This window comes from Lissotriton vulgaris, chromosome 12 (assembly GCF_964263255.1).
Source record: "Lissotriton vulgaris chromosome 12, aLisVul1.2, whole genome shotgun sequence".
NCBI classification, from domain to species: domain Eukaryota; kingdom Metazoa; phylum Chordata; class Amphibia; order Caudata; family Salamandridae; genus Lissotriton; species Lissotriton vulgaris.
The window spans coordinates 671199368-671271456 of NC_141700.1; the positions used below are offsets into that span (position 1 = coordinate 671199368).

The 72089-nt window shown below is 45.3% G+C and overlaps 1 protein-coding gene across 1 annotated transcript; it reads right to left on the reverse strand.

Moving 5' to 3' along the window:
* Positions 1-13195: 13195 nt before the first annotated feature.
* On the reverse strand, positions 13196-37324 carry FOXF1 (forkhead box F1). Its single transcript, XM_086945854.1, has 2 exons — positions 35488-37324; positions 13196-14705 (listed from the first exon to the last, which is right to left on the reverse strand). The coding sequence occupies exons 1-2, from the start codon at positions 36446-36448 to the stop codon at positions 14545-14547; spliced, it is 1122 nt and encodes a 373-aa protein (XP_086801980.1). The 5' UTR covers positions 36449-37324; the 3' UTR covers positions 13196-14544.
* Positions 37325-72089: the final 34765 nt, after the last annotated feature.

Below are 72089 nucleotides of genomic sequence, written 5' to 3' on the forward strand. Positions count from 1 at the left end.
ATGAGTCTTTCGTAGTTCTTTCTGTAAAATAACTACTTGTTCCCAAAGCATTTTATACTTGATTGTGCCACCCGTTGCATCTTTGAAACCGTTTTGAACCCAGTTCTGCAAGTATTCATTGTAAGACTGAACGCAGTAATACGAATCGCACACTTTGAGTGTGGGGAATTTGCGATCGGCATTTTCAAGCGCCATCTTGAAAACCTGTAGTTTAGCTCGCTGGACTGTACAGTCTCCGAGTGTTTGAGTTTTTGTGACAATAGGTCGGAATTTACCTTCGCGCCAGCGACCTTTTACAATCGCGCACGCAGCACTATAGGCTTGTTTAACCCCAATTGCGGGCTGAGCTGATCCGTCTGTATATATTATACAGCCGTAATGTTCAAGAGGCAGAATTTCGGTCGGCAGAGGACATTTGTACTCGTATTGGAGAAATTCTTGTGTTTTCATGCTGGGGTCAAAAACGTATTCAACGTCTGTTGCAGCAAGAGAATTAACCCATTGCATCCATCTTGGATGTAAAGCTTTAGCATTTGGAATGCTCACTCTTGTCACTGCCTCTAAGGCAGGTACAGGTGTAACGACTGATATGCGTTTTCCCTGTGCCAGGGCTCTTTCTTTTGCTATAGCAGTTTGAAAAGCTGTCAGAATGTTTTCAGTTGAAGTGAATTTTATTTTAGCTTGTGTGTACAAGTGTGATTTGTAAGCTATTGGTACCGTTTCACCTTCGTTATAGGTCAGGTACGTGAATCCGCATCTTCCTGGGATGACTCGGATTACAAGGTTGCGTACGTTTACGCGTGTTTGCAGCTTTGTTTTAGCTAACATGTCTGATTGTATTGAACGTAAAATTTCTGTGTGTTTATGAGTCCAATTAGTTTGTTTGAAATCAGGTTTTATTAATTCGTAGAGAGGTTTAACCCTTTCTGCGTAATTCAGAACGTAAGTTCTTCCAAAATTCAGGAAACCTAGAATTGATTGTAAGTTTTTCAGCGTTTTTGGTGCTTGGAGCAGCGCACATTTCTCTAAGAAATTGGCTGCTAGGCTTTTCCCTTCACTTGATAACTCATATCCTAGAAATAGGACAGTGAGGTGGGCAATCCGTGATTTTTTAAAGTTGAATTTGTACCCTTCAGATGCAAACCCAAGTATAATCGTGTTCACTCTTTTCAAGTGCCTGTCCAAATCATCGTCTGTTAGATAGATGTCATCGACATAAGATAATGCCTCATCGTCATACATTTGTAGTAACTCTGTTACACTGGCTGAAAATAATCCTGGGCTATTCTTGAATCCCTGGGGGAGACGGCAAAATTTGCCCTGGGCCCCCATACTTGAGAAAGCGGTGAAAAAAAAACTGCTTTCTGGTGCAATGTTTTGACAGAAGAAACCATTTGAAATATCTAATGTTGTTTTATATTTTTTGCGCACAATGTTATTTATTAGTGCTGGACTATGTGAATTTTGTACTGCAAATGTTTTGCAACAAGAGTTTAAGTGTCTGTAGTCCAATACTAGATGATATGAATTGTCTGGTTTAGAGACATGAAAGAAAGGATTGTTCATTTGTGAGGTGCATGTTTCAATCACCCCCTGGTACTCAAGTTGATCTAAGATCTCCCTGACTTGTTTTTATATAATGCAGGGGCTTGGGCCACTGCCCATTTTCTTGCATATGTATATTTTTTATGAATTGGAATATGATTTGAGAAGGCAAGCATAATCATTTCTTCGCCATGTGGGCACTCCCTAACAAATTCTGGTGGCCAGTCTTTCTCTTTTTTTTAATTTTTTTTAAATTAATTTTCTTGACAGCAGACAGGACAATAAATATACATACATAGCTTCAGAAATAAGCACTGAGCGAAAAGAAAAGAGAAAAAAATAAAAATAAATAAACATAAAAGAAAATCAGAGAAGTACAAATCAGTTCAGTTCATGAAGATTTCAATCCACCGTAATTTATCGCCTCCCATCTCTAGAAATGTAGTCTCCTAATCCAATCCATCTGGCAATTGGAGACCATATCTGTCGGCCAAATGTTTTCTTTTTTATACCTTTCATTTTATATAATGCTGTTTCAAAATAAAACATAGATAGAAGCTTTGCTTGCCACATTATAAAATTGGATGGATCAGTGTCTAGCCAGTGAGACGTAATACAAGAACGGTATGCCGACATGCAGATAAAAATAAATCCTTCTTCAACCCCAGATCTTTGTTGGTTCAGCCCCTCCTCATAACCTAAAATCACAAGTGGGGCTGTGAGTTGAATTGAAATACCTAGATTCCTCAAAATGAAGTGTTCTATGTCAGCAATAAATTGACCCAGTTTTGGACATTCAAAAAACATATGGGCAGCATCTGCTGCATAAAAACAACATCGATTACACCTCGTCCCACGCCCTGAGTTCCATTTTGCTAGTTTACTTGGCGTGTAATAAAGCTCAAATATTGACATGAAATGCTGACTTATCAGGGGGCCGTTCAGCAATACTTTGCTAGCTATCTCAATACTTCTCTCTAAACTGACACACTCTACACCCAATTTATTCTGCCATTTCTCAGCTCTAATTACTAAATCATCTTTCAACGTTTCCACAAATAATTGGTATAAAGGCCCTAATTTCTGAGGACTCTTTATTGCTTCAATCAAGGCAATCTTCTCTAACCCGATCATGGATTTTGATATTTTCATCATACAAAAACTTCAAATCTGAAGATATTTAAAAAAGTCAAGACGGGGTACCTGATATTCTTTCATTAAATACTCAAAGGAAACAAACTCACTCCCGTGAAACATGTCCCCAAATTTACATATCCCCAAGTTATACCACCTCTGTATCACCCCATCTTTGAATAGATCAGGTAGGAAAGTGCAACCCCTCAAAGGTGTATCAACATTAATGTTTGGGCCAAAACAAACCCTCTTTTTTACATTCCTCCATATATAATATGCCGCTGCAAAAATCTTAAATTTTGTTTTCTTGTAGTAGCTGGGTTCAATAACACGGGTTAGACACTGCTTAACCTCTGTGCCCAAAAGCATTTCGTATATAGAAGGCTTCAGATACTCATCTGTAGGGTCTTCCAGAAAAATTAAGAAGCCCATATGCTGCAATAATGCGCACCAATGGTAAAACTGGAAATATGGGATACCCCATCCCCCTCTCTCTCTAGGTAATACACAATACTTATATGCTCTCCTAGCCCGATGATACCCCCAAAGGAATCTCGAGCAACTTTTTCTATGCGAACAAAATAACCAGATGAAATCAGAAATGGAATAGAACGAAATAAATACAGAAACTTAGGAAGAATAAGCATTTTTATCGCATTGCTGCGCCCTAAGAGGGAAACCTTCAAATTATTTATACGTTCGAGTAAATTATTAGAAGATCTAATTATAGGATCTAGATTAATAGGTATAATATCTTCCATTTTGGCAGTAATCTTAATTCCTAGATAAATCGCCTCTTTATCGAACTTTATATTATCTGGACAACCAGCCGTCGAGTGAATAAGCTGTGTCTTATCAATATTTAATTTGTATCCAGAGTGTTGGCCAAATTCCTCCACAGACTTCACTATGATCGGCAATGCACTAGCAATCTCAGACGTAACTATAGCGATGTCATCTGCATATGCTCCAACTTTAAAATCCATATTGTTAATCTGAACGGGTTTGATTGCTGGATTCATTTCCAGTTTATTAATAAATGGGTCAATGTACAGCGCGAATAGCAAGGGGGAACAGGGACAGCCCTGTCTTGTCCCCCTCGCTATCCGCACCCTACCTGAGGTCTTCCCTGAGATCCGGATCACGGCGGATGGTTGCGAATACAATGATTTTACAGCCATGACCAGTTCTTTTGGAAGGCCTTTTTTTATCAAAACTGACCACAAAAAGGTTCACGTGACCCTGTCGAACGCTTTTTCGGCGTCTAACAGGGCCACGCCAACTGGAGATCTAGACGCCTCCGACCAATCCAGCAACGAGATTATACGCCTTATGTGGTCTGTGGTGTCTCTACCCAATATAAAGTTGAAAGTGGCCTAGCCCCTGTGAGGCAGCTAGGACTCCAGCATGCACTACAGTATAGCGGTAGTCCTCTTAAAGCATTTTTAATACTTTCCATTTACTTAAATCACTTCTGGAACATATTCATTTTACATTTCACAAAATTAGTATCCAAAAATAACAGTTTTTCTTTTTTCAATTTTACATCATGGTTCACAAATACATTTAATTAAACCCAATGCATTTCGGGACTTCTCTGTCCCTTCGTCGGGGGTTCTGTTAAGAAAGAAAGGAAACTTAATTACTATTGACGCTCTGTAAATCTATTCTATTTATGTACATTATCTATTTTCTTTTCTATTTTTAACCTTTTGAATTGGTTCACATGGAGACTTTTAATATTTAAGAGAACTTTTTTCTTACCCCTTCAAATGAGGCAGATGAAAGATTATGATGTAGCAAGTTCAAGCTTTTCTCAGAATTACTTGGATCTAAATGTTATGTCTGAATGAAAAATATTACATTAGTTTTACAGACTTGCACTGAAAACCATACTGTTTGTATGCTCAGCATGATAAGTGCCGATTTTACTTGCTTTCTGCTTGGATGCATTTCAAGTTCTGTAAAAAATAAATGCAACAGAATGTATTTGATAGTTATGCTGATTGTAGTAGATGTTTATAGACTATCGTGTTTAATAATCTCACCTGTGAGTACTGCACATCTAGGTTTATTCTCGCGTTGAACAGTATAAGTGAAACTGTTAAATGAAGAGAAAATAGCTGTAAGTGAACTTGTTTGTTTGAACGGCGCGAAACGAGTGCCTATTATCATGGCAATATAACATTTGACTCTTGCCGAGTCTTACCTGACAATTCTTACGTCAGTGTAGCTTCGCGTTTTGTGGAGAAATTGTAGCTCGAGCTGTAAAGTGCGGAAAAATGATATGAATCATTTTGCCTTTAGAAAATCAACCGAGATTGAATGTTATAGTCTATTCGTATCAAAGCGAAAATCGCTTGACTGGTTTCTTACCGGCTTGAGGCTCGTCGGTGTTCTGTGTACGCGTCTTCTCGTCAACTGCGTAAGCTGAGTTACGTTTGTTGTTTATACATGAGTCCTACTTTTATCGCGGATTTCGGTATTCGTTGCCATAAATGAAGGACTCAGTTATTTGAGCCAAGAGTCATAGTTATAGAAAACGGACTAGAGATTTCGAGCGTCAGCGTTCAAAACGTTTTTTTTGGTTAATGACATTTGTATCTTTATTGAATCCGAGTTTAAAATCTCCCTATTATTTCTCTCTTCTATTAAATATTATATTAAAGTGATGTTATGGTCCATATATTGATTACTACTTCTGGATTAGTAGGATTTTTTATGTTGTGCTTCGAAAGGATAATTTCAACAAACTATTACACTTTATGTATTTTGGCATCGACATTCAAATAATTCTGAACATTTACAACATTTCTTTTATCAAATAGCATTAAAGTTCTCTATTTTGTGACACTGGATATGAACGTGGTGTGTATTTGTTTTGTGTCTTGTGTGTTAACAGGAGTGTGAATGTTTCTTTTTGGTGTATTGTAATTAATTTTCATTGCGTGATTGTTTCTCACGTGTCGCTGGCCTCCATTCTAGAGAAAACATATAATTTCCATTTTGCTGTTGAGCCCATACGGCGTCAGTGTTTGGAGTTTCTTGATCCAAAAGACTTCACGTTGAAGGAGGATTCTTGAGTCATCCAGGCCTGGTCTCTGAGGAATTTGCTCAATAATTTGATATTTCAGTTGTGCTATTGAGTGGCGAAATTCGGTCCAGTGCTGGGCTAGTGGTGAAGTTGTGCTTTTGTTTCTAATCCGACTTTTATGTTGGATAGTCTTATCTTTAGTTTTCTTTTTGTCTTGCCCACATATAGTAGTCCGCATGGGCATTTAATCATATATACAATATGTTCAGAATTAAAATTGGTTGTATGCCTTAAGGATATATTTTCTCCTGTGCATGGATGCATTAAGATGTTACCCGTGATTACGTTATTGCAATTCTTACAGTTCCAGCACTTGGTTGTGCCTTTATGAATCTCTTGATCATTTAACTCAAATCGTCTAGATCGTTTTGTTAATAGCTCCTTGAGGTTTTGTGCTCGTTTGTATGCAAACAATGGCTTTTCTTTGAATAGTGTACCAAAGTCATTTTCTGTATCTAGGATTTCCCATCGCTTTGTGATTATCCTTTTGATGTCTCTTGAAGATGATGAGAATTTCAATACGAATACCATTTGTTTATTTTGCTTAACTTCTTTTTTCTCAAGTAGTTCTGATCTGGGAATTGCATTGATTTTCGCAATTTGCATCTCCAATTGTTTCTAAGGATATCCTCTTTTGATGTATCTTTCCTTTTGTTCTTCTAAAGCTTTTAAACATATGGCATTATCCGATGAAATTTGCTTTATCCTCATGAACTGGGATATTGGTAAATTATTTTTCAGGCTTGGTGAATGAGAGCTTCCATATTGTAAAGCTGTATTTTTGTCAGTTGGCTTTTTGAATACACTTGTGTGTATCTGTTAATTCTACCAATACATCCAAGAATGGTAAGGCAGTTTTGCTGATGTTGTGAGTGAATTGAATCCTGGGATCTGCCAAGTTTAGACTTTGGATGTTTTTGGTTAGGGCTGCCTGTGCATTCTTCCAGATTATAAATATGTCATCTATGTATCGCTTATAGTAGATCAAACCATCTTGCCATGTTTGATCTTCCATGATGTACTCTGTTTCAAATTTCGCCATAAATATATTAGCTTATACACATGCTCCCGGAAAACCCATTGCAGTACCGTTGAGTTGGGTATAGTATTGGTCTTGCCACGAGAAATAGCTATTCTCTAAACAGAATTAGAGAAGTTGCATGATTATGAGTTTTAAAGTTTCAGGCTTGTCTTCTTGCATTAGTGCCCATTCTATGGCTTCTAGGCCTAATTTATGTGGGATCGATGTGTAAAGTGATGTTACGTCGATGGAACATAAAATCCAATCCTCTGTTGATTCCATATTTATTGTCTTTATGCTCCTCAAAAAATCACTTGTATCTTCCAGGTAACTCGGCCATTGCTGGATGAAGGTTTGCATGTGACTGTCTATGAATCTTCCTGGATTTTCAAAGATCGATTCACACCCTGAAACTATTGGTCTGAATGGTGGATTATTCAAATTTTTGTGAACTTTTGGTAAAAAGTAAATTTTGGGTCTTCTTGGGTATGCTTGCCCTAAATACTTTTTGGTGTTTGTGTCAATCCAACAGAGATTTTCAGCTCTATCAAGAATCAAACTTAGGGTATTCGCTATTTCGGTTGTTGGGTCATTGTCTAGTTTAGCATAGGTGTTTTCATCCATTACATGCTCTGTGCCTTTTTGGATGTAAAATTCAGTGTCCATAATCACCAATCCTCCTCCTTTGTCTGCCCTTTGGATAGTTATTGCATCATTTCTGGACAATGATTGTAAAGTGCTATATTCTGCTCGCGATACATTTTTGAGATTTATTTTGTATTGAATTTTACTCATATCTGTTTTGACAAGTGTCTCAAATGTATCCAGACTTTTGTGAGAAATCGGGGCTAGAGACGTGCTCTTCATTTCTACCCAATATAAAGCCATGTTGTTGAGATGAGACAAATTCTGGCATCAATTGTTTTAGCCGATTAGCAATCACTTTTGAATATATTTTACTGTCTGAATTGAGAAGTGATATAGGTCTGAAAGACCCCAATTCATCCTCTCTTTTGCCTTTCTTTTTAAACACCACGATAGTGGCTTCTGCCCAGGAATGCGGGTTTTTCCCAGGAAGGCTTGCTGACAAACCATTACTAATTCTTCTTTTAATAAATATCTAAATTTCCTGTAAAACTCCAAAGGGATATTATCGGGCCCCATAGCCTTCCCCTGACCGAGCCCTTTAATTGCGATCTCAATTTCTCCCCAGTGTGGTGGTGCCGATAGTATTTCGTATTGAGCGTCGGTGAGGGTCACCGGAAGTACATTGTTTAAATACAAATCAGCCGCGGCTGAATCAATCATAATGTCATTGCTATATAGCTGCTGATAATACTCTTGGAAGGAAGTCAGCACGCCTTCCTTTGTCTCCTGCATGACCCCCTGCAGGTCCTTGATTCTTGATATCTCATTATATACCGCTTTCTCCCTTGCCCTTTTTGCCAGTATTCTGCCTGTTTTTTCACCAAATTCATACGCTGCTTCTTTCTGTTGTACATAATTGCGTGCAGTTTGTTCAGCAATGTTAGCGTAGACGTTTGCCCTTTTAATAGTAAGGTCTTTTTGGGCTTCATTTCATTCTTCTACATCAGCTCCAATTCTTATGACCTCAGCCAATTTTTCCTCTGCCTGTAGGACCTGGTTAAACTCATGTTGTTGCTTAAAATACAACTGTTTGCTCCTAAATAATGAGAAACTTAAAGTCTCACCCCGAACGACGGATTTAAATGCGTCCCAAACTATTTCTTGTGCTGCTGTACCTTTCTTTATTTCAAAAAAACCCTGGATGGTTTGGGACATGTACTGACAGTACTCTTCGTCTAATAACAGTTTTCGGTCAAAAGACCATGGGGAAGATTCTGATTGTCCCTCTAATTCCAATGCCAGGTGGATTACTACCGGATTATGGTCGGAAACCAATTTTGGGCAAATGTCTATATTAATTTTAGGTAAGAATTCGGAGGTGGAGAAAACATAATCTAAACGGACGAATTTTGAATGGGGAGCTGAAAAAAAAGTAAATCCTGGATCAGCAGGATGTTTCGCCTGCCACACGTCATATAGACCATGATTGAAGCACAATTGCCGTATTGCTGTATATGTTAACTTCTTTCTACCAGAATACACTTGGTTAGATCTTATAAGCAAAATCAGTACCGATATTAATATTGAGATCTCCAACTAGCAATACAGGTGTAATCCATTGTGCCAACTCAAGATTTAAAAAATTAAAAAGCTCTGCATCGTCCAGGTTTGGGCCATAAGCATTACAGATTGTAAACCTACGCTGTCCCAGCTTCAGTTCGGCAATGACCCTACGGCCCCATTTATCTGCCAGTGTCTTTATACATTCCCCTACTCCCTGTTTTTTGAGTATCGCCACCCCTCCTTTAATGCCTGTTTGTTTAGAACAAACGACCAGTTCCAATCCCATATTTTTTTAAATAATCCCTATTGGCCCAGGCCACATGAGTTTCCTGTAGACAAAGTATATCCAAACGTAATATCTGAACTAGTTTAGCCAACACTTGACGTTTTCTCGGATCATTTAGACCACAAATGTAAAGGGTGCAAATCTTAAACTTCCTATCCCTTCCTCTTGTTGACGCCATTTTGCATACTTAAAGAACCAAATAAAAATCCAATAGTCCATTCTTCATCGCATCTCTTCCCCATATTAAGGTGCTTTGCTTGACTTATCTCAGCCTTCTGTGTTAGACAACCCATTGCCTCAACCATATTGCCTGCTGCTGCCTTTCCCCCCCACCACCAAAACGTAAGGATTCCCAGCTGAACAAAGAGCACAATTAAAAGTCCTACATTTAGTTTCAAGTGAGGGAGAAAACCCCAAGCACCTCTGACCCATTTGCCTCCCCTACAACCCGTTCTGAGACCTTTCATCTAGCAACGCAAATGCAAACTGAAATCTCCCCACATGTACTTAGAAAACAAACACTGACAAAGCCAACAGGTTTTACGTCAATTGCCAGCTTTTTGGTTTTATCAGTGCTTGTTTTGTTTTGACATTCTTTTTTGTAGAACCCTGCTACATGGAAGATCTCCCAGTTGCCACTGAATTTAAAAAAATCATCCTCTAAAAGCAAAAATATTGTTTTGGTCTCAAAAAGCACACAATGCCTTAGCAGTCCCTGCCACTGTGCAAATGTTCTCCTTGTGAAAGGGAAGAATGCCATCACACACTGGGAAGTTAGCCAATGTGAGGTGTGCTCGTAAAAATGAAGAGCAGGTAGGCAGGAACCAAAGTTATGGAGATCTTTATTGTTATCTCTAAATAAGAGACCTCATCCTCCAAAGCTCAGCATACAACTGACCTTTGGTTTGGGTCTAAACATTCCAACCAAACTACATTTTACTTTAGAACTCCAAGCATGTGCAGGGAGGACAACGGGTATGGTTAGCTCATCTTATGCTGAGACACTACACAATGGCTGAGGAGTCTGACCCACTGCCCTATGCTATAGTAGGCGGCTGAAAAATGTTAATGGCACAACTTACCAATAGATGACGAGGGTTGAATGAAAGCCTCTATAAATAAATACATTATATGTATACTTTTAGGAAAATCAAAAGTTCTTGGCTCATTGCAGATCTAAAAACATGGTGGAGAAAATGAGGCCCTTCTTTGGAACTTACTTGTAAACATCTTGCAAATCTTTGATGATGCCTGCTTTGTGGCTTTCATAAAAGCTTCAAATCCTTCCACTACCAAGATGCACTAACATATGGCCAAAATTCAAGACCACCACCTCACTTTTATTTGGGATTTAGGCCTATTGGACTATTCAGACCTTCTTTCTACTGCTCTACTGCTTTGATTCGCTTGCCAGTTGTCTCCATTCTCTTTTTCTGATTCATTGCAATGCCTCTTCTATTTCTCTTGCGCTTCGAATTGACAGTGGTTACCTTAGCAATCACAAATTCAACAAAATACATACACAAACCCTGCACAGTTGTGGAGTGCAAAAATGGAGATACGTGGGGATGGTAGACGTTTTCATTTACTTACCCAGATCTTTACAATTATGTCAAGCCTCCCTAATTGGAATTCACTGATTGGGCACCAGGATCACAAATTGTTATTTTTAATTATAAATTAATCACAGTTGCCACTAATAATTTTTTTGTCAACAATAGATAATTTCTTATCAGATTCATAGTCACAAATGTTTCTGCTTCTATTGGGCAGATTATGATGTCGGTCGTAAAACCTCCGACCTTATGTCGGAGGCTTTACGACCGACATCATAGGTTTCAATTCAGACCTGATAATTTATGATACAGCCGGTCAAAATTGAAGCCAGCCGCTCATTTCAGCTGGGTTCCAATGGCCTCATGGATCTCGTCAGCCAGTCAGACTTGGCCCGTAATCCATATGGAGATCGGATTACGCTGTCGGGATTACGATGCACGGTTTTCGGCAGAGTTTCCATGTCGGCCTTTCCGCTTTTGGAAAGTGTGTTTATGGGGGTCCCTTGCAAGACTCCTTTCCCTTGCAGCCTCCGGTTGGAGGCTGAGTGCCCCCCTGTTAATTTCTGCATCCCATGGCAGGCACCTTTTAGTGCCTGCCAAGGGGTGCAGGGATTAACACAATCTCCCATTTCCCTATGGGAGCTTGTGTTGTGGCCGGTTTACGGCCAGAACACATGCTTTCATAGGGAAATGTAGGAGTGCGACTGCACCATGTGCGGAAGTCGTGTAATTAGGTTGTTGGGACCGCCGACCAGAGTTCAGCCTGTCCTGTGTCCGCCACAGTGTCGATCGGAGGAAACTCCAACCGACATCAAAACAGGCCCTTTAATGTCTCAGGTAAGAAGCGATTTTTAGGAATATTATGCATACTAGGCCACCTATGGTAAAAATGCCACCCTTCAACTTCGAGGCTGATATATTAATACAATTGACCAACTTGTTGATGATTTCTCTCATCAGCTTCCAGGCACAGTAAGTGAGGCATTCTTAAAGCACTACAAATGTTGAAACAATATAAAGCAGTTTATAATTATGCCTCATAAGTGTCGTATTTTTACAGAATACATTTATTTCATTCTGCACATGAACAATTAATGCTCCTGTTGTGACAAACATTGAAGGCGCTAGGTATTCTGTAAGCAGCATTATACTAATCTTTTTAACAATGGCCTGAAATCCTTATTATACATCACAATAGGGGACTTTTATAATATGCTTTGCACTCAAACATTAATGTAGTTGAAAAAATAAGTGTTCAAAATGTCCACAATAAAAAAACTACTGATTTATCAATTAATATACCCCATTGCTTTGCAATTATATAGCATTATTTGTTTAATATGCTTAGTAACATATTCCCACCTCTAAACCCGACCCAAGTACTACTCGTAACCCTTACCTTTCTCCTACATTCACCATAACAATCTACTAATTACCCTACCTCTGATCTTACCTGACTCACCTTTGAACTCTAGCCTAGCCATAGCACTGCTGGACTATGGTCATGTTGGATAACCGTAGTTCCAACCTACACTCATCTAAATGTTGGTGTATTGTTTTTTTTAGTGAGTTCATTTTCAATTAAACGTTTAGACTGAGATACATTGACAGTGAAAACATTTATGACATTACAGGGTACCTGATCTTTCCAGAGCCCAGTAAGTTGGGGATCCAATGGATACATGCTATCTGTAAAGTCCCATGGAATCCAGACCCTAAAAAACCCCATTACATTATGAGTGTAGTTCTGGATTGTATTTTTGCCAAAGGCCAACATTTCAAATAACATAATATATGTCTTTCTTTTGGGGCTCAAGACTGAATCTCAACACAGAGGTGCAGAGTATAGTTGAAAAATATATCCCCTGACGCAAATACTGTGTCCAAATTATCATTTATCTAAATATTGTGGGAGTGGATTGTAGATGTTATAATATAGGGTGCTATTTTTGTTCATGATAATTGTTGATTTTGTCAAACTATATTTACTCTACGATACTGTGGTATTGGTGTGTAAGGCAATCAGGCTGTGCCACATGGGCTGGTGGGAGAGTCCAGAGTGCCGAATATGTTTTTGGGCGTTTGTTGTCATGTTGTATTATCTGCTAGGCAGGTTTTTACTGTTGATTTCCCTGATATTAAAACAAACATTGCCTGCAGTGAGCTCAAATCCATGCAATCTTCCACATCCTGAAAAACACTTATATAGCGTTTCTTTACCAGTTCAAACCTGCCCCAATCTGCAAACATGGGCCTCATTTTTAGGATCTAATTTACTAATGGGGCCACTTTTATTTTGGTGCCTGGGCCCTGTTTTCAGGTATTTATTGTACATTGTGCAGTGGGCGCTAGAGTGGTAGTTCCAACATTATTCCTGCATATTTAATAAATCATAATGGAGTCTCAAGTGAACAGTTTACACCAATTGCTTTTATTACACTTTTGTACGTTTCTATGTAGACTGTGTTATACAGGCATTATTTTTGTCCTTTAAAAAAATACACAACGGTGAAAACATATTTGTCATTTTTTTTACAGTGCAGAAGGAAATTAAAAATGTGTCACATCCAAAATTTTAAACATTTTAAAAAACAACAATGGAAAAAGTAAGTCCGTCGTATGTACATTTATATAAAACTTACAGAATTGCTTGTTTTTACACTGTTCTGGTTTTATGTTATATTTACATTTGCTATCTAAACAGTTCTTCACGGCAAATATTGCCAACAAAGTACACCGCTTTAATACTGATAAAATGAGGCTATGAGGTGTCTCTCGATAGGAGAAAGAATAAAAATAGTACAATAAATAACAGGAAGCGCCTTGATGTAAAAAGTGCTGTAAAATCTCTGCAAGGAGCTACCCCGAAACCGTGTGTTTAAGTACAGTAACGTCCCAACTGTTTCTGGAGCTAAAATGACACTTGGCTGGCCTCATAATAGTCCGAGGTAAACAGTAAGAAGGAATACTTGTCTGCATAATAATGATAAGAAACCGTTCTAAGTGGCAAATATGTAACTCCAAAAAGAAGAAAAAATGCATTAGAGGAACACAGGTGCATTGATTATAACTTCTTATTTTCCGGCATTTAAAATGAATAATTTGTTTTTTCTAGAACAGGGCACTGGAGATGTCTGGAATATTAAGGGAATGTTGGCATCACGCATGTAGGATAAGTGACTTTGCGTCACAACATTTGCTAGGAAATGATTTAGAAAAAAAATAGATATTATAGTAGTTATCATAAATCTAACTCTGTGTTTAAATCGTCATTTAGTTACTCTACCCAGGTTTCTTAAATTCCGGCGTTCTGTTTTTTCCCCATCAGAAAAAAAATAAAAGAATGCGCAAAAGTATTTTTTAAGATATATCTCTTAGGTGCACAGCATCCTCACTCATACAATAAAGACTCGTTTTTGTAGCACAGAAAAAGGAAGATATTTTTGGGTGGGGATTTGTAGAACTGGCACAGTTATATTTTTGGAAAAAAAACACAGCTCCGCGTGTTCCACCATCCTTCTTCGGGCCAACGGCAGAGCCATCAAAGTTGAAATATATTCCATAGTCTGCTCTAGTTATATACCTCAAGGGGAGATGGGCTGTGGCAGGGCTGTGCCCTGGGTGTGGGGGGTCTGGAAGAGTCCACTGACTCCCCGGATGTGGGGGTGGCTGGACCCTACCGTTGAGGGTCCTAGCTTCCTATAGCACATGTCCTTGCATGTCCTGGGTGGCTGTCCCAATGCGCCCCGCTAAGGCATCACATGACGCAGGGCTTGATGTCCTGGTATGTCACCTGCTGGTGGTAGTAGGAGCCGCTGTTGGCCGGGTGCATGGCCGACGAGGCCATAGTGTTGAAAGAAAAGACGAACTCTTTCCGGTCGCACAGGCTGGGCGATTGTGTGTGGTACCGCGGGATTCCTGCACAAGAAAGAGAGAAAGGACACTCATCAATGTCTACTCATGTATCATATCATAATCATCTCTATTCGATTCAGAGTGATGAATCATCAAAGTGTACATAACAGTACATTTAAAAGAATTTAAAAAATGTTTTTAAAAGATAATAAAAAGCACGTGCAATTTAACATACAGCAGTTAGTGACTTATTTCTGAAAACAGCAACCCTCAGGAATCTAGCTAATACCACACATGAATGCAAATTTGGAAGTGATTGTAAATATAAATAGGCCGGCCTACATTGTCTAAAAGTTAGTGATTTCAATAGAGGCTTGATAAAAGAAATCCTCAAATCCTTATAAAATGTACAAAAAACTGTTCTCTACTCAAAGCAGGAGCACCATACAAAGAACAGAAACTGACAACATTTAAAGTATACAGCACAGAGCAGCATCAATCAGAACACAGGACACATTGGACCCTAGATATCCGATTAGAGAGTACCTACATCTTACACATATAATATAGAATGCACTGACCCCATCCATGGGATGATAGAGGCACTGAACCCCAGCCACAGATGATAGAGCACTGACCCCAGCCATAGATGATAGAGAGCACTGAAACCCAGACCCCAGCCATAGATGATAGAGCACTGGCCCCACCCATAGATGATAGAGAGCACTGAACCCCAGCCATAGATGATAGAGAGCACTGAACCCCAGCCATAGATGAAAGAGAGCACTGACCCCAGCCATAGATGATAGAGCGCACTGAACCCTAGCCATAGATGATAGAGAGCACTGACCCCAGCCATAGATGATAGAGAGCACTGAACCCCAGCCATAGATGAAAGAGAGCACTGACCCCAGCCATAGATGATAGAGCGCACTGAACCCTAGCCATAGATGACAGAGAGCACTGAACCCCAGCCATAGATGAAAGAGAGCACTGACCCCAGGCCCCAGCCATAGATGATAGAGCACTGACCCCAGCCATAGATGATAGAGAGCACTGAACCCTAGCCATAGATGATAGAGAGCACTGAACCCCAGCCATAGATGGTAGAGCATTGACCCCACCCATAAATGATAGAGAGCACTGAACCCAGCCATAGATGATAGAGAGCACTGACCCCAGGCCCCAGCCATAGATGATAGAGCACTGTCCCCAGCCATAGATTATAGAGAGCACTGAACCCTAGCCATAGATGATAGAGAACACTGACCCCAGCCATAGATGATAGAGAGCACTGAACCCTAGCCATAGATGATAGAGAGCACTGACCCCAGGCCCCAGCCATAGATGATAGAGCACTGACCCCAGCCATAGATGATAGAGAGCACTGAACCCTAGCCATAGATGATAGAGAGCACTGACCCCAGGCCCCAGCCATAGATGATAGAGCACCGACCCCACCCATAGATGATAGAGAGCACTGAACCCTAGCCATAGATGATAGAGAGCACTGAACCCCAGCCATAGATGATGGAGAGCACTGAACCCCAGCCATAGATGATAGAGCATTGACCCCACCCATAAATGATAGAGAGCACTGAACCCCAGCCATAGATGATAGAGAGCACTGACCCCAGGCCCCAGCCATAGATGATAGAGCACTGACCCCAGCCATAGATTATAGAGAGCACTGAACCCTAGCCATAGATGATAGAGAGCACTGACCCCAGGCCCCAGCCATAGATGATAGAGCACTGACCCCAGCCATAGATGATAGAGAGCACTGAACCCCAGCCATAGATGATAGAGCACTGACCCCAGCCATAGATGATAGAGTGCACTGAACCCCAGCCATAGATGATAGAGCATTGACCCCACCCATAAATGATAGAGAGCACTGAACCCCAGCCATAGATGATAGAGAGCACTGACCCCAGGCCCCAGCCATAGATGATAGAGAGCACTGACCCCAGGCCCCAGCCATAGATGAAAGAGCACTGACCCCAGCCATAGATTATAGAGAGCACTGAACCCTAGCCATAGATGATAGAGAGCACTGAACCCCAGCCATAGATGATAGAGCATTGACCCCACCCATAAATGATAGAGAGCACTGAACCCCAGCCATAGATGATAGAGAGCACTGACCCCAGGCCCCAGCCATAGATGATAGAGCACTGACCCCAGCCATAGATTATAGAGAGCACTTAACCCTAGCCATAGATGATAGAGAGCACTGAACCCCAGCCATAGATGATAGAGAGCACTGACCCCAGCCATAGATGATAGAGAGCACTGAACCCAGGCCCCAGCCATAGATGATAGAGCACTGACCCCAGCCATAGATGATAGAGAGCACTGAGCCCCAGCCATATATGATAGAGAGCACTGGCCCCAGGCATAGATGATAGAGCACTGACCCCAGCCATAGATGATAGAGAGCACTGACCCCAGGCCCCAGCCATAGATGATAGAGCACTGACCCCAGCCATAGATTATAGAGAGCACTGAACCCTAGCCATAGATTATAGAGAGCACTGAACCCCAGCCATAGATGAAAGAGAGCACTGACCCCAGCCATGGATGATAGAGAGCACTGAACCCCAGCTATAGATGATAGAGAGCACTGACCCCAGCCATAGATGATAGAGAGCACTGACCCCAGGCCCCAGCCATAGATGATAGAGAGCGCTGAACCCCAGCCATAGATGATAGAGCATTGACCCCACCCATAAATGATAGAGAGCACTGAACCCCAGCCATAGATGATAGAGAGCACTGACCCCAGCCATAGATGATAGAGAGCAGTGAACCCTAGCCATAGATGATAGAGAGCACTGACCCTAGGCCCCAGCCATAGATGATAGAGCACTGACCCCAGCCATAGATGATAGAGAGCACTGACCCCAGGCCCCAGCCATAGACGATAGAGCACTGACCCCAGCCATAGATGATAGAGAGCACTGAACCCCAGCCATAGATGATAGAGAGCACTGACCCCAGGCCCCAGCCATAGATGATAAAGCACTGACCCAAGCCATAGATGATAGAGAGCACTGAACCCCAGCCATAGATGATAGAGAGCACTGAACCCGGGCCCCAGCCATAGATGATAGAGCACTGACCCCAGCCATAGATGATAGAGAGCACTGACCGCATGCCCCAGCTACAGATGATAGAGAGCACTGACCCCAGGCCCCAGCCATAGATGATAGAGAGCACTGAACCCTAGCCATAGATGAAAGAGAGCACTGACCCCAGCCATAGATTATAGAGAGCACTGCACCCTAGCCATAGATGATAGAGAGCACTGACCCCAGCCATAGATGATAGAGAGCACTGAACCCTAGCCATAGATGATAGAGAGCACTGACCCCAGGCCCCAGCCATAGATGATAGAGCACTGACCCCAGCCATAGATGATAGAGAGCACTGAACCCCAGCCATAGATGATAGAGAGCGCTGAACCCAAGCCATAGATGATAGAGCATTGACCCCACCCATAAATGATAGAGAGCACTGAACCCCAGCCATAGATGATAGAGAGCACTGACCCCAGGCCCCAGCCATAGATGATAGAGCACTGACCCAAGCCATAGATTATAGAGAGCACTGAACCCTAGCCATAGATGATAGAGAGCACTGACCCCTAGCCCCAGCCATAGATGATAGAGAGCACTGACTCCAGGCCCCAGCCATAGATGATAGAGAGCACTGACCCCAGGCCCCAGCCATAGATGATAGAGAGCACTGAGCCCCATCCACCATCAGATCACAGACTGCACTGAACCCCAGACGTCAGGTGATAGAGAGCACTGACCCCAGCGATTGGATGATGGAGAGCATTGAGCCCCAGCCACCATCAGATCACAAAGAGCACTGAGCCCCCGCCACCATCAGATGATAGAGAGCACTGAGCCCCAGCCACCATCAGATGATAGAGAGCACTGAGCCCCCGCCATAGATGATAGAGAGCACTGAACCCCAGCCACCATCAGATGATAGAGAGCACTGAGCCAGCCATAGATGACAGAGAGCACTGAACCCCAGCCACCATCAGATGATAGAGAGCACTGAGCCTAGCCATAGATGATAGAGAGCACTGGGCTCCAGCCACCATCAGATCACAGACTGCACTGAGCCCCAGACGTCAGGTGATAGAGAGCACTGACCCAGCGATCGGATGATGGAGAGCACTGAGCCCCAGCCACCATCAGATGACAGAGAGCACTGAGCCCCCGACATCATCAGGTGATAGAGAGCACTGAGCCCCAGCCAGCATCAGATGACAGAGAGCACCGAGCCCCCAACACCATCAGGTGATAGAGAGCACTGAACCCCAGCCGTCAGTATAGAGAGCACAGAGGCCCAGTCATTAGACGCTAGAGAGTACTGAGCCCCAGCCATCAGATGATAGAGAACACTGTGCCCCAGCCACCATCAGCATAGAGAGCACCGAGCCCTCGCCACCTTCAGATGATAGTGAGTACTGCGCCCCGCCAATCAGTACAGAGAGTACTGAGCCCCAGATATCAGCATAGAGAGCACTGATCCCCAGGCATCAGTATTGAAAGCACTAAGCCCCAGCCATCAGCATACGGAGCACTAAGACCCAGCCATCAGTATAGAGAGCACTGAGTCATAGACATCAGCATACAGAGTACTGAGACCCAGCCATCAGTATATAGAGTGCTGAGCCCCAGCCATCAGCAGACAAAGTACTAAGCCCCCGCCACCATCAGATGGTGAAGAGTACTGCACCCCAGCCATCAGTATAAAGAGCATTGAGCTGCAGCCACCATCAGAGGATGGAGAGTACTGTGCCCCAGCCATCAGTAAAGAGAGCATTGATGCTCAGCCATCAGCATAAAGAGCATTGAGCCTCAGCCACCATCAGCTGATGGAGAGTACTGTGCACCAGTCATCACTAAAGAGAGCATTGATGCCCAGCTATCAGCATAAAGGGCACTGAGCCCCAGCCATCAGCATAAAGGGCACTGAGCCACAGCCATTAGATGATAGAAAGCACTGAGCCTCAGCCATTAGATGAGAAAGACATCAATGAGCTTCTTCCATTAGACGATAGAGAGCACTGAGCCCCAACTATCAGTCTAGAGAGTACTGCGCCACATGCATGAGTTGATATATGTAGCTCTCGCCCCAGCCAGCGCCTTAAGTGGGACGCGTCTGTCCGGGTCTGCGCACCAGCAGTTATTTTCAGGGGGCCTCGGAATGGGTCTCTATCGGGCTCTGTTTTCGGGCCTCGCAGAGGTAGTCTGCTTTCTTTTTTTTCTCGGACTGCAGTGAGAGCATGCACATCGATGTGCACGTGCTCATTTTGCTCACTACTGAGTAGTGGAGGTCAAGGCATGACGTCATGCCAGGTGAGCAGCGTTGTAGGAGGGCTCTGTGACATGTTTTAACGGGGGATGTGGCTTCGTTAAAACTCACCCCTGTGAAGCCGCGTTGCCTTCTGTGAGCAGTGCTTCTAATACACTCAGCCTCACATGAAGCCACCCTATTCCGGAGGTGTCTGCCTAAGCATGATTTCCCAGGATGACGACACCGGTCTTGGGGTACTGGGGAGGGTGTATGGCATTATCCATACATAGCCTTGCTATAATAAGGAGGGGAGAGAGCGAGCCCGAGCGGGGAATTCCAAATCTAATGACACTGTGGAGTCCTACAGCTGACGGCTGATCAGGGCAGGGGGTACTCCTACACTAGTTACCTTTATTTAGACCATGTCCCTACTTGGATAGGCCACACCCCTTTAAGAGCTTTGCCCCGCCCCTTTTAGAGCACCCCCATGTTTTTTTCCCACTTAGAGCCCTGGGCCCAGCCATTAGATGGCAGAGAGTACGGAGCCTCCACCATAAGAATATACAGAATACGTAACCCCAGCTCTCTGAATATGGAGATTACTTCACCAAAACCACCCATACATAAAGAGCGAAACCCACCCACAAGGGTATAGAGAAGACAAAGTCCCCATAATGCAGAGAGCGCGCAGTCCCAGTCCCATAACGAACAAACACCCACAGGTAGTCAATGCAAGGGCATGACACCCAGTTAGCCTCAGACGTTAACACCCAGTTAGCCCCAGAAATTACATTACAGAGACCACTTAGCACCTGCAAGATGAAATATGGGAAAAAACGTGGATCCTTTAACCTCCTCGCCAGAGAACACCAAGTCAGGTCTTCGAAATTTAGAGAAATGTGAGCTTTAGACAGCAGAACACAGTAAACCCTCAGCCCCAGCCAAGAAGCTCTACAGAACACCATTCCAGCACTACCCAGAACCACTCCCAGGGACCCATCTGTTCACAGAAGGGACAGAACAGAGAGAACATTGAGCTAAGTCTTTGGTGGCAGGTGTGGAACGCAAGAAATATACTCTGGGAAAACTTTGCCGGATCTAGTGCTCTAAAAAGTACTATAGAAATTCCAAGAATGGTTAGCCTGCGTTGGCCATGTCAAAAACACCTGGCCAGATCTAGTGCTCTAGAAATTCAAAGAATGGTTAGCCAGAGTTGTCATTCCAAGAACCCATGGCCAGATCTAGTGCTCTAGAAATTCCAAAAACGTTTCGCCAGCTTTGGTCATTCCAAGAACACTTGGCCAGATCTAGTGCTTTAGAAATATCAGCAATGGTTAGACAGCATTGGCCATTACAAGAACGATTGACCAGATCTAGTGCTCTAGAAATTCCAAGAATGGTTTGCCAGCTTCGGCCATGCCAAGAGCACTTGGCCAGATCTAATGTCTAGAAATTCCAACAATGGTAAGACAGCGTTGGCCAATGCAAGAACACTTGGACAGACCTAGTGCTCTAGAAATTCCAAGAACGGTTAGCCAGCATTGACCATTCAAAGAACACTTGGCCAGATCTAGTGTCTAGAAATTCCAAGAAAGGTTACCCAGGGTTGGCCATTCCAAGAATATTTGGCCAGATCTAATGCTCTAGCAGGTGCTCTCGAAATCTCGAGAATAGGTGTCCAGAGTTGCCATTCCAACAACCCTTGGCTAGATCTAGTACTGTAGAAATTCCAAGGACGGTTTGCCAGCTTGGCAATTCCAAGGCTTCTTGGCCAGATAGAGTGCTCTAGAAACTCGAAGAACCGTTAGCCAGCTTGACAATTCCAAGGCCACATGGCCAGATTTAGTGCTCTAGAAATTTCAAGAACGATTATCCAGCACTGGCCATGCCAAGAACACTTGGCCAGATCTAATGCTCAAGAAATTCCTAGAATGGTTTGCCAGCATTGGCCAATGCAAGAACACTTGGACAGACCTAGTGCTCTAGAAATTCCAAGAACGGTTAACCAGCATTGACCATTCAAAGAACACTTGGCCAGATCTAGTGTCTAGAAATTCCAAGAAAGGTTACCCAGAGTTGGCCATTCCAATAATATTTGGCCAGATCTAATGCTCTAGCAGGTGCTCTAGAAATCCTGAGAATAGTTGCCCAGGGTTGCCATTCCAGCAACCCTTGGCTAGATCTAGTACTGTAGAAATTCCAAGGACGGTTTGCCAGCTTGGCAATTCCAAGGCTTCTTGGCCAGATATAGTGCTCTAGAAACTCGAAGAACCGTTAGCCAGCTTGGCAATTCCAAGGCCACATGGCCAGATTTAGTGCTCTAGAAATTCCAAGAACGGTTATCCAGCACTGGCCATTCCAAGAACACTTGGCCAGATCTAATGCTCAAGAAATTCCTAGAATGGTTTGCCAGCATTGGCCATGCAATGAACGTTTGGCCAGATCTAGTGCTCTAGAAATTCCTAGAACAGTTAGCCAGCTTTGGCCTTTAGCCAGTATAGCCCTCTACGGCGGGCTGTAAGGCTATAATAACACTTAGCCGGCTTTGGTCATATGACTGTCACTGTGTTATACTTAGTCCAGAGAGAGTTAGACAGCTATAACATTCGCAGGGACACTAGTCCAGCTCTAGGCATTCTCCAAAGGCAAGCCCTGGCCAGTTTTCGAACACTTGCCCAGTTCCAGAGCGCCAGGCCAGCCCACGAACACTGAAGATGCTCTTCTAGGAACAATCAGCCAGCCAAGGCCAGTCCCTGAGAACTTGGCCACCTCCAGAGCTTCAGAAATCCCTGGCCATGCACACACCACCGAGTTGTACTTACCTCATTAACACTTACCGGCCTCCAGCGCTCTAGCAATTCTAATCCAATCATGAGTGAGCCGCCCTGTGATTCCAAAGCAGTGACTGAGACATCACGGGGCACAGCAGGGACACTCAGTCAACTCTAATTGCTCTAGAATTATTTTGTTGAACTTGGCCAACCCCTCAGTAACCTTACAACGACAAACGGGAGCCAGCTCTAACTGTCCCTATCAACAGGGCTACTGCAATTATGTTATTTTGAGCCCGCTGCGTTTGCTACATAATATGGATTTGCCGCATTTGCCACATAATCCTATACTGTGCTGCATAATGTGCAGATTTTAAAAAAAGAAAATGTTCGTAGCTCAAATGGATCAAAAGTTACTTAAGTTACTAAAAACGCAGCGACAGGTGCTGCCTGCAGAGGCAGGCCATTCGCAAAGTTTGACTAACCACCTGCCCTGTGAATATTGATGTATGTGAATAGTAAGCTGTCACTAATGAGGTCAATGATTTGCTAAGTGCTGTCTGAACTTTTAAAAAATGATAATATATGAACTAAAAAATGATAGATAAGTGACACCATCAAAAAAGCACGCATTATGCTGTATACTTTGCCTCAATTGCGCATAATTTAGACAACCCTGGTGGACAATTTGGCCCTCCTCTGCCGCATAGTCCCAGAGGCCTGTCCATATTTAATTTCTCAATACCTCCTTTTATTTCGTGACAGAGCCCTCAGACCGCTCTGGTCACTGCAGAAACATTTATCCAGTTCTGAAAACAAACAGCAGGGACAGAACTCCGGCCAGCTCTGCCCACTGCGGGGCCACTCATCCGGCTCGAAAAACCAAAGCCTTCGTCAGCCAAATCTGGTGCCTGCGCGCGCGCGCTCGGCCAGGCCTACGTCCCGAGAGAGAGGGAGCGCTCGGGTGTCTCTCGCCTCTGTGCGCAGATTCGGGACACGTCGAGCAGCGCCCGCGCAGGCAGAGACGGGGAAGGATGCGCTGAAAATGGCCGTGGACTGCCGGGATCCCGGTTTAAACACCCTGCTGGTTGACAAAAAAACTCTAAAAAAAAATATGACATTTTGCGTTGTAAGTAAATGTCTAAATACGTGCACCGAAATTGACTAGGGTAGTGTGTGGGCCTGCGCGTGTGCGTGCGCTCATACAAGGCCGCACCACTGAGGTCGAAGATGTTTTTGGAACAGAATCCGGGGCGCAATTGAAGTCAGACTTGGCTTCAGTGGTTCTTCGCTGTGTGAGCTCTCGGCCTCCCTGTTACAGTGCCTTGCGCGCGCTGTTATACTTCTCGCATTAAGTAGCGCTTATTTAAAAATATATATTTATATAGGCGCTGCCAAAGGTCGGGCTTGCTGAGTGTCAATTCTGGTATTGCCACCTCAGGCCTCTTTCTTCCACCTCTCAGCACTTCCTTTCTTTTTATCTCCCTGTGCGGTTCTTTTTCAGTCCTTTTTTGTATGTCAGTTTCCCTTTCCCTCGCTCCTTCTTTCTTACTTTTTCCCTCTTGCCACGTCAAAGTATGATGGTGAAAAATAAATCCCTGACCCCAGAAAAAATGCCGGTGTCCACCACCTGCAACCACCGGGACGAATTAAGCCTAGTAGGGCAGTATCAGGGCAAGTACGTATGTGATTTATAAAGGGGGGGGGGGGGGTTATTCCATACACAGAAAAGATAGGGAAATGATAGGGCGTATTTTAAGGGCATGCGTGCATTTGTTCACGTTTTATATATTTATTTTTTTCACGCAGAGGATAATATTTTTTAAATTGAGGCGCTTCAAACCAGCTATCAAACGAGGAACGTGTTCCTGACTGAACAGCAGGGTCTAACAGCGATGCGCGAGCAGCCATGTTACAGCAGTAGTAGTAAACATTAATAACCTTGTATAATGAAGGGCGCCATTTTAGGAATATGTATTAAAAAATAACGGTTCTGTTTGCCGGATGTTGACCTGCTTCCACAAATGCGACCACCAACATACCAACGAAACAGAAGGTATGTACAACTTGAATCCATATAATGCTAAACAGGCCACAACTGGGCCTGTTACTCGCGAAATAGAGAAATCCAGTCATATTTTCAGGGTATCCTTGACAAGTATGTATGTGGTAAATTACATGTAATAATGGCTGCCAGGGGAGGTTGTGCACGTGTGTCACAGACCAGAACAGCAATACTGCGGGTTGAACGGTTGCTGTTGACATTTGGCTGCAAACTACATGTCGCAGGTTCGAATCCCGAGAACGGTCCGCATTTTATCAGTGCGGATAAAATGAGTATCGCCGAGCAGACATCTTTCACCAGATCCCATAGACCGGAGCGCTAACAGATAGTCCTAGTATGTTGGCGCTTGCTGCTACCTAGGGCAGCAGTTCACAGGAAGGACCTTAGATGCCAAATACATTTTTTATCCGGTTTCCAGTATGTGTTGACTTTTTTCACCTTTCCTCCACTGCATATTACAGGACATATTTTACAACATAAATATCGCTTCCTTTACTATTTTGGGGAAAGTTGCGTGGCAGCCCCTTTGCTGCTCTGACAGCGCCACGGCCGCGCAGGGCTCTGTATTTACCTGTACCCCTCAGCTTCCGGGGTAGACAGGAAAGGACAGAAGCAACCGGGACAGGGGCTTCAGTTGACGAAAGGAAGAGCTGGCGTCCCCACGTGGGATTTGCAACTAAGGCCGCCGAAGGGGGGACCCCGTAATGTGCATAATGCGCATTACACAATAATCTTGGGCCAGATTTAAAAGCCCCTTGCGGCACTTTTGCGTCACTTTTTCCATGTTAAAAGTGATGCAAAAGTGGCGCAAGGGGCTTGTAAATAAAAGGCACGCTTTTACACTATTTTATTTAAAGACGCAAACGGAAGGTTTATGTCCCTACGGCCCACATGGCCATAGCACAATTACAATATTTAGAAGTAAAAATAAAGCTAGCTGTGTAGTTAGATGAGCTATCGAAATCTTTAGCATGTGTGTTTTTTATTATTATTATTAAGCATGTTCGTAGGAAAGTGGCGTTTAAGAGTTTGGCCAAATTTCAGCGACTTTTCTCTTTTATTATGCAGGTAACTGCTTTTATAAAACACCACCGTCCAACTTTTGGCAACGGGCACTGCATTGTCTAGCACAATTCAAATTATTTGTAGAGCAGGGGAAATAATAACAATGTATTCATTTCATTTACTGTGTTAATACTTTACATGCCAATGTACTTTAAACAGAGCATGATATATATATATATAAAAAATATATATATATATATATATATATATATATATATATATATATATTTTTTTTTTTTATTTTTTTTTTTACTTGCTAATATTGCTGCGTGTATACACATCATGTATGGTGCAGATCGGAAGTCTCTATACATGAAATCAGCCTGGAATAGTGAACTGTTCTTTTGTGGTTTGGGGTTGGTATCATTTTTGGCAAGCTCAGGTTATCTGTAGCCGGTGCTTTTAAAGATTAGGGGCCTTATTTATGAAGGATTTGCGCCACCGGCGCGTCACTTTTTTCCATTTTAAAAGTGACGCACCGGCGGCGCAAGGCCTTCATAAATAAGGCCCTAGGGGCCTATTCGGCGAGCAGAGGTGGTGAGGGTTCATTTGAGCTGAGATTTGTTTATCGACACGCTTGTTTGCATTTTACTTGCGGGTTTTTATTTTGAGGGGAGCAGGCAGTGAGCGACCCAAGCGCCCCGAAGCCCCGACCGCCGCTAAAGACGGGAACAGGACGCAGCAGATGGGTCAGTGTCTGCCTGATGACGTCAGACACGGCCCTGACTGGAATCACCGCGGTGGGCCACTGAGCTCCAGACACAAGCGCTGTTGTGCTGAGCTGCGCCCATCACATCTCAAATCCGAAGCAGATGTGGAGCCTGGGGCCGCGGCCCCCAACGAAGCTCGGCTCCGGCACCGCAGAGCTGGGGAAGCGTTTAATAGAGCGGCCCGCTTGCCTATGCGGAGACGGGGAGGGCGGAAAGGGCCTTCATACCATATAGCGCCCGTTGTACACTATCTGGCCAGGAGCAATGTTCCAATAGCGCCGACTGTGCACTATAAGGGCTGGTGAGGAGCTACATAGCACATAGCATCGTTCACTGGCCCGACGTGGAGTAATGTTCAGCATAGCGCAGTCTGGACCCTATTTTGGGGTACACAGATATGTTCGACATAGCACCCCATACCGGGGCGGCGATGAGATGTTCCATACAGCGCCGCCTGTGAGCCCTATCTCAGTACTTTAAATGGGCAGGTATTCTCCGGTTCTGCGTGCCTGCACTGCTTTCATTTGAATGGGAGAATATCTGCACTTCTTTCATTTGAATGTGAGAGTATCTGCACTGCTTTAATATGAATGTTAGAGTATCTGCACTTCTTTCATTTGAATGGGAGAGTATCTGCACTGCTTTAATATGAATGTTAGAGTATCTGCACTTCTTTCATTTGAATGGGAGAGTATCTGCACTGCTTTAATTTGAATGTTAGAGTATCTGCACTTCTTTCATTTGAATGTGAGAGTATCTGCACTTCTTTCATTTGAATGGGAGAATATCTGCACTCCTTTAATTTGAATGGCAGAGTATCTGCACTTCTCAGAACAATACATTTGATGGAAGAATACCATCCCTTTTTGGGAGGAAACAGGTACTCGTGACACTGAGTACCAGCACTTCTATATTTTCGTTTAAAGCACTGCCCGATCCTGAGGCGGAAGAGGCGCTATGTTCAACATAGCGCCCTGTTTATTCTATCCTGGGTCTGCGAGGAGCTATGTTCCACATAGTGCTGTCTGTGTCCTATCCTTGGGCCGGTGAGGAGCTAGGTTCCACATAGCGCCGTCTGTGCAGCCTCTGTGCCTATCCTGGCACGCGATAGGAGCTAGGTTCCACATACCGCCGTCTCTGTTCTGTCCTTGGGCCGGCGAGGAGCTACATTACCAGTCCGCAGCCTGTGCCCTATCCTGGAATCCTGGATCACGTGCCATCTGCGCGAGACCAGATTAATGAGAGCTCGAACTTGCGCAGTCTTTCTCACTCGATAACTACACGTCCGGGATGGGGAGGGTGAGGGGGGTGGGGGGGGGGGGGGGGGGGGGCTCCAGGGGCTCCGCGTCGGCCGGGGGTGGGTCCCGAACGCAGGGAAGGAAGCACACATATCAATTTTAATTATATTATTTTAGAGGCAGTGTATACCGTCTTGTCAGCCATTTTAATAATCAAACCCCTAAAAGCATCCATTGTACAATATACGTATCTCCGTCTAAGGACCCCAGTTTTGGGGGTCAGGGGGGGCCGCCCCACACTCGCTCTGTTTATCTCCTGTTTCTCCCAAGTCACAGGCCCTTCCCCGGTTCCAGCTCTGGCTTGCTCTGCATTATGGCTCCCCGGGGCCCCTCGCGCGTCTGTTTTCTGTGTCTTACAAGCAGTACAAAGTGCCTTGACATCGTGATGGCCGTTTCCTGCGGCTCCTATTCCACCCCCGACCCGGAGTGACCTCTGGCCAGGGACGTAATTTAGGCTCCAGTTTATGCTGGCGCAGAGGGACCCAGCCGTCAACCGCCAAATTCCCCCGCCCAAGGAGTTTGTATAGCTGTGTGTTATAACATATTGTATAGCGCCGCTCCTTCACAGTTTCTAAGCGCTGCAGATAACTGGCGTTATCCTGGCTTGCATTAGGGAATTTGTTCTATGCATCGTTTAATGAACAGCTGTTGCTCAAAGTAAAGCAATGTGACGTGCGATCGGTGTACCCTATCACAAGGGAAGCAGTAAACGCATCTTTATTGAAACCCGAATGGTCGCAGCCTCTGCGGGCACGGGGTAGGCCGGGTACCCTGCAGCGGGGCCCATCCTTTTCACTTGACCAGCGCGAGATGCAGCAGGGACGGCTGCCCTCGCGGTATATCTCCTCCGAGAGATGTCAACTAATGCTTGCTTTTCCAGCGGCTGACAGATGTCAGAGCTCTCGGGCCTCCCCGACGTTCCGCAGGGGGATGCAAAACGTCAGCGTTTATGGTACTCGATTTGAGACGTTAAACGTCACCTTTTCTGGCGTTTCACAATTAAAATAGAATGTCAGCTTCGCCAGTGGACACGGTGAGATTTTTAAGTACAGATGTTCAGAGTTTTAATGCGCTGTTGGCAGCTTTCTCGGGGTTTCGATGTCAGATGTAAAACAAGGCATACTTTTGTGGTTCAAATTAGGTGTTAAGGGTCAGACCTTCGGTATCTCGGAGATAGATGCAAAATATCAGTGTTTACATGGGGTAATAACAATGCGAAGAGTCAGGTTTTCCAGGGTGTTAACGTGAGAGATAAAACGGTAGATTCAAGCGGTTCCGGGTAAGACGTCATAATTCGTATTTTCCAGTCCTTCAGAGTAAGATATTAAATGCCATTTTTTTCGGGCCTCAGTCAGATATGAAAAGACATGGACGCTTTTCCAAAGGATCGGAGAAATAGCGTGGACCCGCCGATCAACTCACTCTGGAAGTAGCTGCCCGGGTGCACGAGGGGTCAGCCTGACCCAACCGGAAGCGCGACGCCCACCCCCTGCCCCTTAACCGGGGCTTAGACAGGTTCGATGTCAACAGAGCCAGGGGCACTTTCCTTCCACGAAGGACCGCTCTCGGGGGTGGGCTTTTCTCCTCCCACCCCTCACTGACAAAATAGGAAAACACCCCTGATGTTATTGCTTTTTGGTGTGTGTGGAAGCGGTGGTAGTGGGGGTTATGGCGAATTATGGCAGTGTCTCTGCGTGAGGTAATTGTGTGTACGTGTGCGCATGCGTGCACGTGTGTGGCCTTGTTTGGTGCGTGGTAGGCTGTTTTGTATCTGTGCGCATGTGTGTTGTGTGAGGATGCATGTGCCTACGGTGCGCCCTTTTCTCTTTATCTGCGACCCTGTTATCTGCATGCGTGTGGTCTGTGTATGTAGTTATGCAGTGTACTTCCTGTCCAGTTTGGCGTGCGACCGCCGAATTATAGAGCATGCACCTGGGTGTGCAACGTTTTTTCTGTGGATTGTTTGTGGACAATTGTGTGCCTCTTTCGGTGTGAAAGTATTGCTGGTGTGTTTGCGTGTTTGTGTGCGAGTTTTGTGAGTGAGCGTGCGTGCGTGTTTGTGCGTGTGGTGTTTGTGAGGCTTCCGGAATGTATGTAGGTGTGTGTTTGGTGAGTCTTTGTGAACCCGCGCCCTCCGCACCACTGAGACACGATCCCCGGTCCCTGTGGACTTGGACCCCTGCCCGCCCCCGGCCTCCAGACGGCCTCCTCCCAGGCTCCGTCCCGCTGGCACCGCCGTAACTGCCGGACACTTCCAGGGCCTCCGGGAGTCGCAGACGGGCCGCCTCGACCCGAGACGCTCAGATGTTATCCGGCGAGGAGTCCCGCTGCTGCTCCGTTCCCAGGCTCCGAGCCTGCGGGGCAAATGACTCCGGCATTAGGCCTTCCCGCCTCCCAGCCCCGGGCCCGCTTTAAATGTGCTTTACTTCACACTTGGAGCAGGCCACAGAGACCAACGTTTGAAAAGTGTGTCAGAGTCGCAGCTGAAAACCCCACTTTCCATTCCTTAAAAGAACGTTAACACTTTTATAACATTGCATGTTTAAAGCTGCATGTCTTTCGTGTAATGCGGGGTAGGTAAATCTGTATGTCGCGTGTATGTCAAGTTATACACTGGCACACACATATGCCTATGCCTTATGTATATCGCGGCCACTACTGGCAAATCATTCCAGTATTTACATTTCATTATTTGTGTATATACTTTTAGTCACGTTTGTAAAAACACAAACTAAGAGCGGTTACTACACACAGGCTCACACAGAAATATAGGCAGACTGTGGGTCACAGTGGCACACGCAGCATGCCTTTGCACAAATATCTGTTTGCGATATTTTATAAAGGTGCACATTATATATCCGATTAAAAAATATATATATATATATATATGATATCAAGCAATTACCAGCACACACTCATACATAGCTGCATAAAATCTAAAAATATTGCAAGTACGTGTAAGCACATGAACATGTGCATGTTTCGAATGCATGTGTGAGTTGGGAGGTGGCGGTAGTAAGATAGATAGATAGATAGATAGATAGATAGATAGATAGATAGATAGATAGACAGACAGACAGATAGATAGATAGATAGATAGATAGATAGATAGATAGATAGATAGACAGACAGATAGATAGATAGATAGATAGATAGATAGATAGATAGATAGATAGAGTGAGGGCGATAGATGGATAGAGTGAGGGGATAGATAGATAGAGTGAGGGTGATAGATAGATAGAGTGAGGGCGATAGATAGATAGATAGATAGATAGATAGATAGATAGATAGATAGACAGATAGATAGATAGATAGATAGATAGATAGATAGATAGATAGATAGATAGATAGATAGATAGATAGATTGATTGATTATCAGGCTGTGGAGTAAATACTGATCTGATGTTACTCGAGTTTTCCAAGTGGCAGTAACACAAAGGGTAAATATGCGAATGGCGATTTTAATTCGAGGTTTTCTGGCGGAAACTGCCTCACTCGTTGTCGCTTCTCGAAGTTTACAAATGGCGTGTGCGCGATGGCGTGAGAAGTGGGAGAATGTGTGTGTGGGTGCGTGTGTGTTCTGTGCACAACGCCCTGGAAGGGCGAGCAGCAGTGGGGGACGCGCTGGGATCAGGGTGCACGGTCTCTCCTCGGATGGAGGGCTGGTAGAACTGAAATGACGGGGTATATAAAGGGCGAGGCACACAGATTTACATATGGGTGATTCTGTATAGGGGGAGGCGGACGGAGTACATAGGGTTAAATGGGCACGAGGGTCATCTCTTATTGTAAGAATGGGGTGCACTGGGTAATAAACAGACACGGCGGCATATCGTGACGTAAGAATGTGTAGATAGCGTTACACTGAAAGGGCATCTTACTATACGATCGGGGTACCCGGGGTTATATAAGGGGGGGCTGCATACCTTTCCACAGGGAGGCACATAGGGTTCTATAAGGCTGCATTTGAATATCGGTCCATAGGGTAGAGGGCGAGTGACGCTGCATACCTTGATATAAGGACGAGGTACACTTCACGCCAGAGCGACGAACAGTACAGTGTGTGGTAACGCGGGTACCAAGGCCCCTAGAACGCGTCTCTAGGAGCCAGCATACAAGGGGGACGCGGCAGAGCTTGGAATGCGGGTTCGAAGGACCTATGGCGGGACGGAAGAGGATAGCGCGGGTGGATGTTTATATACCACGTGGATTAAATGAAACTTGTATGATACGACAGGGCAGGAGGGCCATCGGGCCTTTGGTACAGGGTGTGGGCAGCACCGCTTACCACCCAAAGGACTAACGTTGTCTTTATAACGTCGTGGTACAGTTAGAATAAACATTGTTACGAGGATGACATAACATTGTTGTCGGGGTGGGCGTACTGTTGCTTGCTATACCTACATGGTTGTAAGGATGAGGTGATATTGTAGTGGGTACACTGGAAGCTTGATTTTTTTTAATAAGGATGTGAGTCATAATGCCGGAGGTGTCCTGTTCTTTAGAAGGATGGAGGCGAGATGGTTATAAGCACTGCTTTAAATGGGGGCGTTCTCTGCTTTGAAAGGGAGAGTGCCTGCACTTTCTGCAGGGCCCAATGCTTTTAATGGGAAAGTGCCAACACTTCTCAGTAGCCCACGGGCACGTTTGAGCAGTGAGAATCTACGCTTCTATAATTCCATTTTAATTACCCATTGGAGTGTTGTGATTTTGCATCTGCCGCTTAAAAATATATATATATATATATGACTTTGCCACATTTCCCACACAATCCATCATCCTAATTTGCAGATTTAAACCCAAATATGTTTTTAGCTCAAACGGCTTAAAAGTTACTAAAAATGTAGCGACGCATTTGAGCACAGTGGAAGACCCTTTATGAAAGTTTAACTGGTCCTCTTTCAGCTGCCTACTTCTGTAGTTGGTTCTTAAACTGGTACTAATGGGGTGAAATATTTGCCCAGACAGCGTTATCTATAAGAACGAAAAATAATGAAGACATAATAGCAGCAAATGTGCCGCATTGTGCTATATCATTTGTCTTTCCTTGCCACATATTGTAGTCTACACTGCCACATAATTCTAGTGGCCCTGCTTATAAGGGTGATGATGTAAGGGTGGAGATAACATTATAATGACTGGGGTACCACTGTAATAAGTACATTGGTAACTTGCTTTGTTATAACAATGTGAGTTATTTGCTATATTGATGGGGGTGACCTTTAGTTACAAGGGCATAGGTTAGAGTGGTATAAGAATGGGGTACCATCGTTGTAAGGGACAAGTTAACGTAGCTCCTCATAGAAGGGAGTAACATTATCATAAGGATGAGGTCACGTTGTAGCAAGTACAGTGGTAACATAGTTTATTACAAAAATGAGAAAAATGTGTCCTAATGTTTGAGGTGTCCTTTGTGTTCCAAAGATGGCGGTAATACCGTCACAAGGATGGCGTAACAGTGTTGTAATGGTGGGTTAGCATGATTTCCTGTGTGAATAACATTGTTATAAGGGTGAGATAACGGTGTATGTCGTAAGTACTCGGGTAACACAGTTTTATTTAATGATGAGAGTGAACAATACGAGAGATGTCCTTTTGTTACAAGGATGGCGGTAATATTGTTCTAAAGAGGAGGTAAGACAGCGGCAGGCTTTACTGCAATGGATGGAAGTGACATTGTTTGTTACAAGGATGGTGACCTGGTTGTAAGGATGGGCGTAGCCCTGCTTGGTATAAGAACAGGTATAAAGATGGCGGTAGGGCTGTTTGTTCTAAGCCTGGAGAAGGGCCCGGTATACATGGCGGTGACGACCTCTGGTACACAGTGGCGGTGACCTTGTTATAATGACAACAGCCGTGCTTGCTATGAGGACAGGATAGTAGCAAGGATGAGAGCAACATAGCTTTTTGTAAGGATGTTGGTAACGTAGTTAGGGTGACATAGCTTGTTTGGGTGGAGGTAACATTGGTACAAGAAGGAGTAACATAGTTATAAGGATATAGGCAACAGTACTTATTATGTATGGGGGTAATCTTGTTTGCTATATGGATGGAGGTAAACTGTTAACCATATTTGCAGTATGGTTGCAGCTAATCCTGTTTATTACATGGATGGAGGTTACAAAGTTTGTTATGCATTTGGTCTGTTATATGGATAGAGGTAACCTTGTGTGTTACATGGATGGAGGTGGTAAACTGTTGACCTTGTTTGCAACATGGTTGCAGATAATCTGGTTTATGACATGGATGGAGGTAAAATACAACCCTTGTTTGCTATATGGATGGAGGCAACCTTGTTGTTACATGCAGGAACGTAACCTTGTTTGTTACATGGATGGAGGGAAACTCGTTTTTTATAACGTAGAAGTAAAAAGTTTTGTTATAGGTAACGTGGTTTTTCCACACAGCAGCGATGTGGGCGAGGTAGCACGGCCAGAGTTGGCAGGCAGTACCTGTTGAGGTAAAAGTGGGCAGCATGGGGTGGTATATGTAAAGCTGTTGGTCCACGTGCTGGTAGTTCGGTGTGGTGGTATAAAGGGTCGCATACAGTGGTGCTCCGATACGGTCTTGCAGCCTGATGTACAGAGTGCAACGTAGTTCGGGTATGCGTAAGGTAAACAGCATGGACTAACTTAAGCATAAGAGCTGTATAACGTGATGTCTGTGAGTTTGATCACGCAGCATTGGTTGGCATCTATGGTGGCAGAAATTGAAATAAGAATGGGGTTAGGTTGCAAGGCCTTACATAAGAATGGGGATAGCACTGGTTGGCATAGAGCAGGTAACATATGGTGGCGCAAGTTGAGATGAGATATATGGAGTAGGGCTATTCGCCATCAGGTGTGTGGCATCATTTGTGAGGTAGTTTAGCATACTGTTGTTGGTGTGGAGATAAGAGCGATAGGTAGGGTCGGACAGGCCTACTGGGCAATCAGGCAGTGCCCAGTGAGCTTGTCTGACAGGTCAGTGTGGACTGTTTTTTTGGGCTGTTTGGAGGGCTTTTTATGACGGGGGGGGCTGGTTTTTACCTTTGTTTTCACTGATGTCACAGCAAACAGTGCCTGCAGCAAACATAAATGCATGCAGCCTCCAGCGCCTTGCGAAATACTCCAGCGTGTCTTTCAAAGTTCAAAATGTGCCCGATTTGCAAATGTTGGCCCCATTTCAGAATTGTGGTGTCCTGGCCCATTTTATGCCCCGGTTCGACCCTAGCGATGGGGTACCACTGCCTTACACTTGAATGTGGAGTTAGTACAGGCTAGCATAGCTTGGTTGGCAGAAACAGCTGTGAGGATGTAGCAATTGGGCACCACCGCCTGACATTGGTATGTTCAGGACAAACAAGTTGGCATAGGGTGAGGAGCAGAGAGTGATAGGCATGTAATAATTAGGAACCATTGTCTAGTGCTAGGATATTGGGGTACCACAGGCTGGCAAGGTGGATGGCACACAGAGGTATAGAGATGGGGTGTCACTGCCTGACAGCACGTGGAGGTAGCACGTATTGGCTTTCTGTGGGTGGCACAGAGAGGTGCATGGATGCCTCAACGGGACTCTACTGTCTGATATCAGGAAGAGGGGCCAGCAGAGGCTGGCATGAGGCGGGCATCTTACCTTGCAGGTCCGCCGTGCTGTGGCTGCTCTGGTGCAGGTAGGGCTGCTCCAAGGGGTGCGAGGACAGAGGGTTGCTCCCCGAGTTGCAGGGAGACAGGGGCTGCTGCTTGATGTAGGGAGGGCCCCCTGACAGTCCTCCGGCGGCCGAGGGCCCCCAGCTAGGGGCCGAGCTGGAGTAGACAGAGTGGGACTCCATCACCCCTCCGCCGGTCAGCAGCGGGGAGCCCGAGTCGTGGTGGGAGTAGTCTCCCCCGGAGCCCCCCGTGCACCCGCCCATGTAGGAGTGGCCCCCGTTGGAGGTGAGGTGGGACACCGAGTGGCCCCCCAGGCCCATGCCGTCCACGTTGCCAGACAGGTGGCCGTTCATCATGCCCATGCCGCCGTCCAGGCCCAGGCCGCCGGGGGCGCAGGCCGAGCCCTGGAAGCTGTACGAGTCCGGGATGTGGTTGAAGCCCAGGCCGTTCATCATGCTGTACATGGGCTTGAGCGCCTGGCACTTGCGGCGGAAGCCGCGGGGCCGCCGGCGGAAGGAGCCCTCCTCGAACATGAACTCGGAGGCCGGGTCGATGGTCCAGTAGTGGCCCTTGCCCGGCCGGCCCAGGCCCTTGGGCAGCTTGATGAAGCACTCGTTGAGCGACAGGTTGTGGCGCACCGAGTTCTTCCAGCCCTGGTAGGAGCCGCGGAAGAAGGGGAAGCGCGACTGCAGGAACTGGTAGATCTCGCTGAGCGTCAGCCGCTTGCTGGGCGAGCTCTGGATGGCCATGACGATCAGCGCGATGTACGAGTAGGGCGGCTTCTCGGGCCGCCGGATGCCGGCGCTGCTCTTCTTGGCCTTGGCGGCGCCAGACGAGGCGGCCTCCAGGGCGGGGGCCGGGCCCCCCGGGTGCTTGTCGGGAGCAGCGGACATGGGGCTGCTCTGGGCCGGGGGCTGCGCCGAGGGCTGCTGGATCTCGGCCGTCATTGGCGGGGGGTTGTGGGGCGCCCCTGTGCGTCTGACGTGAGGATGGACCAGTCCGATCCGGGGTTCGGGGGGGTCTGCGATCACCACAGGTGGGTGGCCTGAGATGGGGCTGGCTCAGGCTGCGTTCAGGTCCTGGGTACTATGGCTGCACACGTCCTTGGTGCCAGGCTGGGCACACTACCTTGGTGCTAGGCTGGGCTCTGCAGGACAGGGCTCGGCCTCCTCCCCTGGACTCGTTGCACTTTGATGGGCAGGCTGACGCTCCTGAGCTGCCTGTGCTGGAGTCCACTTGGCTGAGCTCGTATCGGGGCTCCTCAGACCCACCCCAGTTCTGCTGGCCTGTGCCGAGCTGTTCGTTCTGCTTTGTTTCTCTTGACTGCGATTTTGAGCTTTTAGGTGGCAGTGGAAGTAGTCTCTTCCCTGTGTTGGCTCTGCTTTGCTAAAATTCTTAGACTGTGCTTTGCTCTGCTGTTGCTCTCCTTTTGACTGAGCTCCTGTAGCTCAAAGCCTTTTGACTGAGCTCCTCTTGATCGAGCGCCTCTTGACTGGGCTCCTATTGACTGAGTTCCCCCGGACAGGACTCCTCTCAGTGGAGTTCCTGGACTGAGCTCCTCTCGTCAGGGCGAGCTCCTCTCTCTGGGTTCTGCTTGGCTGAGCTCCCTCGGTCGGGCTCCCCTGTTCTCTGCCCCGGTTCTGCCGTGCCGCTCCGCGCTGGCCTTCACTGGGCAGTCCTCGGACCCTCTCCGCAGGCTCGGCCTCCGTTTCTGAGATGCTGCAGATGTGGGCAGATGTTCCTCATGCCAGAGACGCGCCTTTCTGCCCCCGCCCGGGAGGAACGCCTTTACTTATCTCGTGTCAGCGACGACTGAGGCTTCTGACAGCCAGGACGTGGGGAGAGAGGAGTCCCGGGCCCAGCTCTCGCCCGGCCCGCCCCATTCCCTCGCCACGCCCCCTCCGCAGCCCTGGTGGCCACTTAAAGGGGCCTCGCGCACGGAGCGCACCACTGGGGTGGGTGGACGGGGGCTTTCAGTTCAATACACCACCTACAGACATCGAAAACCGATAATCTGTGAATTTTGGGCGCTATTTTTTTTAATAGCGTTTAAAATCAGCTGTAAGGTTATGGCAGTATTAGCCAAATATCACTTTAACGCAACCTGTTCATCTCAGTATTTTTGATAAAAGTGCACTTGTTTACCACAGTAATATATTAAACAAAAGTGCGCGTGTTTTGTGTTTTTTTAATAGTTTTTTTTAATTCTGTATATATACTATATTTAAATCCCGCCCGTCATCTTACTATACACATTCTAGAGAGGACTCCCTCCCTGCAAAAAATGTCTGCGGTCGATACACTACAATTTGCGACATTTTATACTATTTTGCTTTTCTTTGTAGCTGTTTCTTAAAATATGCATTTCTTGTTAGTTTGCATCGTGTAAAAATACATTTCTGCCTATTAAATGTAAAAAGTATATTTATTGCTCATCACAAACAGAGGCAACTTGACTCGTGCAATATTCCAACAAATTCGAGTACTTGTTATAATCATATCCCAATTTTACACATATTTACACAATTTTCCCCTCTATAATGCTGCTCCTGTTCTGGTTTAGCAGGAGGGCTGTCTGCCCGTTTAAAGTACACTTTCTGGTTTCGGAGCAGAGCAGGCAGGGACACGGGCGGGATGTTTACACAGTAAAATGTAAACATATTCTCTGATGTTCTGTAATAAAAAAAAAACACAGCTAAAGCCCCAGCTAGACCGTATAGTGCCCTGTTCTGCTCCGTGTAAAATAGCCCTCCAGACTGCCTGCTGCTTGTTTACATTTTACACATGTAAATAAAGGCTGCCCGGACTAGCACTGCAGAGAACACGCTGCCACCCACTCCAGGCTCACCACACACCGTGGCACCAGTATCGAAGGGCCGGCAGAGCCACACACACGCGCTTGATCCTGGGCATGGTGTCTGTGCGCACGGTAAGTCTGTCTGCTGTCGGGTCTGGGCACTGGTGGCATTTGGACACACGTTGGAGGGAGGTGGCAGGGAGAGAGGATTGGGGTCGTGAATCAGAATCTCACTGGATGATACTGACCAGATACACCCCACGCACCCCCTTCCGCAGACTTCAAATTGGCTTTAGATATACTGTTATTTCAGTTTTCTGTAGCGCCAACTAGACCCGAAAGTATCGGAGCGCTTTATATGAGCACCAGTTACATAAATGTATTCTATCTATCCGGTCCATCCCAAACTTTTTTTCAGATCTTAACACATTAAAGTACTTCTTTTTATGCACAAACGGAACAACCGCGTGAGGGTAAATTCGCATTTTTGTGTGTGTGATTTCACCCTTGTCCTAGATTTACCAAGTTTTTTTCCAGCAGTGTCCGATAGGCTGACAACATCTGCCATCCTGTCAGGGGCTTTATTTGGATTTTGCGTACATGTCTGTGATGGTGACGTAGTGATGGCGTATTGCGCCCAAGGCAGAGCATCCACATCTGTAAACTAGAAAACAGACTCCGCTCGTTTTAGTCAAAATTGCATTATTGAGCGCCTGTTTACTTTCTCACTCATAAGGCGTCTTCCCTTTCAAAACCAGACAATGTCACGTTTCCGTTCTGCGTCACAATACACAAGGGTTGACAATTTAAACAAGAAGAGTTGTTTTTGTTGTATAGCGCTTTGTCGACCCTAGCGCGGCACAATTGCGTCCATTACACCCCCAGAGGACAATCTCCCCTGGAAAAAAATCCGATATATATAGATTTAAATATGTATATTTAAATATATATATATATATATATATATATATATATATATATATATATATATATATATATATATATTTATATATTTATATATATGTATAATTTTTTTCTGGAAATGCCTCGTCCTTTCACACCTCTCAGGCGGCTCAGTATTGCCCCATACAGCTATACAGCTATATACAGCTATATACAGCAAATGCGTATATATAGCAGATGAAGCGCTCGTCCCCCATCCGAAAAAATGACAACTATGGTCCTCCTGTCAAATGGTGTCGCGATAACCTGTCCAATGGTATCGTGATAACCTGCTTTGTTAAGACAGCCAGGATATTAAGAGTGGGTTCGGGAGTTAAGCTTCCTCGCCGCCTTGCACCGCTTGCCCCGCGGGCACCCAGCACACCTCACCCCAAGAGAGGGCTTCGCTCATTTCCAAAGACGGTATCGGGTTGTGTTGATAATATATAGCGCTTACTACTCGGGACGAGCAGAAGAACCGCTTTTGTGACACGCTTCAGAAGCATGCCACCGGGCTTTCTGGCTCTGAGGGGTAATATCTTAATATACACAATCAATAGATTTATGGTAGACAGTCGCCTGGCGCATATATTTCATTTGTACGTCTGTCCACCGAACTGGTCTCGACACTGGACAGGACCCGCTGCGGATCGGTAGAAGTTCTCATCATCCGTCGTATATTTGAGGACGTAGCAAAGCAAGTGGTGGGCGCGCTGAAGCGGAATTCGGGGTTTCTGGGCGACACTGAGCTGGCGCGGGGTGGGGGGCAGGCAAGTTGCAGGGCAGGGTTAAAGCAACCAAGAAGGGATCCGTTCTTACGTAATATTTAGGGGTACCCGCCCGTCTGCTCCTCTGTGGGGATGAGAGAGTGTGTGTTGGGGGCGGGGTGGGTTGACGGGGAGGTTGGGCATGAGTCCCTGTCCTCCATCGAATCTATAGAAAGGCTTTTTTTTTGGGGGGGGGGGGGTATTTACACCTAACATGAGACATAACTTGATTGGGCGGGAAGGGCTGAATCGTACAGGACAAATATCAGAGTCTCCCACGGGAAGTGAGAGACATCCCAGGCCCCCAGTTAAACCAAATAAAACGGGGTGCTTGTACGACCGTATTAAGGAGGGGGCTTCCAGTAAGGGTCAGACAACGAGTGGTCTCTCCAGGGGTTCTTAGTGAGGCACAGAATGGCACGGGACGCACAAGGGGTTCTCATTAGGCACCGAAAGTGAGGGTCTCCCCCCTACCCGGGGCTCCAGTAAGGAAGGCACTGCTAGCGGTGGGATCCTGGTATAGAGAATAAGAGGTCACTCGAGGGCTCCCAGTGAGGCACAGGCAGGTGAGGCTTCCTAGTATAGAGCGGGGGAGGGGTGCCGTGATATACAGAGTGAGAGATCGCCACGTGTCCCCCCTCTCCCCCAACGGCAGCGACAGTGGAGCATTCCTCGAAGGAGCGGATGTGGCCTTACCACCAGAGCTGCCGACTTTGGAACTTAGGATCCGGTTCGAGCCTCGGCTCAGCATCCTGTGATTCTGGATAAATCCCTGATCTCCCTGTGCCTACCAAAAATGAAGGTGTCCTTGTGTAACAAAACTGGTGCTCAGTTAAGGCGCTCCAATACATTCGGGTCGACTTTGCCCTATATAGATCTGCACACAAAAAAAACACAACAAAAAACGTGAAAGGTCACCCAGGGGGCCCCAGTACATCGCTCTCACTGGATGATACCTAGTGCAGAAAGTAAGATGCCATCCCAGGTCCCCCCTGTACAACAATAACAGTGGAGCGTTCCTATTGCTGATATTGAGAGGTCACCCCGGGGTCACCAGTAAGGATCTTCCACTCGAGGGTCCCTCGCACTGAGTACGGGTTCCTCACGTGGGCCCCATATATGTCTCTGAGAGTCCCTTGTTCACTAGGTAAGCGTTCACCCTAGGAACCTCCAGGAAGGCTCTCTCAGTGGGGGGGGGGGTCCTAGTACAGAGAGTAGTAAGAGGACACCCACGACCCCCTCCCCCATTCGCACTATCACTGAACGCTTCGCAGTATTTGGAGTTAGAGGTGACCCCAGGACATCCCATATTGATAGTGGAGGGCTCCGAGTAGGGACAGTAAAATGCATCCCAGGGCCCGAGTCCTGCAAGGCATTAATAGTGGACGTTTCCTGGTGTAGGGCTTGAGAAGTTACCCTATACCTCCTTCCTCCCTCCTGTGTGGCACTGACTGGGGAGCATTCCTAGAATGCAGAGTAAGAGGTTACCACAGCCCCCCCTGTAAGACAATGTCAGTGGATTGTTCCTGGTTTCCTCGGTTAGAGGCTGCCCGAGCTCAACTCGTATCGAACGGTTCCTGGGCCTCCAGTCAGGCTCTCTTGGTGCAGGGTTACTGGTGGAAGAAGCCCCCCGCACTGACAGTGGGCAGTTCCCAGCAGAGAGAGTAAGAGGTCAGCGCAGGCCCCCCTGTATGGCACCGACAGTGGAGGGTCCCTAGTGTGGAAATAAGAAGTCACCCAGGGCCCCTAAATGTAGAAAATTCATAGAGCGGAGAGTAAAAAGTCGCCCCGTCCTCTGCCCCCCGAATGGGGCTGATAGTGGACGGCTCCGATTGTGTAAGAAATTGAAGTAGTGCGTCCCTAATATGGCGAAGGACATGCCACGCTATGCCCCTCTGTATGGAGGAACTGTGGAGCGTTCCTAGCAGATAAAGTAAACGATTTACCAAGGGCACCCCTTTATGACACTGACAGTGGACCATCCCTTGCATAGAGAGCAAGAGGTCACCCAGGACCGCAGCATGGCACTGCCAGTGTAGAGCCGCAGAGCCTATAGAGTTGTAAAAGTTCACCCTAGGAACCTCCAGTAAGGGTCTCTCAGTGGAGAGCATGGAGAGCGAGGGGTCACCCCAGGACGCCCGGTAAGTTTGGCACTGGCAGTGGACGGTCCCCGGTATAGTAGGTACGAGGCCCCACCTAGGGTCTCCAGTAAGACTCTCTCAATGGAGCGTCCCTAGTACTGGGAGTAGAAGGTCCCTTCAGGCCCCCCTGTGACCTCAGCCAGTGGACGTTTCCTAGAAAGAGGTCACCAGAGGGACCCCCAGCAGCGCCCTCTCTGTGGAGGTTTCCTCCCACAAAGAGAAAGAGGTCGCCCCAGGAACCCCCTGCCTAACACTGACAGTGGACGGTTCCTATTATACAGAGAGGTCACCCAGCCCTTCCGTGAGGCTCCCGTAGTGGACGGTTCCTGGAATGAGGTCACCCCAAGAACCCCCAAAATGGAGCTGACAGTGGACTGTCCCTGTTATAGATCGCATCGGCGACATCCGCAATGCTAGCTCAGTGGGCCGTTCGTAGAAAAGAGGCTATGGGGGTCACAGTAGCACCCCCCCCCCCGTCTGGTGCTGACAGTGGACGGTCCCTAGCACACTAGGGACCTCTTACCTAGTGTGCTACTGCTAGGGACCGTCCACTGTCAGCTGAAAACGTGGGGAGGGCCTAGTGTGACCCCCATAATCTCTTATCCAGTAAAGCTCCCTCAGGGAATAATTCTTAGAATAGAGTAAGATTCACCCCAGGACCCCCTGCATGAAGTTGAGGGTGAATGGTCCCTACTATAAGTCACGCCGGCGACATCCCGTAACCCTGTCTCAGTGGGCCGTTCGTAGAAAAGAGGCTATGGGGGGGTCACAGTAGGACCTCCCCCCGTCTGGTGCTGACAGTGGACGCTCCCTAGCATACCAGTGACCTCTTACCTAGTGTGCTAGGGGCCGTCCATTGTCAGCTGAAAACAGGGGGAGGGCCTAGTGTGACCCCCATACTCGCTTATCCAGTAAGGCTCCCTCGGGGAATAGTTCTTAGAATAGAGTAAGGTCACCTCAGGACCACCCTGTATGGAGTTGAGGGTGAATGGTCCCTACTACAAGTCGCACCGGCGCATCCCGTAACCCTGTCTCAGTGGACTGTTCCTAGAAAAGAGACTATGGGGTCACACTAGAACGTCCCCCCGTTTGGAGCGGACAATGGACGCGACCTCAGGTGCTAGGTAAAATGTCGCACCAGGGACATCACCTAAGACTCTCTCTTTGGCGGTTCCTAGAACAGAGAGTAAGGGGTCACCCCGTGGGCCCCCAATAGGCCACATGCAGTTTAATGAGAGTAGTGTCCTATTGTCTAGAAATGGCACACTTACAGACCTCCTTGGGCAGCAGAAGCAGTGCTTCCCTTGGCATAGTTTACAGACAGACGTAGCTGAATCCGGCTTCAGGGCGCTGCTGCTGCGGTAAACATTTACATCAGATAACGCAGCGTTTGTAGTCCAGGTCAAGTGGAATTCCTCCAGGGAACAACGTAGGGGGTCGAGAGCCTGCAGGCAAAAGAAATGTGTGGCTTTGAACTACCTATCCTGGGATAACCATTTTTTTTGCACATACTATATTTATATTAATGTAATTGTAATTATGTAGCGCTTACTACTCCTGACGAGGTGTTGCATCACACACAGTCGCTACTCCAGAACCTAAAGTTACACGTGTGTAGATAGTAGGTTAGTGATATGGGATTCCCTTAAGTTCATGCTCGTGCGATCTCATATATTTACTCTTTAATAGGGATAGATTCATTGCAGGGCATTAATAAAGGGAAGACGTGAGACGTTATTAGGAGTGGTGAACATATGTGCCTGGTATTGGGTTGAACTGGACAGAAAAGAGGGAAAGGTTTGGGAAACATATTTGGGAGGCCATATTATAACAGAAAGGTTTGGAGTGAGCCAGAGAGTGGAGGGAAAGAACGATTATTTTTTGTCGAAATGTTTGAATAGAAAATGAAACATATAAACAAAAATATATACATGTGTGTGTATATATATATATATATCTATATATATATATATATATATATCTATATCTATATATATATATATATATCTATATATATATATATATATATACATATATGTATATATACAATTATATATATATATTTAATCATGCAATAAAGTCATTATCCTCTTATCCTCATATATACACACACACACACACATATATATATATATATATATATATATATATATATATATATATATATATATATATATATATCGTTCTTCACTTGAAACATGGGAACTAGTTGCCTCCTATTTTCTTCTTTGTTTTTTAGCATTTATGCCGCACACTAAACCATACATGTTTTTTTTGTCAAATGTAGAATGCCCCTTTTATGGCTGAATACTTTACATTTTAAATATTAAATGAAGACAGCCAATGATTTAGCTAAATGTTACATGCGACGATGAAGTCGACTCTAGCCCATGTTTTGTGCAATAACTTATTGACATGTGAGGCGCAAACTCCCTCTTTAACTTCCAAAGCGGCTATACACTTTTTATTTCCTCCTGTATTTCCGTTCCCTTTCTACTACTCGGTGAATACTGCTTTCACTATACTGTGGATGTTGTTCTGCGTTTAAAGTGCTTACTTTTTCACTTTATTTTGCCCCCAAACTCGCGGGTGTTTCATCCAAACTTGAACTCACTGATTTTCCGCGAGCTGCCCCTTCGTTCCCACGCACCTCTCACGTGGCAATACACCTGCCTTATAGGCACAGCGCAACGCACACTCGCAGCTGCTCGGAGGGGCATTCCATCTACTAGGATTCCATACATTTCCATAGTCTCCTGTATATGGCAAGATTGTTATTCATTTGGAAGAAACAAAGGCCTACATATAAATGTGTAACTATAAATATATTACCCACATTAAGAACTGCTGCATTATTTTCATGACTTAAGCAAAAACATATCCCAAGGTCAGAATGTGTAGGCGTACAGATGTCTGCATCAAAGAATCAGAAGGCGGCCAACCCCCCCCCCCCCCCCCCCCCCACTACCACGACCTTTTGCCGTGGCACATTATTCTCAACAGGGACTTTTAATCTTTTTTCGATAAAGTTTCTGTATTCTAAATGTCTGCCTCTAGATTGAATTGAGAGTACGGTGTGCATTTGGTGTTTTGCACACAACTCGTTCATTCTTTGCAAAGTGTACCTCTGTATCTTACAGCGTTCGGTTGATTGTCTTTCTGTCTGTCTTTTTCTTTCTTCCGAGGAGTATTTTTTTGTTATTCACTTCCCACTGGCCTTTCTGGTATCATCTCAGACTGGTTTTATTCTTTCCCTTTTATGCTGGTAACTGTCTTTCTCCCATCCGCTGTCTGCTAACTTTTTGAAATCTATTTTTTTCTATTTGCCCTCCCTTCTCTCTAGAAGCATGTCTTTTACTTTTTAAGTATTTCAACCCACCTCTCTTTCCACATTTTATCATCGGCTGCCCATCACTGGCGCTTGTCTTTCCGATATTTTCTATCTGCTTCTCTGTGTTTTCTCCCAGTCTGCCGACTCCCCTATGTCCAAGGTGTGAACGGCTCCCCGAATGCGTGCTTGCAATCTTTTGTCCGTGTGCGCGTTCCCCTGTCATTCCATATCTCTTTTGCCGAGTTTCTTTTGTACCTCTTTGTGTCTGTGTGACATTTACCCGTTGTCTGTCCTTCCAGTTAACTGTTGTTTTACTTTTCAGTTTGTCTTTGTTTTATTCTCTGTCTGACTGCTTAAACGTATTTTTTGGCTTTTATTAACTGCCTGCTTTTTTTATATGATTGTATCTGTCCCTTATCTTGCCTTTTTTAATTTCAGCCTCTCGGTTTACTTGTGTGTATCCCTTCTTTAACAGTCTGCCTGCCTTGTTGTCATTCTCTGTTGACTTTTACTTTTTCCGTAGCTAGCTGTTCTTCGCCATTTATCTGCCTTCCTTTGTCTCTTTATCGCGTGGCACCTGTCCCCCTGAATATTCGTTCATCGTTTTGCCTTTTTCCAATCTGCCTGCCTCCACTTTAGCCACAGCTGACTGTAACTGTGACCTTGTTGTAATATTCTTTTTTTTATCTGCATGACCTTTGCTTTCTGTCGGTCTTTTCTCATTTTCTATCTATCTTAATCTTTTCTGCCTGCCTTTTTTAGACCAATGACCACTCTGACTCTGTTCTCGTCCTGACTTCTGCCCATCTTTTCCCATTTTCTATGTGCGCGTCTTCTCTGCTCTCTGCTTTCTACTTTACTTGCCTTTTGTCTAATACTCCAAATGTCAACCTACTCATGTTCCTTGCCTTTTCTATATGTTCTCGTTTAATCCATATATATATATATATATATATATATATATATATATATATATATATATATATATATATATATATATATATATATATATATATATATATATATATATATATATATATATATATATATATATATTTCTCCCCTCTTTGTTTTGTACCTTATGCTATACTGTTATGAAGTCATGCCATCTTGACCCCTAGCACTTAGGTACAATGCATGTAGAGGCTTAGCAAGTGACAGTACCACAGGACAGGCTTATGCATTGGTTTTCAAGGCCCACATCATGGGTCACAGCAACCTGAAGACAGACTGGCATTTCATAGTGCAATATGTGCCCTCAGATCATGCCTGTCTGCTCCCTGCAGCAGGGAGTCCACAGAGCCAGCATGCCTGTGGTGGACCCTCAGATTCTAGAGAGGAGAATGGGACGCATGGATCATATGTCATAAGCGCCTTCTCCTACCATCATTGTATGTATGTAGTGCACACACTATCATGGGTATGGACCATGCTAGCTCGCGAAGCATGTGCAATAAAAAGAAATACAACATGAATGTGAAATAGAGGCAGCACGTGCTGTGACGTGCAACAAAGGAGTGTCAAGCGTATATATTCAGACACACAAACACCCACCCACGCACACATACACACTTTATGTTATAATTTGCGGATATGTTATCCATTCATGCACCCGCTCATCCATACGCCCAACCTCTGTCCTTACAACACCCGCCTTTCCACCCTCTCATTGTATTTCCAACATCCACCTCCGTCCGTCTGTACTTCCACCCTCCCACTATTCTTCCAACTCCTACCTCCATCCACCCACTCGCTTTCCTTCCAACACCCACCTCCTATCTTCCACCCACCCACTTTCCTTCCAACACCCACCTCGCCTGTCAGCCCATCTACCCACCCTATGTCCTTCCAAAAACCACTACCCTCAGTTGGTCCACCCACCCTCTGTCCTTCCAAGAACCACTTCCCTCAGTTGGACCCTCCACCCTCTGTCCTTCCAAAAACCACTTCCCTCAGTTGGTCCCTCCACCCTCTGTCCTTCCAAAAACCACTTCCCTCAGTTGCAGTAGCGGTCGGCAGTAGGTGTTTCTATAGGGCGGTGACGTGGCCAGGAGGAGGGGCAGGGTGGGGGGAAATAATGTATGGATTACGGAGTTTTACAAGTAAGTAAACATTTAAATACATAAAACGAATTTCGTTGCGCACACTGCATCACATTTGGTGATGCAGTGTGCGCAACGAAATTCGTTTTATGTATTTAAATGTTTACTTACCTGTAAAACTCCGTAATCCATACATTATTTCCCCCCACCCTGCCCCTCCTCCTGCCCACGTCACCGCCCTATAGAAACACCTACTGCCGACCGCTACTGCTCAGTTGGTCCCTCCACCCTCTGTCCTTCCAAAAACCACTTCCCTCAGTTGGTCCACCCACCCTCTGTCCTTCCAAAACCCACTTCCCTCAGTTGGTCCCTCCACCCTCTGTCCTTCCAAAAACCACTTCCCTCAGTTGGTCCCTCCACCCTCTATCCTTTTAAAAACCACTTCCCTCAGTTGGTCCCTCCACCCTCTGTCCTTCCAAAAACCACTTCCCTCAGTTGGTCCACCCACCCTCTGTCCTTCCAAAAACCACTTCCCTCAGTTGGTCCACCCAACCTCTGTCCTTCCAAAAACCACTTCCCTCAGTTGGTCCCTCCACCCTCTGTCCTTCTAAAAACCACTTCCCTCAGTTGGTCCCTCCACCCTATGTCCTTCCAAAAACCACTTCCCTCAGTTAGTCCCTCCACCCTCTGTCCTTCCAAAAAACCACTTCCCTCAGTTGGTTCACCCAACCTCTGTCCTTCCAAAAACCACTTCCCTCAGTTGGTCCCTCCACCCTCTGTCCTTTCAAAAACCACTTCCCTCAGTTGGTCCCTCCACCTTCTCTCCTTCCAAAAACCACTTCCCTCAGTTGGTCCCTCCACCCTCTGTCCTTCCAAAAACCACTTCCCTCAGTTGGTCATACCACCCTCTGTACTTCCAACAACCACCTTTAACCGTTCGGCCATTTACCAGCCCACTGTCTGTTCGACACCCACTTCCGTCGGTCCATCTATTTCCCATGCAGGTGTATAACATGCAACTACAGATGTGTGCCTAATAGGTATTAACGATAGGTGACATGCATGCACTATATTTGATAGATCGTATAGATTTATATACAGATATCAACAATGTAACGAAACACAGTCATAGACAAGCAGGCACGCGCACACACACAGACGTCCATTTGTGTTCAGTGCCTTCTGGAGCCAGCACTACAACCTTTTCAGGCTTCTAGGAGCATCGTAAACCTAGTCGTCCAGTTGAATGGAGGATGTATGTGAAGATAGACAGGCTGCCTGACTAAGACACAGAGAAATACCTGATACGTAAGTTGTTTTGTTTAACAATGATAATACGTATGACGTGCGTATACATGCGTCATATTGTAAGTTTTTACTAACTGAACAATATATTTCATTCATTCATAACCTGATACCATTAGGAATTATTTCATATTAGATGAAAACAAGATGTCACCTTCCTCAGACTTCTCTCTGATCTGCCTGTTTATTCTACTGGAACATGTTCCTGCTAGGAGAGGGCTTGTTTCCTTGGGCCGTGCTTACATGTGCAGTTACTCTGTATCAAGTGCTGCTCACTACTGGTTGCTAATGAATTTGACAATGTTTGTTTCTTTTCGCTGTACTTACTTCTGACACACTCTGCCATACGTTGCCTCGCGTTTCTGTTACTACAGGATTCTGTTAATGTAATTGTATTCTGAAAACAATTTTTAAAAAGTTGATAAACAGACTTCCCTCCGATTTGAACCCGAGCTCATTGTGTCTTCTCGTGGAATTGCTCGTAGGCATGACACCATATATGTTTTCAAACATTGTAGCGCCTAAAGGACTACCTTAGCGCCTAAAGGGCTACCTTAGCTCATGGATACCTCCCAGTGCAGAATGGACCGAGCTGGTTGTGCGCGAGATTTACGGATCAGGAATATTGGAACCTTTCTTTTTTTATTATTATCTGGAGATGCCTTAGTCAGCCCTCTGCGATCTGAGGCTCTCCTTCACGCGCCATCACGTACCGATAACGTGAGTTCAGAGGTCAGGGCGCGGGTATCTGTTGAAGCCCCCCCTGGTTCCCGAGCCCTGGGATGGAGCTGCGCAGATAATGCCCCGGCTCGCTCTCTAGTCTAATGCAGTTATTTTCCCTCCAATAAAAGTCCAGCGTCTCGTGTAAAAACAGACAAATGCGGCTCTTCTTCCTCTCCCTGAGCAAAGTATTTTTACTGGCTAATTGCTTAAGTGAAAGAGACTCTGCTGCAGCCGAGGCTGTAATGTGAGCATGAAATGTATCCAGGGGGGCCGAGGGGGCGCCCTGGGAGCGGCCCCTGTGTTTATCAGAGCTCGGACCACCCAGGGAGGGGGCAGACAGGCGTGCGCCCCTCTGCCAGTCCTGCTTTTAATTAACACGAGTGCGACTTCACTCCAGCCCTCGGCCCCCCTCCCCGAATGACACCCCTCCCCCGAAAACCGATCTCCAAACGTTTACATTAGGCCGGAGGGCTTGGGGGGGGAAGGCCCACTCCGGCCACTCGGCGAAAGGACGAGGGAGGCTGGCACCGCGTTAACACGTGATTGATGCCACCAGTGGGTGCTGACAGGGGGCGCCCTCTGAGGGAGGGGCGGGGACTCAACACTGCAATGGCGCTGCCAGGCTCCTGCTGCTCTGCACGCTACACCACACCGTGGATGCACGGTGCAATGGAAGCATTTCACGAAACCATTCTTTATTTATTTGAAAAATTAAATAAAGCAGGAACATGACCCGTCTGGGTCTCAGAGCGCTGTACACAACGCATGCAATATGAACAGGAAACATAGGAAATTCAACATGTAAGTACTCAGGCAAGTAGCAACGCCAGTAAGAACAATCCAGGTAGTAGAAGGTACAACACAGTACAAATATACCACTGAACATTCAAAAGAAAGCTGTAGAAGTGAGTTTGTGTGGCTTCAGGTCTGTCATTGCTGTCACAGCTATTCAGGATCAATACTTTGACTTCTGTTTTTTAATCTGGCAATCGAGGGGTTAGATCTGATTTCAGGAGGAAGAGAGTTCCAAATACTTGGAGCTGGACCCGAGAAGGCACGGGTATAAGTTCTCTTCTTATTTCATTTTTTTGGTTTCAGCAGTAGATTCAATCATCCTATATATTGCATTGTACTGAAAGTGCATTTATATAGTGCTTCCTATCCCCGACAAGGTGTTGAGGTGCTTTTTCGGCAAATAGCACCTACTCCAGAACCCGTAAAGGATTAGTGGTAAATTAGTATTGTGAAAATATTAAAGTCATTTGAGTGGTTGATATGTTAGTCCATTATTTTGGGATTGAGAAGGATAGTGGAGGGATAGAAAACGGAAAAAGCTTTGCATTTATATAGGGCTTGTTGCCCTTGATGGGGTGTTGAAGCGCTTTTATGGCGAGTAGCATGCTACTTTGGAATCTAGAAAGGATTAGTGGTGAATTAGTACAGTGAACTATGAAAGACATTTGAGCAGTGGATATTAGTCAGTTATTTGGATTGAGAAGGATAGTGGAGGGATAGAAGAGGCAAAAAGGTTTGCATTTATATAGCGCTTGTTACCCTTGATGGGGTGTTGAAGCACTTTTATGGCGAGTAGCACGCTACTTTGGAAACCAGAAAGGATTAGTGGTGAATAAGTATAGTGAAAATATGAAAGTAATTTGAGTGGTGGAGCAAGACCTCTGACCCCATGTCAGAATCACTGCTCTCCCCACGCGCAGCTCCACCGTTAAGGCGCTGCCCATAGCCCCAGCTTGAGCCCTCCAGATTACCATGATCATCTGGTTCATCATCATCAACATTATCGTTATCATAATGATTATTATTTCTATCATCATCACCATCACCATCATCATTATTATTACATCAAACAACAATAATTATAACTATACAGCAACACCTATATTAATAATACAATGTACTTATCTCATGCATTTGCTTAATTACAACTTTTACCTAAAAATGTAAAAACATAATATAGTTAATTTTATAATTCTAGTTGTTAATAAAAGTAATAATAATAATAACAACTTCAATATTAATAATAATTATCAATAAAACGTGTTTATGCAGCTTTTAATAATATGTCTGGCACTGATTATATTATGATAAATTAGCACTAATGACTGTTATTTCCGCAATTCCCATTAGCCGAGCTTGTGACCTAAAATATGCCTGCTTCTCCCTAGGGCAAAGTCATTTTCAACTATCTATTCTCATATTGTGTGCATTCTTTCTCACTTATTACACATTTCATGCTGTTACTGCAGTGCAGTGAAACTGACTCACATATTGCATGGAGGAAGGACTTTGCATTGAGAAAGAGTTCTGCTAATAGCCATGCGTTCTCCTAAATTTAATCATTACACAACTTTAAGCCGTGCATCCTAGTTTTGGTTAAATTCCTTTTTAATTTCAAATATGTATTGAAAAACACCATGGCATAAGCCATTTATGAAGATGCCAGAGTAAAGCATGCAACTTATTACCATTGTTGAGGGAGGGCAGAATCAGCATCTCCTAATTCATTGTCCCTCACTGTGCTCAACATTGGTAATACAGAGCATGTTACACTACACACCTGTTTATATACCTGCTTATTTATGTATGTTACGCAGTACAACGGTTTCATATGAATGCAACTTTAGACCAATTTGTGTGGATGTACAACGCATGGCCTGGGGCTAGCTTGTAGACACAGATATATATATATAATACCTCAGGTAGGAATTAATTTAAGTCCATTCAAACCCAAGTCTACCTTCATTCCAGTTATGCCTCGTGACTCAATAGATACATTTCATGACATGGTCATTGAGGATCTAAAAGAACTGTATCATAAAGTAAAACACAAGAAAAGATACAGAAGTAACCAAGAACAAGCATATACTACATTGGTTAATAAGCTAAGTAAAGATCAGAGTATCATAGTGACCATGGCAGACAAAGGCGGCAACGTGGTCATTTGGCCACAGAAAGACTATCTTGCCGAAGCCTTGCGACAACTCAATAATGGAACTTGTTATAACAAATCCAACATGAAATCATATATTGAATCAAAAGAAAGTCTTAAAAAACTGTTATTCAAATGGAGGAGAGAAAATATGCTCTCCAAAGAGAAATTTAACTTTCTTAATGTGGAAACCCCTGTACTGCCAAAACTATACTTGTTGCCTAAAGTGCATAAAATGGTGAGCCCTGTCCCTGGGAGGCCGATTATCTCCGCAATCTCCAGTGTGGATGAACACATTGGGGAATACATTGACTATTTCCTCCAAAATCTGGTACAAACATTGCCATCATATATTAAAGACACTGGTCACTTCCTAAATAAAATCAAAAATGTTCCCTGGAGTGATGATCTATTACTAATCACCCTCGATATAGAATCACTCTATACCAGCATTAACCATCAGGCCGGGCTTAGAGCACTTGAACATTTTTTGGGAACCAGATCTATTAATTGTTACAATCATAACAAGATGTTAATAGAATTGACAAATTGGTGCTTGCATCACAATTTCTTTATGTTTGGCAAAGAAATGTATTTACAACAGAGAGGAGTGGCTATGGGTGCCTACTTTTCCCCCAGCTATGCGTGCTTGCACGTTGGCTGGTGGGAGGAGCGGGTACTTAATGTCAATTTTAGTGATATCATGTCCAACAATGTAATGCATTGGATGCGTTTCATTGATGATGTTTTTATTATTTGGAGGGGGGATCGGATCGATGCAGAAAATTTCATACAATTAATTAATAACAACAATGAGAATTTACACTTCACATCACACATTGACGAATTAGAGGCGGAGTTCCTTGATGTTAAGGTCTTTGTGAGAAATTCTAAGTTGTGTACCAAACTGCATCGTAAGAGTACTGCTGGTAACAGCACACTCCATGCCAGCAGCTCCCACCCCCGTCACGTCATCGACAATATCCCCTTTGGATAACTGCTAAGGCTTAAACGAATTTGCAGTAGTGATGAGGACTATCAACTTTGTGCTACTGAAGCCCTTGACAGATTCAGGGAAAGGGGATACAAAGAATCAGTTCTTAAGCAATCCATTGCAAAAGCCAACTGCAGACCCAGGGAATCTCTTTTATCCAGCTCAGAATCTAGTTCTGAAGCAAGTACAGAATCAAGCAATAGTCCACCCAGATTGATTCTGACTTTCAATAGACAGGAACGCAAGATACGCTCTATCATTAACCAAAGATGGCCAGCTTTAAAAACTGACTTGGTGCTGGCCCCCAGAATAGCGGATAGACCTAATATCACCTATAGGAAAGGATCAAGCATGAGAACCCAACTGAGTCGGGATTTTCCTGAATTGATTAAACAAGACAATTGGATGGCCAGGCCTGGCTTTACCCGTTGTTCCAGTTGTAGAGCATGCAAATTTGGGATTAACACCACCAAATACTCTACACCCTTTAGACCTGACCCTGTGGAAATTAAAGGGAAACACAACTGCAAAACAGACTTTGCAGTATATGTGCTGACATGCACCTGTGGCCTCAGATATGTAGGCAGTACAGGCAAACAGGTGCATGTCAGAATCCTACAACACCTTCGAGCCATCGTGAACAACGACAGCTCATACCCTGTGGCCCGTCATTTTAAAGCCATCCACCAGAATAATCTTGACTGTTTAACATACTTTGTCATAGCCTCCGTACCAAAACCTATCAGGGGGGGGGGCAGGGATCTTATGCTCAGGAGATTGGAATCTCAGTTCATTCTTGAACTGGATAGCTGTTTTCCAAATGGTCTTAACACCACGGAAGACCTTCATGTGTTCCTGTAACGTCCTTTTGTTGGTTAATTTATACTTACTTTCAGCTAGTATGTCAGTGCCCATCTTTCCTGTTTCCTTCTCAGTTTCTGTGTAGAATTATATTCACTGAATCTATCTCATTCATCATGGCTTACATGTTGAATAGTGATAAGGAGCTCTTACTCCTATTCACATTTGGATATTAAACAGACAAAATGAAATAATATAAAAAATTCTCACTACAAAAAACAAATTTTCCCTTTATTTTGTTCCCATTTTTCTGGGGGGCACACACATTCCCAAAATCTTTTTATCACTTCTATTTCTGACACAGACTAATGGGGCATGATTATAGGCAGTCATTTAATTCTTTCGTATTTCACGATGTAATCCAGTGACCATGGTACACATAAGCAATCACAATCAATACAACAAGCATTCATGCTGATATCATATCGGACAGACCCATTGTCTGATATATTTGAGATTGCATTGGTGCAACATACTGGCATTAGATTTTAATGATTTGACATTATTTTCTTTTTGTACACGGCATGCAATTTATATATTAGTGACCATTTGCTAACACTATTACAAATGCGATATTTGCACAGTGTCTCAATTCACATGTTTTTTATAAAAATGTATATATATTTTTATAGATTACAATTTATTTATTTTTTAATCATAAAATGAATTGTATTTTGATTGTGATTTTTATAGCGCATTTATGCTGTTATTCCATTCATATGTATATATCTATCATGGCACTGATTCAGAAGAAAGACTGCCTTAGCCTAAGCTATGTAGTGTGTCTTTTATGTCAATTTACCACGTGGTTGTGAAAAAAATGCCCGGGAAAAACTTTTTGTACTTAAGCCATTGTGAACTTACTGACTGTTGATCTGTGAACAAGGGCGGACGCCCGAAACGCGTAAGATCTGGTGGCCTTGAGCGCTCAATAAATCGTTTTAGCCCATAACGGACGTTGGAGTGGCGTGGCTTTCTTTCCCATCATTGCTGTGGCGGCTGCTGCGCTGGTTTGGTGAGAGAGCTGCATTTGTGCATATATATATATATATATATTCAATGAAAAAACCATAGGTTATAGGCCATATATAGTTAGGAATTAGCATTTACAAAACCTTATTTTACTCGCATAAAACCATTGAAATTCCATATATAGTTAGCTAACTATAAGCGCTAACTATATATCGCGCACCCGCAATCCACTGCTGATGATGTCACATATTACATCATTCATGACATGGTCAGTGACATCACTGATGACATCACTGATGACATCTCAAATGACATCACTGATGACATCACTGATCACAACATCCAGTGATTGTATGTGTCTGTAAAGTTTAAATATGTTTTACATATTGAAGAATGAGTGGATGTATAAGTGTCTAGATGAAGAATTTAGTAGGTGCATGACTGACTGTATGAAAGAGTGATTAAATGTGTCTCACTGAGTGCATGGGTTAGTGACTAAACTGTCTTAATTTGTGCATCAGTATGTTTGTTGTTGTGTAAGCTGCTGCATGTGTTGATCAGTAGCTATAAGAGTGGCCATATGGGTTATTGATTGGTTGCCCAAGTATTTGAATGGGAGGCTGAGTGTGTTCATTAGTTTTATTTTAGGCACTATTTAATTTAAGCTGGTGTCCTTTTTAATCATATTGAGTATATACTGTATTTTACTGTAACTGTGTCATATAAAGTGAATTTTCTGTTCTTTATATGATTTTTAACTTGTCGATTAAAACTTTGATCTCTTTCTACTAAGGTTTATTGTATTGTTTGACCCTTTCCCTAGCTCTTATTGGTCCAATCACCTGTTTTCTGGTTATAGACTGCCTAGGAAGTTTCTGTACACATACCTGAATTACCCTGCCCTAGGAGTTCTTTGTGATCACTGCCCAGGGGGTCCTTGTTCTCTGCATCTTGGATTTCTCATTGCTACATGTGCAAGTAAGTACGTATGTAAAACACAATACATGTGAGAGTTGACATATATAAATAACTGAACATAAGAGCCAGTGAATGTGTGAGTGGCTGTATCGATCACTGTGAGCTTGTATCAGGGATTATATAAGAGAGTAAATATGTGTTATTATATGTTTGAATAAGTAAGATGTGTATAACTGTATAGTTGAGGAAATGGAGGTGTGATTGATTCTTTGCATGACTGACTAGGTGTGTGAGTAACTCCATGGATGAGTGACAGTCTGTGAGTGTCTGTTTATACTGAGTGTATGTAAGGTTATATTAGAGTCTGAAGAGGTTCATTGTATTATCACATGAGTGATGTGATCAGTGATGACAAATGAGATGTCATCAGTGATGTCATTTGAGTTGTCATCAGTGATGTCATTTGAGATGTCATCATTGATATCATTTGAGTTGTCATCAGTGATGTCATTTGAGATGTCATCAGTGATGTCATCAGTGATGTCACTGACCATGTCATGAATGATGTAATATGTGACATCATCAGCAGTGGATTGCGGGTGCGCGATATATAGTTAGCGCTTATAGTTAGCTAACTATATATGGAATTTCAATGGTTTTATGCGAGTAAAATAAGGTTTTGTAAATGCTAATTCCTAACTATATATGGCCTATAACCTATGGTTTTTTCATTGAATTTTCAAGGTTTTGTAAATGCAAATTCCTAACTATATATCCACTATAACCTATGGTTTTTTCTGTGAATTTCATTGGTTTTTTAATAGCAAATATGAAAAGCTTTAAAATGTCAAGTACGTGATAGATAAAAACATTTTCGTATTTATGCACGCTGATGTGCTTTGAACGCTGCCCCCCCCCCCCCCTCCCCTCTTTTGCCTTTGTTAGTACTCTCTCTTTGCAGATACAGAAGAGTAGTTAACGCAGGCCTTTACCCCCGTTGTAATCCGTCGTACCTCCTTGTCTCTCCATTTGATTGATTGTTGTCCAAGCATTTACTGTTTTAGAATTGGTTCTCTTTGGATCATTCTCTATTTACAAACAAGCACAAAGTCGCAATCCTCTGTTTAGTCTTTGCAGATAGTGAAAAATCGTGTAAAAAAATAAAAGTAATCGAGCAAAATCAGTAGGCCACTAATTGGATCTCTTTTTGACCTCGCTAAAATAGAAATATTAGGAACAACCCTTCTTGAGAAATACGAAAATAGTGAGATGAACTGAGCTCCACACCATGAGGGCTGCAAGACAGCTCGGCTCTATCACCCATCCCGCACAAAATAATGACAAACCCTATGCAAATATTAAAAATATAGACAACACACCAGCAAAGAAACAGGGTAAAACATTTTATTAAAAAACTATTTACATAACGTTGGTTTATAAGATGATGTCAGTAGTGGACCGATGTGTGAATAGATCGAAAACAGCACAAGGCTCCAAGATCCGGAGAGCAAGCTCCTGGATGTTGGGTGCCATAGTTTAGAGTTCTGAATTTCAGCCTTTTTCAATGCCTGTGCTTTGTTGAATCAAAATGGCGGCTTGACACAAAGCTGACTCAAGCGTTGCTACTGATGCAGACCAAAACTGGTTTTCAGTTTGTACATTTTTCTAGATTTTTCAATCCAAGTTTGGTTGACTTTGTAGAACGATGGCTTCAGATTTTCAACATACGATGTGGTGGCGCTGACTGGGAGGGGGCGCTTCGCTCCTGCCCCCTCCCCAAGTAAGATTTTCATACGTGAAAGTACGTTAATGGTTTTGGTCCCCGAGATGCTTCGATGTCACTACCATTCTCAAATAGCATAAGTTCTAGATGTTGGGTGCCATAGTTAAGAGTTCTGAGCAGCGCTTGTAACACTGTCTGAAGCTTATTTCCACCTACTGCAGCTTCACTATTCTCAAAGTAAGTGAGTGTCGTTTGTGGACCTGACTGCATTAGAAAACAATGTCATATGTTACCTTCCTAAACAGCTTGACGGAGGCCCCTGAGGGGCGCTGTGATGGCCATGGACTCGGAGAAGACGCTTGGCTCCGACACCCTCCCCAAGTCTTATAGCACTGGTGTAGCCTGAGATCGCCCCGGACATAGGCGGCCGGCTCCCGGGGTCCGGCGGTACTTTTTGCCTTTTGATGACTCTTCAATTCTGGACCTTGTCCCACAATCCGTTTGACCTGAAGACAAGCTGTAGTGGGGCGCCCCTTTATCGTTTTAGTTGCCATTCCGCCCGCTTTTGCTACACTGTGCCTCTTCCGCCATTCAGCTGTTTTCCGCCCGCTCTTGCGACTACAGCGTCTCGCTCACCATGTAGTTGAGATGCGCCCGCTCTTGCGGTGCAGCGATAGGCGGCTGCCACAGGACTCTCAAAATGGCGGCCGTCTCTTCGGTTTTGGGCCTGGTCCACTAAAATGGCCCTGGGACACCTTGGAACTCGGACGCTTGTCTGCTAGGGCTTGGGTCCCATTCTCGAAAAGCGTCCCCTCAGCCGTGAAGATTCTACAAAAGTCTTGGGGGCCTCCGACTCCCGCAGGCTTCTGGTGGGGAGCGGCTGCCATGATTGCTCGTGGAATGGCCACGACGGAGCTACGAAATGGTAGTGGTCTCATGCTGACGCCAGCTTTAGTCTGAAACATCCAGAAACACTGTAGACTACCAATTCGATCAGTTCCGGTAGCGCCCCAACATGACCCGGAAGAGAAGAACTTGCCCTCCCCTCTTTGACTGATGGTTCTTGTTGCCTGTCCCCTCTGTTGTCATTTAACAGAACTTTTTGGACTGCTGAAAGGGGTTGTGTTCTGAACGCTGGTTGGTGGAGACATTTAGACTATATTCTTGACCTACGTTGTCGCGTAATGCGTTTTATGACACGCCGCGTTAGCGCACCCGGAAGTGATCCGAGGCGCGGCGCGCAGCGCGTAACGTAAGCATAACAGGTCATGTGACTTGTTAATAAAACTTTTCATTGGTTCATTTTACTTTTGTTAATTTAATGATGAAAAGCTTGGTCATATGACCTAAAAATTACGCTTTTTATTATTTTCGAACAATATTTTTTTTTCAAACATATGTTATAATATTCCAAGCTAATGTACTTTCCCGGAAAATTTACAACTGTCTGGCAAGTAAAATATATTCCTTTTTCGAGAAAAAGGGCGTTTCTTCCTTCCATGACGGAGCCGTTGAGTAAAAGAGATTCGGCCTGCTGTCTTAGTCGCCGATACGCCTGATTATCAGATTCTTATCGATCACTTTATGTTGCAGACATGAAAAACACAACTGCCCTTGACCATTTATCTTTACTGCGTTCCTACATATTATACCTTTTATCCGTCATGTAATTGGACTGCTTTATTTCACTTGCCTTTTACTGATTCGAAAACAGTCACTAAAAGTAAAAACTTTACAAATGAAAATACTACTACCGTGTTTTGTTTTAAAAACCTTTATTGTGAAAATGTCAGTATACAAATACGGGCCTATAACCACGTGGGCCGGCCACGGAGCAAACTCAAATCGTATATGATGAGGAGACATTTACACTGTAGAAGAACGTAACGAGCGGGCCATTAGGTGACAAGAACAAAGGTGTCTAACAGTTGCGGAATCGGTGGACGTACATTTTGTAATTAAAATACGACAGGGCCACTTACAATAACATTTTCTAGATATACATTTGCGGGCAAAGAGTTACGAGTCCCATTTATACCGGCGCCATTTTGGGCGAGGCCGGGCAGGTCCAAGATATAGTCAAAATGTCTCCACCAACCATCGGCCAGACCAGAACCCCTTTCGGCCCTTTATGCTACAAGATGGTGTCTTCCATTCAGAAAATATTGGTGGCAGCATTTTGAAAGGAAACAGAAACAGCCGTTCTCCTAGTGAATTTCACATTGTTACATTTAGGAAGAATGTTGAAGAGTAGTATGTAGAAAATCTGAAGCCATTTTTCTACAAACTCTCAATCAGACTTGGATGGAAAAAAAAACCTGAAGAATGTACAAACTGAAAACCAATTTTTGTCTGTATAGCACCAACAGTAACGCTTGAGTCAGCTTTGTGTCAAGCCGCCATTTTCATTCAATCAATAGCGTCCCCCTGCACACATTCAGGGACCTGGTCGTGTCTTTAGATGAAACGCATTGTAGGAAAAGAAGCAGAAAGGAAAAGGAAAAAAGTTCCGCCGGACCTAGTGAAGCTGCAGCAGGTGCAAATAAGCTTCAGACAGTCTTACAAGCACTGCTCAGAACTCTCAACTGAGGCACTCAACATCCAGGACTTGCCATTCGGATCTTAGCGCCTTGTATTTTTGTTTTGTTTTTGATGGAGGGGAAAGAACAAAAAACAGACATTGAAAACGGCTCAACTGGAGAAAAAAAAAAATTACTTCTTGGGTGCATTAGGGCATTTATGATTTTCGAATGCCGTATTCATCAGGTTGATGCTCATGTTGCCATAGGACAGCATAGCACCACAGTGTATACAAGTTAACTTCATATGTTCAGATGAGGCAGGTGGCATATTTAGCATTCACCTTCTTTGATCCAGGAGGGATGGAGAAAAACTGCCAGATGAAACTTGACCATCAGATCTCGGCGCGTTCATTCATTCAATAGCGTCCCCCTGCACACATTCAGGGACCTGGTCGTGTCTTCAGAAGAAACGCATTGTAGGAAAAGAAGCACAAAGGAAAAGGCAACAAGTTCCGCCGGACCTAGTGAAGCTGCAGCAGGTGCAAATAAGCTTCAGACAGTTCTACAAGCACTGCTCAGAAATCTCAACTGAGGCACTCAACATCCAGGACTTGCCATTCGGATCTTGGCGCCTTGTGCTGGTTCCGACCTATTCACACATCAGTCCACTACTGACATCACCTCATAAGCCAACGGGGCACCCCACGCCATCTTTCGGCGCAGCATTGTAGGATGGCCACACCAGTGCAGCCACTTGCTGGACACCACCTCGGTGCCATCCGGATCTCAGCGCGTTCGAGTCACTGTGCCGGAAGACTAACCGGAACTCAGCTGAACACGCCGTCTTTCGGCGCAGCATTGTAGGATGGCCACACCAGTACGGCAATTTGCTGGACACCACCTCGGCGCCATCCGGATCTCGGCGCGTTCGAGTCACTGTACCGCAACAGTGACCGCAATTCTGCTGGACACGCCGTCTTTCGGCGCAGCATTGTAGGATGGCCACACCAGTGCGGCAATTTGCTGGACACCACCTCGGTGCCATCCGGATCTCGACGCGTTGTGCTGCCTTCGGCCTATTCGCACATCGGTCCGCTACTGACGCCGCCTCACGTGCCAACGGATTTTCTACGCTTTTTGTAGCCCTATGCCGCAGAACAGGTCATGTGACTTGTTTATAAAACTTTTCATTGGTTCATTTTACTTTTGGTTTCCTAAAGATGGAAGGCTTGGTCATATGACCTAAAAATAACACTTTTCATTGGTTTAGAACATTTTTTTTCCCAACCGATGAAAGCCCCACCTTGTTTCTGGATCATTCAGACTGAAGCTGGCGTCAGCATGAGAGCACCACCATCTCGTGGCTCCGTCGTGGTCATTCCGCGAGCAATCATGGCAGCCGCTCCCCACCGGAAGCCTGCGGGAGTCGGGGGCCCCCAAGACTTTTATACAATCTTCACGGCTGAGGGGACGCTTTTCGAGAATGGAGCCCAAGCCCTAGCAGGCAAGCGTCCGACTTCCAAGGTGTCCCAGGGCCATTTCAGTGGACCAGGCCCAAAACCGAAGAGCCGTCCGCCATTTTGACAGCCATGTGGCAGCCGCCTATCGCTGCACTGCAAGAGTGGGAGCAACTCCACAACATGGTGAGCGAGACGCAACTCAGCTAGATGGCCGCCACCTGGGGAGGCCCGTTCACGCCGCCTCCCCCCCCCCCCCCCGGGCCGCCGCACGCCAATTTTCGGAGCAGCATTGTAGGATACCAAAACCAGTGCGGCAGTTTACTGGACATCACCTGGGTGCCTGTCGTACATGTTGTGTCAGCCATGTGACACTGGACACAGACCGCTACTGACGAGGCCTCCCCCCGCACCACCCGGGACGCCCCACGCTGTTTTTCTGTGCTGCATTGTAGGATCCCTAAACCAGTGCGGCACCCAGGCGACATCACCTGGGTGCCGTCCAGAACTCTGCACGTTGTGCTGCCTTGGGACTATTCGCACAGCAGACCGCTACTGACGAGGCCTCCCCCCGCCCCACCCGGGACGCCCCACGCCAATTTTCGGAGCAGCATTGTAGGATCCCTAAACCAGTGCGGCACCCAGGCGACATCACCTGGGTGCCGTCCAGAACTCTGCACGTTGTGCTGCCTTGGGACTATTCGCACAAAAGACAGCTTCTAACCATTGTTGCTTTTTGTGTTAATAAATGTTTAAATGTTTTTAGTTTTTGTTCTGTTCATTATCGTTAAAAGTTAATAAAGTTTTATAACCTTACTTTGTTGGACTGTTATCTATTTTTTGAAAAACGGGTGAATGGGGCCTTGAATCGGGTTATTGTCATGTGTGGGCTTTGGAAGTGTGCTGCTGCAGGATCGGACATTTCAAACTCAAATGCACGTTCTTTTTCTTACCTTTCCGAAGCATGGAGCGCAATAGCAAGCAGAGAAAGGGTGATGCACGTGTTGAACACTACCTGACCTGGCAAGTTGCTGGCAGTGCCCCCCCGCCCGCTCCTGAAAGAGGGCACACACACACCGCCGCCCCGAGTACTTCAGAAATCTTTAAAAGACCATGCGCTTGTTCATGAGGCTTAAATGGTTTATCACCTCTTCTAGAACCCCTACATCGACCCTCTGACGTTTCATGGAAAAATTACCATGTAACACAATACCAAGCCCTATCAGCTGAAACCCCCAAGGAATCGTGGGGCATATTAGCAAGGGGGTTTATCTCCGCTTTTTTGGCTTTAAAAACCATGAAAGCGGAGATAAAATTATTTCCCTATTATCAAGCTGTCGCTAACACCAGTTAGTGACACCTAAAAGGAGATAGCGACCATCTTGGGCCCGGCTTTGCATGTCAGTGATACTTATCACTAATGACATGCAAAGTGGCGTGCCAAGATGTTAGCGACTGGAAACAGTCCCTAACATCGCTACCTTCTATTACCAACTTTTGGAGATATTCGCACTAAGCGCGAATATCTCCAAAAGCTAACACCTGCCCTGAGCAGGTCTTAGCCATGTTATCCAATGGGAGGTGGATAACATGGCTAAGAGCATTAGGTCGATAATACATGAATATCGCTGACTTTTCTGCGATAATAGCAAGGTTTATCTGCGATAAAAATCGCCGATGTGCGGCGATAATTTTTGTCTCTAAACAAGTTATAGACAAAAATTATCGCTAGTTGTTAGTAATATGCCCCCGGGTTTTTGCTGGCAGAAATCGGGAGGCGGGAGACTAGCACTGAAATCAGTACTTACACGCCTGAATCAGGAGAATTGGCATGTCTGAATTCTCTACAGCTGGGGCCATAAACTACATCCGCAGGGGTAGGTGATAGCCTGGGACCAGCCTGGCATCTAAAATGGCTGCCGTGCACGACAAAATTGTGGCATTCGAAAAAAGGCAAGATGGCGCAGCCGCTGGAAGAGATATATCAACATATATCAGCCTCCTCAGCCACCCTCAGGAAACATAGGGGATTAGGATATGTCTCCCGCACCCCCTTATACCTAGTACTTTAATTAACGAAGCACAAAATGGCGAATTCCCGTTTCGCTACCAGTTTGCGGCCCAGTTCGCGGCCCGTGAAGCGCTTCTACCGTGAAAAATCATTTTTTTTTTATTTTCCCCACGGGACCCTTTAATAACCCCAACAACATTCCTAGGGGGTCAAGAGGGGGATACCTTGCCCCCTTTCATTAAATTCCCCCTTAGTTTTTCACCTTTTCTTCTCTCTCGATCCTACCGAGAGACAAGATGGCGGCCGCTCCGGACTGTCACGCAGCAAAAAAAAAAAAAAAGCTCACGCACAGCCGCTGGAAGAGATGTATCAACATATATCAGCCTCCTCACCCACCCTCAGGAAACATAGGGGATTAGGATACGTCTCCCGTACCCACTTATAACTAGTAATTTAATTTACGAAGCACAAAATGGCGAATTCCCGTTTCGCTACCAGTTCGCGGCCGCGCTTCTACCGTGAAAAATCATTTTTTTTTTATTTTCCCCACGGGACCCTTTAATAACCCCAACAACATTCCTAGGAGGTCAAGAGGGGGATACCTTGCCCCCTTTCATTAAATTCCCCCTTCGTTTTCCACCTCTTCTTCTCTCTCGATCCTACCGAGAGACAAGATGGCGTCCGCTCCGGACTGTTTAGAATGTTGACAGACACCGGAGAGCCAATCAGCTTTCTGCGCGCAAAGTTCCGATAAGCGAAAAGTAAGCGGACCGGATCGCTGCCCAGAGCGCTGTTACAGATATATATCTTGGTTTGAACGTTAATTTCTCAAAAACTACTGGAGCACATATATTGAGACCTAGCAAAGGCACATCGGGCTAACAGTCCCTACAATTTTGCCAAGTTTCGTGCAAATCCATTCAGCCGTTCGAGCTAAAAGTGAGTCCAACCGCCCTATGGAAAACTCAATGCAAAAAACGCGTTTTGGGACCCCCCTTTTTTCTCAGCCCCCCCTTGACGAAACCCCCCCAAATTTTCAGGAGCTGCTCAGAAACAAAATGTGCCATTTTCCTGAAAATTTCAGCCGATTCCATCCACAAACGCCAAAGTTATTAGACATAGAATTTTCAAAAGTCCCATAGGGAATTTATCCTAACTATATATACCTACTGGCGAACGCCAGTAGGTAATATATATATATAGAATTTTCAAAAGTCCCATAGGGAATTTATCCTAACTATATATACCTACTGGCGAACGCCAGTAGGTAATATATATATATATATATATATATATATATATATATATATATATTACCTACTGGCGTTCGCCAGTAGGTATATATAGTTAGGATAAATTCCCTATGGGACTTTTGAAAATTCTATGTCTAATAACTTTGGCGTTTGTGGATGGAATCGGCTGAAATTTTCAGGAAAATGGCACATTTTGTTTCTGAGCAGCTCCTGAAAATTTGGGGGGGTTTCGTCAAGGGGGGGCTGAGAAAAAAGGGGGGTCCCAAAACGCGTTTTTTGCATTGAGTTTTCCATAGGGCGGTTGGACTCACTTTTAGCTCGAACGGCTGAATGGATTTGCACGAAACTTGGCAAAATTGTAGGGACTGTTAGCCCGATGTGCCTTTGCTAGGTCTCAATATATGTGCTCCAGTAGTTTTTGAGAAATTAACGTTCAAACCAAGATATATATCTGTAACAGCGCTCTGGGCAGCGATCCGGTCCGCTTACTTTTCGCTTATCGGAACTTTGCGCGCAGAAAGCTGATTGGCTCTCCGGTGTCTGTCAACATTCTAAACAGTCCGGAGCGGACGCCATCTTGTCTCTCGGTAGGATCGAGAGAGAAGAAGAGGTGGAAAACGAAGGGGGAATTTAATGAAAGGGGGCAAGGTATCCCCCTCTTGACCTCCTAGGAATGTTGTTGGGGTTATTAAAGGGTCCCGTGGGGAAAATAAAAAAAAAATGATTTTTCACGGTAGAAGCGCGGCCGCGAACTGGTAGCGAAACGGGAATTCGCCATTTTGTGCTTCGTAAATTAAATTACTAGTTATAGTTATAAGTGGGTACGGGAGACGTATCCTAATCCCCTATGTTTCCTGAGGGTGGGTGAGGAGGCTGATATATGTTGATACATCTCTTCCAGCGGCTGTGCGTGAGCTTTTTTTTTTTTTTTGCTGCGTGACAGTCCGGAGCGGCCGCCATCTTGTCTCTCGGTAGGATCGAGAGAGAAGAAAAGGTGAAAAACTAAGGGGGAATTTAATGAAAGGGGGCAAGGTATCCCCCTCTTGACCCCCTAGGAATGTTGTTGGGGTTATTAAAGGGTCCCGTGGGGAAAATAAAAAAAAAATGATTTTTCACGGTAGAAGCGCTTCACGGGCCGCGAACTGGGCCGCAAACTGGTAGCGAAACGGGAATTCGCCATTTTGTGCTTCGTTAATTAAAGTACTAGGTATAAGGGGGTGCGGGAGACATATCCTAATCCCCTATGTTTCCTGAGGGTGGCTGAGGAGGCTGATATATGTTGATATATCTCTTCCAGCGGCTGCGCCATCTTGCCTTTTTTCGAATGCCACAATTTTGTCGTGCACGGCAGCCATTTTAGATGCCAGGCTGGTCCCAGGCTATCACCTACCCCTGCGGATGTAGTTTATGGCCCCAGCTGTAGAGAATTCAGACATGCCAATTCTCCTGATTCAGGCGTGTAAGTACTGATTTCAGTGCTAGTCTCCCGCCTCCCGATTTCTGCCAGCAAAAACCCGGGGGCATATTACTAACAACTAGCGATAATTTTTGTCTATAACTTGTTTAGAGACAAAAATTATCGCCGCACATCGGCGATTTTTATCGCAGATAAACCTTGCTATTATCGCAGAAAAGTCAGCGATATTCATGTATTATCGACCTAATGCTCTTAGCCATGTTATCCACCTCCCATTGGATAACATGGCTAAGACCTGCTCAGGGCAGGTGTTAGCTTTTGGAGATATTCGCGCTTAGTGCGAATATCTCCAAAAGTTGGTAATAGAAGGTAGCGATGTTAGGGACTGTTTCCAGTCGCTAACATCTTGGCACGCCACTTTGCATGTCATTAGTGATAAGTATCACTGACATGCAAAGCCGGGCCCAAGATGGTCGCTATCTCCTTTTAGGTGTCACTAACTGGTGTTAGCGACAGCTTGATAATAGGGAAATAATTTTATCTCCGCTTTCATGGTTTTTAAAGCCAAAAAAGCGGAGATAAACCCCCTTGCTAATATGCCCCACGATTCCTTGGGGGTTTCAGCTGATAGGGCTTGGTATTGTGTTACATGGTAATTTTTCCATGAAACGTCAGAGGGTCGATGTAGGGGTTCTAGAAGAGGTGATAAACCATTTAAGCCTCATGAACAAGCGCATGGTCTTTTAAAGATTTCTGAAGTACTCGGGGCGGCGGTGTGTGTGTGCCCTCTTTCAGGAGCGGGCGGGGGGGCACTGCCAGCAACTTGCCAGGTCAGGTAGTGTTCAACACGTGCATCACCCTTTCTCTGCTTGCTATTGCGCTCCATGCTTCGGAAAGGTAAGAAAAAGAACGTGCATTTGAGTTTGAAATGTCCGATCCTGCAGCAGCACACTTCCAAAGCCCACACATGACAATAACCCGATTCAAGGCCCCATTCACCCGTTTTTCAAAAAATAGATAACAGTCCAACAAAGTAAGGTTATAAAACTTTATTAACTTTTAACGATAATGAACAGAACAAAAACTAAAAACATTTAAACATTTATTAACACAAAAAGCAACAATGGTTAGAAGCTGTCTTTTGTGCGAATAGTCCCAAGGCAGCACAACGTGCAGAGTTCTGGACGGCACCCAGGTGATGTCGCCTGGGTGCCGCACTGGTTTAGGGATCCTACAATGCTGCTCCGAAAATTGGCGTGGGGCGTCCCGGGTGGGGCGGGGGGAGGCCTCGTCAGTAGCGGTCTGCTGTGCGAATAGTCCCAAGGCAGCACAACGTGCAGAGTTCTGGACGGCACCCAGGTGATGTCGCCTGGGTGCCGCACTGGTTTAGGGATCCTACAATGCAGCACAGAAAAACAGCGTGGGGCGTCCCGGGTGGTGCGGGGGGAGGCCTCGTCAGTAGCGGTCTGTGTCCAGTGTCACATGGCTGACACAACATGTACGACAGGCACCCAGGTGATGTCCAGTAAACTGCCGCACTGGTTTTGGTATCCTACAATGCTGCTCCGAAAATTGGCGTGCGGCGGCCCGGGGGGGGGGGGGGAGGCGGCGTGAACGGGCCTCCCCAGGTGGCGGCCATCTAGCTGAGTTGCGTCTCGCTCACCATGTTGTGGAGTTGCTCCCACTCTTGCAGTGCAGCGATAGGCGGCTGCCACATGGCTGTCAAAATGGCGGACGGCTCTTCGGTTTTGGGCCTGGTCCACTGAAATGGCCCTGGGACACCTTGGAAGTCGGACGCTTGCCTGCTAGGGCTTGGGCTCCATTCTCGAAAAGCGTCCCCTCAGCCGTGAAGATTGTATAAAAGTCTTGGGGGCCCCCGACTCCCGCAGGCTTCCGGTGGGGAGCGGCTGCCATGATTGCTCGCGGAATGACCACGACGGAGCCACGAGATGGTGGTGCTCTCATGCTGACGCCAGCTTCAGTCTGAATGATCCAGAAACAAGGTGGGGCTTTCATCGGTTGGGAAAAAAAATGTTCTAAACCAATGAAAAGTGTTATTTTTAGGTCATATGACCAAGCCTTCCATCTTTAGGAAACCAAAAGTAAAATGAACCAATGAAAAGTTTTATAAACAAGTCACATGACCTGTTCTGCGGCATAGGGCTACAAAAAGCGTAGAAAATCCGTTGGCACGTGAGGCGGCGTCAGTAGCGGACCGATGTGCGAATAGGCCGAAGGCAGCACAACGCGTCGAGATCCGGATGGCACCGAGGTGGTGTCCAGCAAATTGCCGCACTGGTGTGGCCATCCTACAATGCTGCGCCGAAAGACGGCGTGTCCAGCAGAATTGCGGTCACTGTTGCGGTACAGTGACTCGAACGCGCCGAGATCCGGATGGCGCCGAGGTGGTGTCCAGCAAATTGCCGTACTGGTGTGGCCATCCTACAATGCTGCGCCGAAAGACGGCGTGTTCAGCTGAGTTCCGGTTAGTCTTCCGGCACAGTGACTCGAACGCGCTGAGATCCGGATGGCACCGAGGTGGTGTCCAGCAAGTGGCTGCACTGGTGTGGCCATCCTACAATGCTGCGCCGAAAGATGGCGTGGGGTGCCCCGTTGGCTTATGAGGTGATGTCAGTAGTGGACTGATGTGTGAATAGGTCGGAACCAGCACAAGGCGCCAAGATCCGAATGGCAAGTCCTGGATGTTGAGTGCCTCAGTTGAGATTTCTGAGCAGTGCTTGTAGAACTGTCTGAAGCTTATTTGCACCTGCTGCAGCTTCACTAGGTCCGGCGGAACTTGTTGCCTTTTCCTTTGTGCTTCTTTTCCTACAATGCGTTTCTTCTGAAGACACGACCAGGTCCCTGAATGTGTGCAGGGGGACGCTATTGAATGAATGAACGCGCCGAGATCTGGATGGTCAAGTTTCATCTGGCAGTTTTTCTCCATCCCTCCTGGATCAAAGAAGGTGAATGCTAAATATGCCACCTGCCTCATCTGAACATATGAAGTTAACTTGTATACACTGTGGTGCTATGCTGTCCTATGGCAACATGAGCATCAACCTGATGAATACGGCATTCGAAAATCATAAATGCCCTAATGCACCCAAGAAGTAATTTTTTTTTTTCTCCAGTTGAGCCGTTTTCAATGTCTGTTTTTTGTTCTTTCCCCTCCATCAAAAACAAAACAAAAATACAAGGCGCTAAGATCCGAATGGCAAGTCCTGGATGTTGAGTGCCTCAGTTGAGAGTTCTGAGCAGTGCTTGTAAGACTGTCTGAAGCTTATTTGCACCTGCTGCAGCTTCACTAGGTCCGGCGGAACTTTTTTCCTTTTCCTTTCTGCTTCTTTTCCTACAATGCGTTTCATCTAAAGACACGACCAGGTCCCTGAATGTGTGCAGGGGGACGCTATTGATTGAATGAAAATGGCGGCTTGACACAAAGCTGACTCAAGCGTTACTGTTGGTGCTATACAGACAAAAATTGGTTTTCAGTTTGTACATTCTTCAGGTTTTTTTTTCCATCCAAGTCTGATTGAGAGTTTGTAGAAAAATGGCTTCAGATTTTCTACATACTACTCTTCAACATTCTTCCTAAATGTAACAATGTGAAATTCACTAGGAGAACGGCTGTTTCTGTTTCCTTTCAAAATGCTGCCACCAATATTTTCTGAATGGAAGACACCATCTTGTAGCATAAAGGGCCGAAAGGGGTTCTGGTCTGGCCGATGGTTGGTGGAGACATTTTGACTATATCTTGGACCTGCCCGGCCTCGCCCAAAATGGCGCCGGTATAAATGGGACTCGTAACTCTTTGCCCGCAAATGTATATCTAGAAAATGTTATTGTAAGTGGCCCTGTCGTATTTTAATTACAAAATGTACGTCCACCGATTCCGCAACTGTTAGACACCTTTGTTCTTGTCACCTAATGGCCCGCTCGTTACGTTCTTCTACAGTGTAAATGTCTCCTCATCATATACGATTTGAGTTTGCTCCGTGGCCGGCCCACGTGGTTATAGGCCCGTATTTGTATACTGACATTTTCACAATAAAGGTTTTTAAAACAAAACACGGTAGTAGTATTTTCATTTGTAAAGTTTTTACTTTTAGTGACTGTTTTCGAATCAGTAAAAGGCAAGTGAAATAAAGCAGTCCAATTACATGACGGATAAAAGGTATAATATGTAGGAACGCAGTAAAGATAAATGGTCAAGGGCAGTTGTGTTTTTCATGTCTGCAACATAAAGTGATCGATAAGAATCTGATAATCAGGCGTATCGGCGACTAAGACAGCAGGCCGAATCTCTTTTACTCAACGGCTCCGTCATGGAAGGAAGAAACGCCCTTTTTCTCGAAAAAGGAATATATTTTACTTGCCAGACAGTTGTAAATTTTCCGGGAAAGTACATTAGCTTGGAATATTATAACATATGTTTGAAAAAAAAATATTGTTCGAAAATAATAAAAAGCGTAATTTTTAGGTCATATGACCAAGCTTTTCATCATTAAATTAACAAAAGTAAAATGAACCAATGAAAAGTTTTATTAACAAGTCACATGACCTGTTATGCTTACGTTACGCGCTGCGCGCCGCCCCTCGGATCACTTCCGGGTGCGCTAACGCGGCGTGTCATAAAACGCATTACGCGACAACGTAGGTCAAGAATATAGTCTAAATGTCTCCACCAACCAGCGTTCAGAACACAACCCCTTTCAGCAGTCCAAAAAGTTCTGTTAAATGACAACAGAGGGGACAGGCAACAAGAACCATCAGTCAAAGAGGGGAGGGCAAGTTCTTCTCTTCCGGGTCATGTTGGGGCGCTACCGGAACTGATCGAATTGGTAGTCTACAGTGTTTCTGGATGTTTCAGACTAAAGCTGGCGTCAGCATGAGACCACTACCATTTCGTAGCTCCGTCGTGGCCATTCCACGAGCAATCATGGCAGCCGCTCCCCACCAGAAGCCTGCGGGAGTCGGAGGCCCCCAAGACTTTTGTAGAATCTTCACGGCTGAGGGGACGCTTTTCGAGAATGGGACCCAAGCCCTAGCAGACAAGCGTCCGAGTTCCAAGGTGTCCCAGGGCCATTTTAGTGGACCAGGCCCAAAACCGAAGAGACGGCCGCCATTTTGAGAGTCCTGTGGCAGCCGCCTATCGCTGCACCGCAAGAGCGGGCGCATCTCAACTACATGGTGAGCGAGACGCTGTAGTCGCAAGAGCGGGCGGAAAACAGCTGAATGGCGGAAGAGGCACAGTGTAGCAAAAGCGGGCGGAATGGCAACTAAAACGATAAAGGGGCGCCCCACTACAGCTTGTCTTCAGGTCAAACGGATTGTGGGACAAGGTCCAGAATTGAAGAGTCATCAAAAGGCAAAAAGTACCGCCGGACCCCGGGAGCCGGCCGCCTATGTCCGGGGCGATCTCAGGCTACACCAGTGCTATAAGACTTGGGGAGGGTGTCGGA

Excerpts from the sequence above, each read along its gene's own strand:
- FOXF1 (XM_086945854.1), bottom strand. The coding sequence starts at position 36,448 with ATGACGGCCGAGATCCAGCAGCCCTCGGCGCAGCCCCCGGCCCAGAGC. Across the intron at positions 14,706-35,487 it reads CAGCACGGCGGACCTGCAAG|GAATCCCGCGGTACCACACA; the intron begins GTAAGATGCCCG and ends TTTCTTGTGCAG.